This window comes from Metopolophium dirhodum, chromosome 3 (genome assembly GCF_019925205.1).
Source record: "Metopolophium dirhodum isolate CAU chromosome 3, ASM1992520v1, whole genome shotgun sequence".
In the NCBI taxonomy this organism is placed as follows: Eukaryota; Metazoa; Arthropoda; class Insecta; order Hemiptera; family Aphididae; genus Metopolophium; species Metopolophium dirhodum.
Window position 1 is genome coordinate 18,178,051 of NC_083562.1, and position 57,930 is coordinate 18,235,980.

Below are 57,930 nucleotides of genomic sequence, written 5' to 3' on the forward strand. Positions count from 1 at the left end.
ATAAAAATTTTTCTTTTTAAATCTAAGATTTGAAAATGTAATATAAGATTACTCATAAGTTTGTCTACCTTTATCAAAAAAAAAATGTCTAGAAGAAACTTTTTTATGAGCGTCTGAAATTTATATTTTTACAACATTTGATATTTACTCGATTTCTCATGTAACGATTTTTTTATTTTATTGTAATTAAAAAACGAATGACTGTAGATACTTGAAAATTTCACTGAATGTTTATATTAGCATTTTCTATACACCATACAATTTTGAAAATATTTTGACTCTATTTGAGCTGTTTACGGACATTGTCAGTTTTCAATTTTTTTAGTTTTTTTTTCTATAAATATCAATAAATTTTTATTTGTTGGGTAAAAAAGCGTGAAAATTTAATATTAGACTCCTGATATATCGTTTTAATAGCAGTTGAAAAATATTAAAAATACATTTGCACAATTTTTTTTTATAAGCATTTAAAGTTCAAATTTTGACAACATTTATCAAATTTATAATTTATTAATTATTTTGTGGTTAAAAATTTATAAAATGTTTAACTTTTATGGCTAAGGATTGAAAATTTAAAACAAGGCTCCACGTTAATAGGTTATATATAAATTACTTTATTCACAATAATATCATCAAATATACTTGGTAATATCATAGGGTGACTGACCGTTTTCGCTCAGAATCGTTTTTCTTATACAATGATATTATATCATTGAATTCAAATTTAACACCATCCATTACAGTGACCCACTTGTAACCTACCGTACAGCAGAGCGACATCCACTTATCCACCTTTTTTAATTCGATTTTTGATCTCTTCCCCGGGTGACATTAACAAATAATTTTTATTTGAATTTATAATTGTCTGAAAACTTGTCCATGTTTTTCTTATCATCAAATATAATTTAACCACATTTTCATAACTCATCTGAACAATTTTAGATTCTGAGTGAAACGATGAATGTATTGATTTTACAATGATGTGTGTTTTTTTTTTTATTTTTTTTTTTTTTATTTTTTTTTTTATTTTTTTTTTTATTTTTTTATTTTTGTGTCTGTGTACACGATAAGTAGTCGAAATAATGCTTCGATTTTCGACTTCAGTATCTTGTTCGATGGGAAAGTGAATATCGTTGGTGCATTGGGGAGGTCAAAATTTTAATTTCCCAGTAGTTTTCAAAAGCGATGTGAAAAACAAAAGAAAAATTAAGGAAAAACTGGAATTTTTACGCAAAATCGATTTTTAACAAAATCGATTTTGGTTATTGGTGTAACTCTAAAACAAATGACCGTAGATGCATGAAATTTTCACTGGTTGTTTATATTTGCATTTTCTATACACAATACAATTTTGAAAATAATTTGACTTTTTTTGAACTGTTTACGGACATTGTCAGTTTTCAGTTTTTTTAAATTTTTTTTCTATAAATATCAATAAAATTTTATTTGTTGGGTAAAAAAGCTTGAAAATTTAATAGAAGGCTCCTAGGTTATTGTTTCAAAGGCAGATGAAAAAAATTAAAAATCCTTAGTCACAGTTTTTTTTTATACACGTTTAAAGTTCAAATCTTGAAAAAATACGGAAAAATCACGAAAATTTGCAAATTATTTTGAGTTAGAAATTCATAAAAAATTTTCTTTTTAAATCTAAGATTTTAAAATCTAATACAAGATTCCTCATAAGTTTGTCTAACTTTATCAAAAAAAAAATTTCTACAAGAAAGTCAAATTAAATTTTTATGAGCGTTTTAAATTCATATTTTTACAACATTAGATATTCACTCGATTTCTCATGTACCGATTTCCTTATTTTCTTGTAATTCAAAAACGAATAACTGTAGATACATGAAAATTTCACTGAATGTTTATATTAGCATTTCCTATACACCATACAATTTTGAAAATATTTTGACACTTTTTGAGCTGTTTACGGGCATTTTCAGTTTTCAATTTTTTTAGTTTTTTTTTCTATAAATATCAATAAAGTTTTATCTGTTGGGCCAAAAAGTGTAAAAATTTAATACAAGACTCCTGATATATTTTTACAATAGCAGTTGAAAAATATTGAAAATACATAGGCACAGTTTTTTTTTATAAGCATTTAAAGATCAAATTTGGACAGAATTTATCAAAATCTCGAAAATTATCAACCATTGTAATTAATAAATTATAAAATGTTCAGTTTTTATAGCTAAGGATTGAAAATTTAAAACAAGATTCCATGTAAATAGATAATTCGGTTACCAAAAAATCTAAAAAATACACAAGCACAGTTTATTTGTATAGTCATTTTAAGTTCAAATTTGGACGAAATTACATAAAAACCTAGAATAACTATTTTAGTTATTTTGTTGTGATTGTATAATATTATTCGTGGGCACTTGAAACTTCTAATTTGTAATATTTTCATCGATATATTATGATGATAGTATCACGGTTTGTTGTTGATGTATAACGCGTTATATGTACCTAATGGATATTGTGATATGATTAATTTGGAATTTATTATAGGTCAATTTTTTTTTTAATACCATAGATAAGTGTATAATATGTCTTATACCTAGACTGACATATCGTCTCCACTCAGAATCGTTTTTCTTATACAATGATATATCATTGAATTCAAATTTAATACCATCCATTATACAGTGACCCACTTGTAACCTACAGTACAGCAGAGCGACATCCACTTGCCCACCTTTTTCTATATGAAAATAAAGTTTATTAATAACGAAATATTTTTTTATCAAGCATTCTTACTGCCAATCATATTTTGAAAACTATTATATTTTAATATACATACTGAGTTGAGAGTTGACAATTCAAAACTTTGTACTGATACAGACATACATATATCACTATTGTACGTGAGCAATGACCACTTTCCAGCTTAGTTATTAAAACAAATAATATCACATACCTAGCACTAATTTTAGTTTATATCAAATTATCCCAAATAATATTCATTTCAAAATTCTGATTCACAAAATATCATATTATATTTTATTCAGAACCAGTATGAGGTAACATGTATATATTAATAGTCTATTGATTCATTCAAACGAGTTCTGACAAAAAACAATTTAACAATATTGTGCTAATTTAACGGGATGTTAAAGATGTGTTTGAAATAATAACCAGAGTTATATTTTTTAACATGCCGTGAATGGTGGTTTTCAATAATTATGACTATTAACATATAATTAAAAATATATTCACTACGTATTAAGTTATTTAAGTTATGATGTATCCAGCATAATCTTTATATAGGTACTTATCTAACGTAATCAGTCGATTAATGGTATTTGCAAAAGTTTCGTTGGCCAATTGCCATATTGCAATGTTTGGAATACAGCAGAATAGTATATTTTATGTCCTTTTGTGTATTTTTAATACATTATTGGTCAATATACCTATTAGATATTACCGATATATTAGTATAACAAGTCAATCGTTAATGATAATCTACCTACGTCCTTCATACAGTGGGAACAATATTAAAATAATTAGCTAACTAAAATTAAAAACTTATGTAATTATTGTAATTAATGTAAATTTTGTCTTAAGCATATTTTAAATATACTAATCGTAAATTGTATCTAATATTGTACAAATAAATAAATAAATATTAAGATAAATTCATCTAGAACTATATAGTTTTTGAATATAGTTCGTTTAAGTATTTAAAATTTTAAAGTTATTTAGTATAATAGTTAAATTTAAGTGGTCATAAATCAAAATCATTACTTTTCGAAAAACAAAAAAAAAAAACATTTCATTTCTCAGAGATAATTTGGTAACGTTAACTACACATAGAATATTTTTTCTACAGGGTAGGTATAGTGTCATAATCAAACAATTTACTTACTCCCTTTTATACACACGCTGATTCATACAATAATTATCAGTTATCACACTTGATTCTAGACCGAAAAACCTGGTTCTGAAGTGCATTATTGGTCATTCAACAGAATCTAAAAAAAAAACAAGATTATATTTTAGAATTATTTTCATAACCAAAAAGTTCAACTGAAAAAATAAAAGCAGTAATTTCTAGCTTTTTAGGAATATATATAATAAAATGTATATATGTATTTTAGACAACCTTTTCAAATAAAACACTGCTGTAGATATAATATTGCAATTCGAAATAATGAACACCAGTTGGAAAATTCAAAAATCATCTTTTATGTCGACACTGTCGCCTGTGATTTGTGGGTTCACCGCAAATGTACTCACTACTCTATCTCGTCGTATCTATCATCACGCACCCTTCCGCTAACACCTTATCGTATACACATTGCGTTCGCCTAACGATTATCGATGGAATGAGTATACAACATAATGTAATATGTTACCTATGCCTATTTATTGTTAAATCAACCACCGACGCGTAGATGTTTTGTAAAAGATTTTTTGTACAGGATTTTCAATACAGTTAACAAAAATGGTACATCCGTCAATTGGACGATTCGATCGATGAAAACCTGGAAAACTAAACGTCCCCTTGTCAGTTTCGCGAATTCCCAACGGACTGAAGTGCAGCCAGTCTATAACGATAATCTTGCGACCATCACACCCCCGGGATAGGTATTTGTTATTATAATGTTATTTAACGTTACTGTAGAACTTAACTCTGCTGGAAAACTTATTCACCTTACGCGTTATGATTGTCGTTATCGTCGTACACTCCACCGCCTGTGTACAATACCCGTTACCAATGTCTGCAACGTCGGATTCATGACATGCGAATGGTATCATAATATCATATATTATTTTCTTTATACTTTATTTAACGCTCAAATATAATAATATTATCCTCCGCAGGTAGGTACTTGTTTACTGTTATAATATTGTGCATGTGAGATAGCTGCAGTGTCACTATTTTTCTTTATCCCTATATTTCTATGTATATACACTATATATAATATGCGTAACTATACAGAATTATATTATTGTAATATTGCTACATAATATAATATGGTCCGTTGTGACTCGTAACCGTTGTAGGTACCTATTTAATTATCGAAATTTCGTTCACCAAATAAGATTCAAAGCTAGTTGAAACAATGTAATTACTTTATATTATATATGTAAATACCTACCTGTATGCACACGCTGTGGAAACAATAAACCGCGAAACGGTCACAGCCGACCGAAATTGATTTTCTATTATCCTCGTTATTATTAATATAGCGTGTGTGTGGGTGTGTGTGATTAGAAATACCGGTGGTAATATTATGGGACCAATGAGATATTGTTCATCGAAATGTAATCCGCTTCATTCGGATGGGTAAAATGAAAAATATAAATCCTACAAACCAAGAACACTAAGAATGTAAATACGAAAAAGCTTTTTAGACGCCAAAGTAGTATATTATTATTGTTTTCTTCGATCCCGACGTCTGATCGACTTAATTTCAACTTCGTTCTATTCACGCACTTACTGTCGTGGAGATTGCTATTTGCTAGAAATGGTTCACACGTACATAGTATATAGACGTGAGAAATTGATAGACATATAGGAGGTTTTTTCAACAAGTATAGGTATGTGAGATAGAGGAGTGTCACATTTTTTTAAACTAAGTGAATTGTTTTCACACAATAAGTACCTACCTACCTGTATTTTTTTATTTTTTACCATAGCTATAATATATTGCTTATACGGGTTAGGGTACTGAATTTGAAATATTTCAATAAAATTATGAAAAATTGTTTTTCTTCTTTTAAACATGTTTGGTTATAAAAGGTTAGAAAAAGTAAAATTGATTACACCCAGAAAACACTGATAATGAATAAGTTATCAGTAAGGCCAACAATTATATGCCCTAAAAATCTATAAAATATGCTCTAAAAAAAAAATGTTATTGTAAAAAATGATTAATTTTTTTTATGTATTATACAATTTATACTATAATACAATTATTGACAATGAATAATGATTTACAAAAATGTGTGATATTAAAAATATTAAATATTAAAAAATTAAAATTAAAGTAATAATTAATAAATAAACAAAAACATGAGAAATGTAACTATTGATACGACTAGTGTTAGAAGTTTTCACTTTTACCACTTTTCATAAATGAGTTGAAATACCCATAATAAGGTATATGAGTGAAACAAATTAATATTTTGTAATTCCCGAGTTTTTAATATCTTGAAAATGCTCCAAAAATATACTGTATGCTAAAATATACCCTAAAAATGCAAAAATATTATAATATGTAAAAATATGCAAAATAAAATTTCGTATACAGCATCGTTATAAAACAAATTTTGGTATAAACTAGCTATTTTTTTAACCAACCAATAAAAATATGGAAATGCATACAAGTGTTGGCCCTAGTTATCAGTTATCAAACAAGGTTTTCGAATTACTATAGTATATGTTAATAGTTATAAATTAGGTTTGTAACTATATAAGTATTGGTATTAATTGTACCTATTATAATTCATAAATCATATCAGAAAAACTAGATTCTTAGATGATTAAAAATCAACAATATTATACAATAAAGTAATATAGTAATATAACTTAGGTATATTATTGCTATTATATACTTATTACTTGATTCTAGAATTATTAAGTTATAGAGTTATAACACTTCGCACTACTATAGCTTATAAATACAATATAATTTTAAATATGAAACAATTTACAATATTAAGTATCTAAATTAATCGGTAATAAATGAAAAAGATCAAAAATTTTTTATATGAATTTTTAAATATGTTATGATGTTGAGTTGGCTTATGAGTTTGTAACTTAAGAGTTAAAAGGCTATGTTTAAATTTGTTATATTAAACATTTGTAACCAACTTCTACATTATGTGTAAATATGTTTGGTAGGTAGGTACCTACATATTTTTTTTTTGTTTCGTACAATAAACCATTTATAGCCATTAACTATTTTTAACTTTTCTTAGCGGCTTTTAAAAATGTTCACTTGCAATTTGATGGCTATACACTTTTAGACATACCTACCTAGTGAAATTTTTTAAAGAAATTAAATATTTCATGACATTTTCATGAAATATTTCAAGAAAATAGATCTAATGCAATTTTAAAACCCTAATACGGGTAGAAGCAGTGTTCCAAAAGTTTCATAATTAAGTCCTTCTATAGTTCTATGGTCGGAATTTGGAAACTTGACGGCACACTAGCACAGATAGATAGTATAGTATAGTATAGTGATATATATCTACCTACCTACTTTATGATGCGTCAGATTTACATTAGAATTTCACTAGAAAATTAATTTTAAAAAGATTTATTTTCTTGACATAATATTAATAGGTACTTATGTTATTTATTGTTTTTTTTCGAAAATATTTTGCCATGATATTATAACATACTACATAACAATATTTTATATCTTACAATAATTCAATTTTCTTCAATCTTTCAACTTTCTCTCATCGGACAAAATATGACGAATTATGAGTTTAAAATTTTTGCCCATAATTTTAATCTTATATTTTTAAGAGGACATATGGTGTCTCCATCTAACAAATGCGTAACATGCAAAGATTTAGGTTCTGAATTTAACTCTGTTATGGTAATATTGGAGCAAATTTACCTATTATCAAATTTAGAAGTAAGAATATTATCTAGTGAAGCTCATAGTTAGGTTTTTGTTTATATTTTAATTTTAAGCAAAGTATACGAGTATTTTAAAACTATAAATTGTTTGTGAATTTTAAAATAGTGTTATAAGTTGCTTTAAAATTAAAAAAAAACCTATGTGGGTCACTAGATAATACTCTTACTTTTAAATTTGATAATGGGTCAATTCACTCTTATATTAAACATAAATGAGTTAAATAGATTGTTCAGACCACCAAATTTGCCATGTTGTGCGTTTATAAGACAGATATATCGTATGTGGGTGTAGCGTCCTTATAAAGATAATATTATATTTTCTTAATGATGCGTCTTAATCACATACAGCTTAATTAATTTTATGAGAAAGTACCTCATAATTCATATGACTGTTATATTTCACCTATTCATTCATCTTTTATTTTTATAACGCATGCGTTGGTTGACAATAAAAATATTTAAAACAGAATTTGTACGGAAGTCTCGTCTCGTTTGAGGCAGCTCTTGACGTGCACGTGAAGAACTTTTTTTATTATTGTGAAGGTACTATCGTTGTAAAATTCGTAATTAATTTTATCAAATTCGCATTGTGTCCACGCTTTTTAACGTTTTTAATATTAAATATTTTTTTTATTTTTATTTATTTTTTATTAGATTTTAAGGCTTCGACGACTGAGGTCATTAGCCTGTAAGGTAGGGTTGGTGCAGTAGGGTTGGGACTGTTGGTACGGTCGGTTAGGATCACGTGTATGTGTGACAAGGTTTTTGCCCATCCGAGAACTAGTGGCAGCGGCCGTTGCTTACTCTTAATCACGTCGCGTGATTGATTTCAGCCACTGCGCCGCGCCGAGTCACATTAAATATTTTATATTTTGATTAATATAACATTATAATATAGTAATAAGGCATTTTTATATAACACTATAACCCAAAATAGACGAATATTTTAATTTTTTTTATTTAAAAGCTTCTATTTTAAACTATTGCAGGACAAACGTATATAATACAGTTATTATAAATATTATATCATGTGGTCGTCGGATTACATTGTAGAACGCATTGATATACAACAAATTATACACAACACTTCATATATTTTTTTTAATGTTGAAAAGCTCTAGGAAATGTGTGTCTCGTTTAATATAATTGCTTGGATATTATATAAATTGACGAACATGAGATGGACAATGCATTGTCGACGTTATCGATTCAAACGAGTAGCAATTTCGAGTTGATTGCTCCTTCATTTCTTCAGTCGTCAGTTATTAATTGTAAAATGTACATTATGGTACGAATGTATGATACTTTAATGGCCTAGCTATGTACGTATAGTCATTAGTCAAGAGTAGATGCCGGTAGGTTTACACAGGTATGATATTCTCTCGGGTCTATACGGTTGAATATACATTCATGTGGGCTATACGAAAAAAATAGTTATAAAAAGAGAGCAGTTAATAAACCTCTTATTTATATCCTGATTTCCATTTTCAAGTACCTACCTTCCTTCATACTACATTGTAATAATTACTTTTTTTTCTTTACATCATACTTAACTGTTATACATTGTTGGTTTGTCATTCACTACACCATTGGGTACTCTGAAACCATTTCAAAAATAAAATATAAATTTACATTTTTACATATTTACTACGTTTTTTCGAGAGAAGACCAAACGGTTTCTTATGTTTCTATTATGATAATATTATTTTTTAAATGCATTTTGGTAGTACAAAAAATTTGTTATGGGGTCCAAAAGATGGAGAATTTGTTTATGGATTGCCTCCCAGCGTATCCTAAATTTAATCGTAAACGAATATTTTGGTACTAGTTGACTCCCAATGTGCAGGTAATAAATGTTTAAGTGGTTCTTAAACGATTCAAAAATTTTATATACATAAATATTTATAATTTTAATCATATTAACAAATGTTTTTATTAACTAATTATACTGTTATTTTAAATAGTTGAATATTATTGGTATAAACTATAAATGTAATATAATAATATACATCTACCTAAGAATGATATTTTTCAATTGTACTACATAATTATAACTATCTGAAAAAAATGTATTTAACAATTACATTGTTCTCAATAATTCCAGTATGAAGTTATTTTTATATCTCACATACTTAAAATAATATCACTATGTTTACTAGAATAAAATATAAAAATATCTATGTATGTACATATAATAAGACTAATATTTATCATTATTATGTAATAATATATTAATTTACATAAAATTAAATATATGTTACCGTTAACATAATGTTTATAACTATAACACAGTACATTATACTATTATTTATATAAAAATTCATCTATTTTCATGATATATTTTAGTGAAGTATATGAACCACTACTTAATTCTATATTTCTATGTGGATGGCAACTAGAGTGAATATTTTTATGAGGCAACTCGTATATAATTATTATGAACTACTTAATCATCGGTGGCAACTAGTGTATACTAACCTATATGTGGATGGGAGGCAATTCGTATATGTTGGCCTTTGGGAGGCAATTAGTATGTACCAAAATTATGATCGCACGGCGTCATAGATAGGCAAATTGAATAGTACGTATATTTGGTGTTTCGTATAGGTATTAATATGGTTAATGGAAGTAATACTTCCGTGGTCCCTGCCCCAGTTGCGATACCACTATTTTCATATGAAAAAAAATATGATAATTTATTGTTTTGGTTAAAATACCTACTCCAAAGCACGAAAATAGTACTGAATAAATGTGTAATTATGTAAGTGGTCAAATATGAGTTGGGAAAAAGTTAAATTATCATATAATACACAATATTTTAGGTATCAATAACGTTGAATGAAATTGTAGGTAGGATGATATCTAAATGTCTAAATTGGCATGAAGAAATTTAGAAATATTTAATGCAAATCCTAATTTATAATTTAAGACCGTATTGAATTTAATCATTAAGCTACTCTAACAATGATTTCAAACATTTTTTGATTGCGGTTTGTGTCCGCATTACGTAACGAGTGATTAATATTTAATATACGATTCATATTTAGTGATAATTGAAAATGTTAATATTTTTTACAAAAATCTATAAAAAATGTTTTCATGCAAGATAATTATTAGTATAAATTATTAACAGCTAAAAAGTATACATAACGGATGTCAAGTTTTTAAGTCTACTCGTATTTACTATTTAGTGTAATTCCTATAATATATTATATATACGTATTATGTATGTATGTATGATGTAGAGAGTGTAAACTTTGATAATAAAGTAACTCTCATACATCATATTTTAATGACCTGATGGCTAACGTTCACAATTTTTTGTATGTCATCAAAATATATCTAAGATAGTATCTACCTATTGGCTATTTTTATGCAATTACGCTTCAACTGTTGTTATATTAACTAAAATAAATTATCATAAAAAGACGGTTTTTATCTAAAATAAATGTAATTTACCAACTGTGACCTAACTCGGTATTTGGTCTTACAAGATCTTTATTTATACTAGAGTCAAGATTTAAATGTATATAAAATTCAAGTATAATTTACACAAATAGGTAATTTTTTCGAATTACACAGTTCACTAAGCGTAAAGAAAATGTGGACCTACGATCGTTGATAAATATGTTGAAAAACCTCATATCGAGCACAGTCTTAACCGAGATCTTTACAGAATCGTTTTTCTAATAATTTATTGTTGTTTTTAAATGTACAGTGTTTGATTTACGCTGTGGTGAATACTAAACATCTAAGTTCTGTAAACTGTTCGGCTTTGTTTTTAATTTAGCTATAGAAGTGGAGCTTTATAAGGACATGGATTATATTTTGTATAGTAATAAGTTGCAAGATTTTTTTATTGTGATAAAGATAACTTCTTTTGATAATTATTGGTAGATGGAATACCTAAGACGATTTTGGCGAATGTTTCGAAATTCAAAGACGCACTATACTTCAAAAAACGGAACAACGATACTGAAGATTATCACTGTGGCAGACTTCATTTGAGTATTTGACCACTAATCCGCCACTATCACGGTTGAAAGGTAATACCTAGTATCTATATATAATATAACCATATTATGAATCTCGGAAAAAAATATGTCATAATACATTATCGACTCCCGCCGATCGCGAGGAAATCCGCGGCGAATTCGTGTCGGACAGCAGCCGCAATCAAATCCCCTTCGGCTGCAATAATAATAATAATAATAATAAGCCGATCGCGGCTTATTCGTCTATGTGGCTATATAAATATATAATGTTAATATACCTACCTACATAAAGTTGACTTGTCTACGGCTAACATTTGCGTTCACTGAGGTATTGTCCACGTTGTCACCGCACTATTGGATTTTCATTACAACCTCGTCTGTATATTATTATATTCACAATTTACGTTTGTTTGGGTGCATAGTTATAATTATTTGATGGATCCAGTCGATCGCACATTTAGTAAATACGGATTTATTCACCACCATCCAACCCTGCAGCCGAGTGCCGATGGTTAAAGTTACATTCCAATAATCAAAAATCCCGACCTTATAGATATTATATAAATATAGATCACCAATCGACCTCGATATCGGCTATATTATATATTTTATCAAACGTTTTTCTTTCAATACTCAGAGAAGACAGAAGTCCAAGTCCTGAATATAAAATTATTACATATTGTACAATTATTATTACATTTTTAAAATAATGATGCACAAAATTCCGTGAAAATAAACTTTTAAAAATGATATATTTAAGGACTTATTATATCACCATTTAAAATTGAAAAAAAAAAAACTTAACGTGAACAACATTAATAAAATCCTCATATATTAAATACATGTGTTGATTGATCAAGGCAGAATCGTTATTTCCGTGAAATATGTATTGCCTTTTTTGTAGAAACATCAAAATATAATAGAAATTAGTTTTTAATATTTGTATCTTAATCACTGTATTAAACCATTAAAAGCATACGTTTTATCATTTGTTTTTCACAATTTGTCTAACTATTTCAATAAGTTGTGGATGAAGGTTATACAAATATTTACCACACAGCATTTCTATTACTTTTCCACATCTTGTTATTTCTTTCATTAGTGGTTCTCATTAAGTTTTCCGGAAATGTCTACTGTCAAATTAAATTTTTTAATTAAGTTGACATTCTTGTTCTCTGTTATTTAAATGTATTTAAGCACGGTGACTCGTTTATACTTTAAATTATTTTAAATCAGAATTCACAATATATACGTTTAACCATTATGAAATGTCAGGTGAAAATTATTTAAGTTCCTAACATAAAACTTTTATTACCTGACAATTGATACTAACTAAGATGGTCGATATGGGAAATTATCTCAAAGAATTTTAGACGCATTTCTTCTTATTAAAACTTGGAATTCCGTACTTTTTAATTATGATGTTTATAATGATATAATGTTATTTTAATAGAATTTAGATTATTTTAGAAATTTAGAAATTTCAAGTCACAATTATATCACTATTAGGTAGTTCGCGTATCACAAATACACTATTCATTTTTTGAGTGGACATTGGCAATAGAGTGAGTGCAAAGTGAAATAATTACTACCTAACCTATTGATTATAAAATAATGATTGTGTTTTTTTGTATCTGTCAACACTCATCATTCATCAAATTTTTAAGCAGCAAAAACGCTTAGATTTTCAACTTCAGTATTTTTCTGGTAAGAAGGAAAGTGAATATAGTTGACACTTTCGGGAGTCAAAAGTAACAAATCCCCAGTAGGTACTTGTCTGTATTTTTTTATTGAGGGAAAAACTATAGTTACTATGATATAAACATAATATACTTACTAATGTAGGCTGACAGACCGTCTAAGTTCAGAATTGTTTTTCGTGTGCAATTATTTATCATCGATTTCGAATTTAACACACACATAGAGTGGCTTGATCAATGACGAGCCACACTCTAAACCACACTTTAAAAGTATTAATTTTAGTTCCTATTTTTAGTATAATTTTATAATCTGATAATCAACATAAATCTCAGTTTCAAGTCAAAATTATTGAAATTTGAATATATAACAGTCAACAAGTATGCAAATTGATCTTATAACCTTCTCAATTTATTAAACATCATATTCATACATATTTTGAGTATAATTTCTTTAACCTTTTCCTAGTTATAACTAAATATTAAAATTTAGATATTCATTAATTTACCTTATATAATAAAATATATTAAAATCACTATGAAGCAAAAATCAGTAAATTATACCTACCTTTAGATTCGTCAACACCAATTATTGTGTAAGTATATAAAATGTATATAGTACTTATGTAATTTAAATGTATTGAAAAAATATTTTTTACCTTGGGTATTATTAATAATCAATAGGTACTATTTTAATTATATAAATAAAAAAATAAATTTATGTATTATACCTATTATAAACTATTTGTATTTTCTGAAATTATATTAAAATATAAACATATCTACTATACTATAGATAAATAAAAAACTACCTATTTGACTTCTATTTTATAAAATGTATTTTTAATGTAACTAATAATTATCATTATAGAATATGTATATTATTTGTGTACACAAGTTAGTAAGTGGGTTATCTTATATTTCGAACTAAATATTAAATTAATATTTGTCTAAATACCCGATAGTTAAATATCGATATTCATTTAATATTGAATATTATAGTATACAAATTATTATGTACCTACTTAAATATGTTTGGTTTACAAATAAATTGAAAATAACCAATCCTCCATGGATCCAAATTAACTTTATAAGAATTTAAAATTGTTAAAACAATATGGATATTGTGTATCATATTATAGCATAAAACAAAACGTTCATTATTTAGCTTATTAAAAAAATGTATGTCAATATAATATTGTTTCGTTATTTTAATCAAAATGTGAAATAAAATGTAATGTTAAGTCTATTAATATGTTTAGTTTATCTCAGAACATATGATTACCGTATTTAAGCTGTTGGAAAAAATTTATCGTTTAACAAATAACGTAATATTATAAAATATATATTAAATACCTAGTTTGCAGAATTTATTGAATTCATTTCATGTGTTTACGAAACTCAGTAATAATTAAATGTCGAATATTATAATATTAACAACTTCAATATTAATTAGAATAGTATCATGACTGATTTAAATAATAATTTACTATTATTACTGAAATATTTTAACTAGATTTTGTAATCAAATAAGGAGATACCCACGTTTGCCTTGAATATATATTTTTAAATTCTAAATATTTGTATTTTAAATTAAATATGCAGTGAACTAAAACAAGGTATATCCCTCAGAATGTTGGCAGTACAACCATAAAAGTCATTAATGAAATATAACAAAAAAATCGTTCGTAACTTATTGGACATTGTTTGATTATTTCCTGATTTTGTTGGACTTAATTTTCACCTGCAGTTGAGCTTTTTTAAGATTTATGCAAAATGCTGGCAGCACAATAACTTTAAACATTTGTAAATTTTTTCTAGTAAAAATTATATACATTTCTCAAGCCCCTATGATACTTGAATTTATTCACATTTTTTTTTTATCAAAATAGTGTAAGGAACTAAAAACATTTTAATACAAATGAACTTTTATTTTTATTCCAATATTTAGTATATATTTGTTAGTGTTGGACTGATTGATTCAAAAAATATGCCAATATATTGCTAATTGATGTCTAGAATATTTTTTAAGAAAACTAATACAACATTTTTGGGAATCTTACAAGTTTTTTCTCAGAAATATTTTATTACTCATAATATTTTAATTTGGGAAATAATTTGCCATGATAAAGTTGTGTAGCTAGTGTTTAACCGCACAACAGTTAAAAAGGTTTACCGGTGAAAATAAAGTCCAACTAAATTTGGGAGTACTCTAACAATGTCCAATAAAACGAGCTCAACATTTTTTATTCAGGAAAAAATTCCCTACCTAACTATAATGTTATGCTGTTGGATATTTTTCATATGTATCTATTATGGTTGTGCTGCGAACTTTATGATGGTCATGTAATATGTTCAGTTGATTAGCAAAAAATGTATTTAAGTTTAAAAAGCATATTCTTTTTATGACAAAAAGATTGTTAGAACCCAGATATATTGTAATATTGTTTAAACTCAATATAGGTATAATTTATATTTTCAGTAAAATTCAATGATTAATAATAATACATTTATATTATTACTGGAAAAAGAAGTAATAAGGTGCAATATCATCTTTCATGTTTCCTTAATTATTTAAATTCAATATTCTTTATACTATAAAATCCTCGATATCTGTAATTCCGTTGAACACATAATCAAACGTTATATTATAAAAACTAAAAACTACTATCAATTGTTCAACTTTCGTTACATAAAAAGAATACTTGTTTTAGTATAAAACTAATTACTAAATTCATTTAAATTGTAAAAATTTCAACTTAAACCTAATATCTTAGGCTATAAATTATATGGTTTTAACGTATGTAATACGCTTATACAATTATAACTGTAATATTTACTAATTTACGACAATTAATGTGGAAATTAATAATTGTAATTATAACGATTACAAACTTAAAATATTAACTTTTATCAATGTAGGTAATTCAATTCAGGCATATTATATTATTTGAAAGTGTACGATAAATAAAAATAATAAAGTATAGGTACACATTAAAAAAAAAATCCGTTTCTATGGATATCTGAGTTGATTGCCGGGATTTGAACATGATTCATATAAATAGGTACATAATATGTGGACTGTGAAATCTATTTCTTATATTTTAGAAATCTTAAAAAGTAAGGCACATAGGTAATAGGTATGATATGAAATTAAATAGATTATAAATCGACATACTTTATTATTTTTTTTTTTCCTGACAGACTTATTTCGAACAAAATAATTTGGCTAGATGTAAGATGTAACATTTTTTAAAGCCAATTTATTCTGTGTTATCTATACGTCAAATTTAAATTTAAATATTTGTGTACAAATACACAGTCCCTAAATACCTACATCAACAAGGTTATTATAAAATATAATCTAAAGACTACATTGCAAGCTTAAATTCTGGGCACTTTTAGTATTAAATTAATATACTAGTGTATTATTAAATATCATAAAATTGCATTGCTATATAACGACCACGTATAATGAAAATATTCCAAAAAAGAAATCCGTTAAAAATAATCGTCTAAAAAAATCGTCAATAAAACCTATACATATATGTAGCCAACGAGAAGATAGCAAATTGTAATCTCTTATAATTATATCACATAACAGCAGTTAGTCCGATTAAAGGAACCAAATTTCGATCATAAATTAAACAATAATTTCATATAATAACAGGAATCTATACCTATTTACTAGTTTTGAGGCACATACCTAATTTAAATATTACAGTCAAAGGAAGACAACCAGAAAATGAGGTCAAACGTGTTCGTGAAAAATACGATAAAATATAGAATGATAGTTTATTTTGGCTTTTAAATAAATAATGAAATCCAATAATATTGTATGCAATATGTGTATCTATTTATCTAATATATTTAGTTCAGAAAGCAAGGATAATATATAGGAAAATATTTATATGCATATCATTCCTATAATAAGTATACACGTTACATACACTTTATGCCTATATATAAACATTGAATCGTGTTCCGTCTATTTATTAGTTATTTCTAGTTCATAAACTATTAAAGGTAAAATATCTATCCATGCGCAAATAATAATATCATAAAGCTCAATGATCTGCCTTAGGTTACAACGTTTTGAAACAGTAACATTAAATTATATTGCCAATCGCAAAAACAAATGAATGATTATATTTTTAAGCGTTTAATCAAAACTTAACTGGCAGCTACAGAGAACACGCTATACGTACGCATATAAAATTATATTGTAAATAGAGTTTTGAAATTAGGAAAGTACTAAAAAATTAGACCCAGTCATGTAACATAATATGTTACCTATTAGTTATTAGTCACCACTCACCACTCTTACTTCGCCCGCCTCCACGCCGAAACATAGGTCATAATACCCACAATATATTTCATAATTTTCTAATAGCACATTTAGCGCTTCCCGTAAACCTTTAAAAATGTGCACGTATCATTGTTTATAAATTATGAATTACCAATATACAAAATATACTCCTGGGCCAAGTTCGATTCAGTGTCGAAAACATATTTAAGTAAATATTATTCAAAGTGGAGTTATAACTTATAATACTATACACGCACTTAACGCACTTTTGTTTGTATATTTTTTATTGCAGTGACTAGAATAATATTATAGAAATAATATAGTCACTGATTGTTGCAATAGTATGTTAATTGTTAATTTAATCGATTAATAAAAGGTGGATGAATTGAGATAAAAGAGGTACCAAAGAGGTGGGTACCTACTCAACGCATTGAATGTGATCAGTCCATAATATTTTTCTAAACAAAAAATCAATAAAAACACATATGCAAATAATTAATTATTTGAATCGTTCTTTCACACAATATCCATTCTAAAATGTTTTTGATTTAGTTCGATTTTTGTCACCAGGTATACATTTAAGTCTTATAATATAAGACTTAAATATAAAATATATTATATTACATTTTAATACCTTAGTAAACAAAGTAGTTAAAATTTAAATTATTATTCATTGAATACTTCTACTTTCCTATATAATTATTTTAATTTAATTTTTTTTATTGTTTCTTCATCAATTACAAGGTGTCAAGGTTATTAGCTTCTAAAGATTTTAACAGTTTAGATTTAGTTTATTTATATAATATATGGAGTGATATTTACATTAGACTTACATCATAATATTATAAGGTTGTATAGGTATTTCAATTTTTTTTTCTCCTATATTATTTTTCACATAACGAGCTCAAAATATAAGAATATTAAAGGTATAGAGTGTGCTGCCCCTAACATCATAATTCATAACCATATAAGTATATTTATTGTTTATTATTCATATTACTTATATTTAACTCCGAACAACTTAATACCAATAGGTAGTCTTTTGTTTAAACATTTTCAAGAAAATGCACGTTATTTTTTTCCAGTGAAATTAAGAATTCAGTGACTATCACAATCCTTGTTTTTCACTGAGATTTGAGAACTTTATATCATTGGCCATATTTATTCACACATGATATTATAAGTAACAATTTCATTTGCACCATATTATACAATAAAATTGCATAATTTTTTTTCAAAGTCAAAAATACATTCATTTTTACGTGGATAATATGACGTGTATTATTTATAATATCATGTTTCTAGTTAAATCGATTTTTGACATACGTGAATATTCATAAACATCATATAGTAAAACTAGCAAAAGTTAGAAAAGGGGAACGAAGTGGCCGAGCGGACTGAGGCGTCAGTTGCGACGTGTACCGATGCCGGTTCAAAACCTCGGCCACTGGTGACATTTTTCTTCGGGCAAGTCACGGTGTCCGTAGAGAAATGCCGCCATCCACCTACCGGGCATGGCAGATACCTACGGATGCCCACTAAAAAATCTGCCAAACTGTGTAAACGTGTTTAAGACCTACAGTACCCTCCCATACATTAAAAACCACCCAATGGCCTAAGTTGCCACGGGTTAATTATAAAAAAAAAAAGTTAGAAATTTGATATTATTTTTTATTCGATCGTCTTACAATATTTTAAATTCGTAGAACATTAAACTATCGATTTCCATGATATCAATTAAGTTTTAGTATAATATTATATTGTATGTATGCACTAGTTTTTATGAAATATTATTAACTATTATAGAACGTGTACGATTTTGAACGAATACTATAAATAACATCCTGTTTTGAAGTGCATAATATAGTATTATTGTATTAATCCAGTTTGGCCCGGTCGTTTAATTTTATGGCCATGCTGTATATCTTGATGATACAGAATAGGTGCAACCTAAGTATTTTTTTATAATTCAAATTTTTTTACAATACGTTATATATAGGTTGTAAAAGATGATTGATTTCCGTTAAATTATTAGCCACAAGAATAATATTTTAAAACATTTTCGTCACAACTATAGCCGACATCAATTTTAATAGCGTAAAATTAATTTTTCTTATATAATAAATAATGTATTTATAGATATATATTGCAACCAATAGTGTTTAAAATGTATGTTTTTAATCTGACGTTAACATATATGCCATAAATTTGTTTGGAAATAATTTAATATTTTGCTAATTATGCTAATTATAATAATTTGAAAATTATATCAATGATGAATTGATTACCAACACACTACTATATCAAAGTACCTACCAGACACGAAAAAAAACATTTTCCACCAGCTGTTAATTTATCACATTACCGCCTCACTATTGTCCTAAAAATTGCATAGTATAAGTACGTACAATAAAAGCGTTTTGGTATAGGTACAATGAAAATATTCCACAAACTTCACTAATAATTCACAATAGCTGACTTGAATAGAAAAATAGAAATTAATATTTATAATCTATGCACCCATGTTTTACAGGAATTACAACCGTAGTATTTGAAAAACTTTTTTTTTATTTCCAAAGGTACAACTAGATGATAGATGACTAGGAATATAAATATGTGGTCATAGAAAAACATTTCCAACACTTGGTAAACAGACCACCGATGGACACTTTGATAAGATTTTTCTGTAAGTCTATCTGTCATTCTATCAACAATGTATTTTAAGACTGTAGCCTGTAATGTAGTTAACAGGGAATCAATTTTGTACATCGTAGCTAGAATGGTTAATATAATTAAATTTAAATTTAAGTCCGTCCTATATTTTGTACAATTATTAAAACATATCATAAATGCTCGAGATTAAATATTAGAGAAACAATAATAATATAAAAAATAAAAATGATGATGAATGCAATATAAAACTATGATATAATAAAAATATTAAATGTATCTAACCAGTATCGAGTCTCATCGAGTATAGTAACGTCATAATATATTATCTTTAAAAGGAAAATGTACGCCGGAACATTTTAGCCTGCATTTAGGGCGTTTAGCTTTTAGCGTTGTTTATTTCAACGTAGTAGTCAAAACACATATAGGACCCTATATAATAGCCTATAGGTACTTACTAAATAAAGTAAACATTTTGTAGAATCTAAGCATTATTTTTTTTTCTTACAAGCAGTTTATTAGTAATATCTTTCAGATTTCTGATGTTTCTGTAAAATATGTATGCAGATACATGTTATTCTTATAACTAATTTATTATAAATGTGTATAGGTACTACCAAAAGTAACTATTATACTGCCTGTATTTAAAAAAAAAAGCATGTAAATAATGTGAAAATGTTCAACAATTGTATAACCTGATATCTTTATAAAAATTTAACAAAAATCTAGCAACAACTTATCTTTTCTCGATATTCATACTTATTTTTTTTTTTAATTATAAATGTATTTAACACCGAAAAAAGTATTATGTTATTACTCATAGTTCAAGTTACAATATTTAAAGATACAAGTGGATATTTAAAACCAAATTTAATTTAAAACCTATCAAAATAATAGTTACATATTGTATATTGAAACCAACGCATATGCAAGTAAATCTAGTTCATAGTGAATAATGAATACGAAATCAATTTTTTTTTTTATCATATCGACCTTGTTTTTGGACAAGATCAAAGTTCCATAAGTAAACTATTATAGAATAAATAGATCGAAAATATGTACTATCCTATTCATTACAACAAAATGTAATTCCGAAAGAGTGCACAGTCAAATAAATTCAAATTCTGAAATAAGAGGGAAGGTCCTTTTAATGCAATTATATTTACTTTAGGTAATTACATTTATTTATTAGCTATTAAGCTCATAAATCAGACACTACAAACAATTTTGATTACGTCATAATTTTAGCAACAGTTTCATAAAAAAAAGTCTAAAAAATGGGTACTCACTACTCCGTGAAGTGCATTATAGTTTCCATTATTTTTGTTAGCACAACGTACTGTTTTTTTCTATTTTTCTCTTTTATTTTTTTATTATTTGTCAGATAAACAATTTTTATATTTATTAAAGAATTTATGTGTTGCAATAACTTATTGTTGAAAACACAATAAAAAAAATAAACGAACTTGAAATCATCCCGAGAAAAATACTGTTATTATAAAATAGAAGTAAATAGAATACTTACAAATATTTTTAATGAACACTTATTGTCATGTGAGAACATTGTGAACAAACACACGAAACAATGCCACAACACAACATTATAGTATTTTACATTTTGTATTTATTGGTAAAATACTGATAGATATTAATAAGTTTTCTTATCATTATTTTTTTCACAGGACATTTTATACATTTTACCAATCAATATATTGTATTAGATTAACAGCTTAATATTTGTTTTGTAAATATTTCAATGGTTAATATCCACAAAATATAAAACCATAATGATATTTACAGAACCCTTATATTATAATATGATAGAAATTCAATTTTTTCAATTTGTTACACAATATCACGAGTAACATATATTTTTACTATAGAAATATATCATAAATACATTAACAACATTTTGTAAGATAATTGTTTTCAATCTATAGCTATAGGTACTATAAAAATATGATTATATAACAAACTCGTGTTTTTTTAAATGTATGTATGTGTTGAATACATTGTATAAAATATAAATCGATTAAAAATTGCATACCTTAACAAAAATGTATACATTTTTACCATAGGCAGTAATATTTATTATTTTAATATAAATCATTGAAAAAATAATCGTATGCAAACTAGAATGAATAATAATTAGTATGATTATCAGTTTCGTTAACAATAATGTAGTTTGTACAAGTTTTAGAACATCGAAAATAATGCATTACTACTTGTAAACAAAACTATTAATCTTGAGCTTAGGTATGCGTTTTTGTTGTATCTGCTGTCACCTTTAGCAGTATATAATCAACGTTAAGGATTTTTTCTGTTATCTAATTGAATCTGCTTCGTATTTTGGGGAGTTTATATCAGAAGATGTTTAGCACTTTTCTTAATTATTGGAGGAAATCAAAAAAATAAAAGGGAAAAGTAGGTACAACTCTGCTGTACTGTAGATGTCCAGTGTGCCTTATCATTGATTAAGTCACTATAATGTATGATGCTAAATTTGAATTAAATGATAAATCATTGAATACGAAAAACGATTGTGAGCGAACACGGTCTTTTAGATTCTTCTAGACATGATATTATAATTATATCAATTTGAGATATTTATAGGCATTTGAAATTTTAGACTTTTGTTCAATTTTTGTTTAAGATTTTAATTTTGGCCGAAATATTATTTCGATCAAATGTGCAGCCTCGGTCCAGGTTACCTTAATTGTTGTTTTGTTTCCGTGTTACTTTTGTACACGCACATTTTTTATTTTTTTTTTCATACATATTTATAGTATTATTATTTGTTTACGTGTGGGAATTCAGAAGTTTTAATAAATAAATATATATTTTCATTCAACCAAAAGTTAATTTTAAAAAGTACTATTTAAAACTTTTTTTCGTACGGTAGTCTTATAATATTATGATAACAATTTTGAGAACCACGCCCAATGGATCGCGTTAAACAGGTTTCGATTGCTTTAGTTTTACATAAGATCATTGATTTTTATCGAAATCATTATTTATAGTTTAGCAAAATAATTAAACGATTTAAATTAATATTCTTTACTAACCGGATTAGACCATCAATTTGACCAAAAATCGTGTTTAGATTTAACTATTTTCAAATAAAAACAACACATTTATAGTCCTAAATATTACAATATATATATATATATTAAAAAAAAGTTGTTGGCACATAAAATAGAACTAAGCATGTAGGGTTGGCTGGCTATCTCCAATTAGTCGAATTAATAACACTCGGTATAAAATCTGTCAACTGTCATTTCATTATTCGGACATATTGAACCAATTTTGTAAACCACCACAGTTATCAGGTATTGAGGAATTATTATTAAATAAAAGTGCTGTACTTATACGATTTTAAACTGGAATGTTAATTAATATAAACATTGTTTGCACTCATTTTAAAGGGGGGGGGGGGGGCACTTATATTTGCAATCAATCAAAATACTATAGGATTCATTAAAAAAACAGTAAAAACTGAATGAAGGTTCCGTTATAGACTATAGTAAGTTATAAGTGTGTAGCAGGTGTATACAAAATGTACTTAATAAATATCTAGTAAAATGTAAATACCATAGGTATCTGTATAATTTATAAAATATAATAATATGCATCATAATATATTATATATATATAATTCAGTACACGGAGAAAGGAGGATTTTTGCGCCGTAAGGTAAAATTAAATAATAATAAATAGACCATAACAAAAGTCAGACATGTATCTATTATAGAATATTTGTGTTTGACAATATTATAAATCATCATTGTAAATAGAAAGTTTCGGAATTTTTTTTTTCTGGAGTGGGGAATATATTATTATGCTCAGTAAACTTGATAAATCGTTAAAATTATAACTATTGAAGACATTCGTTATGTAAAATATATACTAATATAGTTCATAATGTACAAATAAACAAATGCAATAAAATTATGAATGTTTAAACCTATTAATTATTATCAACGAACATTATACGAGTCAATATGTGGTTGATAAGTAAGTACTGAATGCATTTATAAATTAAACTTTCGTAAACTGTAAAGGTATTTGTCATTAGATTAAATTGCAATTGTTTTGTTAAACTATTTTAAAACATATACAATATAAATGTTATTTTGTAATATATTAAAATGATGTTAGGAAGCTTTAACAAAAATGTACTGACATATCAAAATAACGATGCTGTTCGATATATACCTTAATAATACCTTTGGGCACAATAAGAATATAATTAATATGACAGTGAATTGCTTGACGGAAGAAACGCCAAGGAATTGGTAACATTCCCTATTTGTTTTTTTTTCATTATTATTATTACCTATTAGTTCAACAAGCCACCCACAAATAACAATATATTGGTACCTAAATTTTATAAAACGTGCAAAATATTAGTTACATTACTTTCTAATCGTTACTAATCATAATGTACGTAATACCAAACTATATTAAACCACATTATTTACAAAATTTAATGCATTTACTTGCACGATATTTTTAACTACCGTAAATCGTGTTTTAAACTATACACTATAATGCTATTTTTATCGTGTCTCTGTTTAAAAATCTGCTTTCGATTTGTATACTATGAAATTGATGTTTATTTCAATAACTATAATACTTTTATTTTGAGAAAATATGACTAAGTAAAATGATTTTACTAAATTCAAACTTTGAAATGGTATATTTTTATGTCCTCCGTTGGATAGTTTAACATAACAGATACCGTTTATTATACTTTTTTTTATCGAAACTTGAAAGAATAAATTATACGATGGGCGTGCACAGTTTTGAACAAAAATAGTGAAATTCACTTAAGAAGAGGACGTCATACGCTCGTAAATCTAATATAGTGTAAGACTCAAAACCATAGTGGGCTACAATAAGCGTCAAAACTAAATAAAAAGGAAATGAATCGCATTATATATAAAAGATCCAATACCCTGAGTACCTGCAGAGGATTTCAAGCCAGAAATATAATTTTTTAAATCCTATCAAATGTATAAAGTGGGTAACGCTGTACATTAGGTCACATTTTAGTTACTGTAATGGATGTGTTAAATTTGAATTCAAAGATATATAATCATTGTGGAGAACGATTCTGAGCGACCGGCGACGGGCTGTAGGTAAGCTTATAATATTACTAAGTGGGTATATTTTACGATATTATTGTGATTAAAATAATTTATACTACTATTGAGCATTATTACAGTAGGTTAAATTAATTTTATCACCTACCCACGAATAATATTTTGAAATAACAACAAAATAACTAAAACCGTTATTATTTCGACTACTTATCGCGTAGACAAACATAAAAAAAAATTTAAAGAAAACACACATCATTGTAAAATCAATACATTCATCGCTCCACTAAGAATCTAAAATGCTGATTACGATAGAGGGATGCATTTTAAGAATAATTAAATTAAATCATAGGTATCCATGGTAATAACTATCAATGTATGGTTATATATGTTACTGATGGAATAACTACCTAAGATTGGTTATACGTTAGTTACACTATACACCGTGGTGAAAGGAAACTTGACAAAAACTGTAGTTACAAACGACGGTGTTTTGTAAATTTCGTTTAATGCACAAAAAATATATCGTTTTTATGGGAAATAGCATATAATGCTAACATGTTATCGTTTCGTTATTCGTGTGAACGAAAAAAAATAAGAAAAACTGCAAGGATGAAAATTCATTTGCTAACAATTAATTTTTTGTGGAGAGTATATTTTACACATAATTGTAAATAACTGTGGTATTAGTTCTTGGTCCTTAGATATTAAAGCATGCCATAAATTCTAGTTAAAGTTCCCAAATATGTGTTTCATACAATATATAATTATTAAAATGTAATTAGAAAAGTTAAATATTTTAAGTCACGTCAACAAAATCATTTATTCCATTACAAATTAAAATATGATTATTAGTTTTCTATCGCGAGGTTAGCTGCTCGTATCACGCAGCTGGAATTGTTAACCCTTATTTGTTTTGTAGATTCTGTAGACGGGGAGATCCAAGTCTCCTTCTACCACAAATGTTATCTACCTATCTAATTATTATATGGTTAAAATTGTTGTTTGTGGTCGTATATTATTTCATTAAAAGTAATAGTAGGTATACAATTATCGGCTCCAGGGTGTATATTAAGTATGTAGGTACACTATACAGCTACAGACACAGCAGGTACGTATTACATTGCATAGAACGCACTCGAATCATCGTAACCACAGAGTTGGCTAGTGAGTAGTGAACCGAACCGAACTGATAAAGTGTCTGATCGATTGGATAGCTGGTGGTTGTTGGTGGGCTTCGGAATGTGTATACGAAAGTAATTTCGAATAAACGACGAGGAAAGTTCGCCGGACTTAAACTTTTGTGGAAAAACTTTTCCCATATATTTATATATTATATTATACTCATTTATACATATTATTATGTTTTAGTGACGACGCTACGGTTTTTGTCGTATTTTCAATTATCATTGTTCATTACTATACACTATTACTTTGATTATTACTATTCTTATTATTGTTATTAAGATTGAGGCTGGGATTTTAATGAGATTTTTTTATGATTCTTTTCGGTAGCTCTGTAAGTTGAAAATGTTTTTTAATGATTATTTTAATGTTATTTCTATTTTTATTTTTTTTATAAACTCAACTTTTAAGGCATTTTAAAGTTTTAAAAATATTTTTCACAATTTATATTTTTGAAGTGAACGCACATACGCACATTGTAGTAGTTACACAACTACTAATTACTGTAATTATAAACCAGCATATTGGTTGAATTACATATTTATTATATTTCAATGTCTTTACTCTTTAGTGTATTAAAAGTGTCTTCTGAAGAAAACTTCACCATTGTATACTACACATTTCTATTATATAATTTTTTAAACAATAGAAAACACATTTTTAAACACACTTTTATTTTATACATATAGTGCATATTTTTAAGGCATACTTCGCAATGTTCTAGGGCATTAAAATCACAGCCTTAGTTATTATTATTTGTTATACTACTATTATAGTATTATTATACCTATTCTTGTTAGATGGAACGCGCGCGCGGCGCAACCACCACATTGTCATAGACGTCGTATTTAATTGGCAATTTTTTTTCTTCTCCCCGACGGTCGCGATCCACCGCCGGAGAAGGCCGATTTTTCTTTTCTGGAATCAGCCGCTCGACAACCGGTTGACAACCCATAACTAACGAGACGCGATCTCCCGCAATAACGACGAAAAACCACTCACGATATATACTCGCTAATAGTCTCCCGGGAATGTGCTCCGAATGTTAAAAAGTTTTTTTTCCACCCCGCCGTGTTATTATTTATTTATTTACTTTTGTTTTTTTTTTTCGAATAACCTTTAGGCTCGCGAATGGTTTGGTTCGCCTTTTTTTGCGGTGTGACCCGTCCCGGCCAATCGCTAATGAGCCGCTTAGGATATAGAATTCATAATTAATTTCCGACAATTCGTGACGATCGACGTTCACCGCTGTTATAATACAACCATACCCTGGAACCACGGCAGACCACTACTACAGCGAGTCGACCGTGCGCTATCACTAATTGGATAGACGTTCGCCTCCTCTGATACACACACACACATACCCACACCACGGTAATTGGGTGGAAATAATTCAGCTATATGTTATTTATCTTATTTTTTTCAAATTTTTTTTTCGCGTACTACCTATCTGAAGTACACTGTTGTTGTCGTCGACATATATGCCATATAATATACGACGACGATGTCCCGCCGTATAACCGCTTAATAATGGCCTCTCTAATATTTATAATATTAGGATGAAGTATGTATTAACAAATATAGGAGGTACGTACGATGTACCTATCTATTAAATATTTGAATGTCTATGTACGTGCACCGACGGTAGCTATATATTACCTATTTTATAACGATAGTCGATACACATGCGATAGGCAACACTCTGGCACCAATTTTTCGACAGATGAGAATGGATATCATACATACTAGAATATAATATGGGTGGATACTGGTACACACTCCAGTATGGTGTTTTCTCGCTTACTCATTCAACTAACACAGAAGAACGAGAAATCACAGTAGATCATCATCCATTCATCCTGTATTATTATATTATTAAACATTGCTACACAGTAATTTCAGACTTCACAGCTGTAGTAATTGACTCGATATTGCAACCTTCAAGCTGGCTTGATTCAATGATTAATTACCTATAGATATATACGTACCTACATAATATAAATGTGCATTTGTGGCACATTGGTGCGTGGAGTTTGGTTAGGTTGAATGACTAATGACTAGGAAATTTAAATAATAGATAGTTATGTTTACAGTTTAAAGGTATTCTAAAATAAGATCATCAAATAATAGGCCTAATTCACATAAATATTATAGGAGAATAGGTGAACTTCAACTTTCAAGCCTATTATATCTCCTGTACCATGGTTTAATTCAAGGGTGGCCCTATAAAAGAAGAACCACGGTGTTCAACCCGAATACTAAAAATTAATTCAAATGTTGGTATTCTTTAAATAAAAATTAAAAAATATATCCAATATAAATGGATGTATTTCTGTCAACTGAATACAACACTATAATTACACCTACTTGTTTTATAATGTGATAAACGTATTATTTAAATTACATTTATGTTACCAATAAACGAATACCATACAAATTATAATGAACTATACGTTTATAATTAATATAAATATGTTATATTTATATTTTTATGTTATACTAATGTTATATTAAAAGTTCTAAGTACATTTAATATATCCTTATTGCACCCTATTGAATTATTGTGCTGTAACATTATAAATAATGATGTTTCTTGGTGCGAATTTTTGAGGAAAAAAAATATATCATATATCCATACGTATAATATATAATATGTATTTATATTTTACTTTTTCTTGACAAATATTGTGTGTATATTATAATAGGTAGATATACCTACATCATAAATATTTTTTTTAATATTCAATGTGCCTAGTACCTTTTGTACCGTAAAACTTTCTTTACAAGAATAATAACCATATTGTGTACAATCAATACGATTGAACGATTTTTTTAAAATTATTTCAATGCACAAGATATATTAAAAGCATGGGTTAGTAATAATAGTCTTTCAAAGTATACATTTTAAGGTTCTTTTTTTTACCTATTTTTCATATCATTATTTAAATCAAATCGAAAATTTGAATTAAATATTCCAATATAATTTTCCTTCCAACAAACACAAACATTTTTTTATAAGAAGGTCAATAATGTTAAGAGTTTACAATTAGAACCGTCAATTATACCCTAGTCATTTAATTCTACTCTCATAAGTCAATAAAAGCATATTACAAATCTAAATCATAATTTTACAATTCATATTAAATAAATACACTTCTTTAATATTTAGTTCCTATAGTAACTTTATACTGTGCAAATTAATTTTACTAGATCAATAAAGATAGGTACCTAATGATTAAATTATGTACAGATTGAGTTTCTTTGTATAGGTAACAGAATTTTAAGTTTTAAGTATTAAACCATGACATTTTAATACAAGGTAACATAAGAATCACATTATGATATTATATTTACCGACATATCCAATAGGCGTCGAAGACCTTATTTCATGAATTCTTTTTACATGCAATTTATATTTTGAAAACGTTCAAAAAACATTTAATATAACGAACATAACTCAGAATCGTTTTATTCTTACTCAATGATTTCATCATCATTATTAAACTACTTATCTTAATTATTCCAAAAATGTAACCAACTATTATACCTTTTTTAACTAGATATAGCTTAAATCATTTATAAACACCCTTAATAATTAATACCTACTAATAATCTATATGATTTGATTTTTATAATTTCACAATATAATTTTAAATAATATATTCTTGAGACATTTTTATTTTTTTACCGCTTATAGTAGCCTTATAAATATATGATCATTATTATAGGTTTCCGTTCTGCCATTTGCATTACTGCAGTAGACTATAATATTTTAATGTTGAGTTATACGGCGTAGTTACTCGATTTTGCATTCGATGCAATAGTGTATTATACTTAGCTAATTGAATACGGAATTTGTATACAATATCTAATACAATGATGAATTGATATAATTAAAGTGAACCTGGTGGGTAGAGAACAATGCACGCACATCCATTGTTTTTATATCGAATAGCTAAGAAAAAAAAATCATGTATGAAAAAAATATAGTAACTACTTATTGTAAGAGTTGTTTATACTCAGTGAACATACAATATTTTTGAGTAGGTATATCGATATACTATATTATTATATAGTTGCTATTATGGAGATATTTCAAAATACCTTATACCTATAACTATATTTATAAGTGTATTTCTAACGAATTAATATTATAATTCTGCATGTACTGAATATTTTTATTCATTTCAATACATTATTTATTAATACATATTTTATTTTATTTTATATTAAGTATACATAGAAATAGTGATCATTGATATATACAAAAAAAAGCGAATGGGTTTTACAATAAATTATAATATTTACTAACGTATTTAATTTTAGGGACATGGTTTAGACTAAATTATACGAATTGTTATATAGACTCAATTTGAAACGAAGTTCCAGTGAAGTGAAATTTTGATTTTAATATATCTACTATAATATTTATTAATATGAAAGTAAAATAGTTTTTATGATTTTATAATATAATTAATAAAAGACACAATCGTAGAAAAATATATTTTTTAAATAATTTCATTGATATCTTTACGAGTGTAAAGTTTATAATATGAAACTTTCTTTTTTTAACATTTTGAACGTTCGATATGTGTTTTTAACGCGTCTGTTAGATTTGATAAATTATAGCGACTGTTCAAACTTCAAACAAAATATTTACACACTAAACACCCCGATCAAAAATCGATAAATTAATAATACTTAATAATTAATATGTAATAATAACGATCGATCCTAGTGATGATCCGTTATCCAATAATCTGCTGACGACCGGAAACGTATACCTATACCTATATATATATATATATTATCAATCATTAATCGTACGGCAGTATGGCACGAGGACGTATATAAATCATAAATATATCGTCGCGTGTCCGATATGTACGTTCAAAAGATTTTTTATTTCATTTTAATCATTAGATTGATTATGATATACATATATATATATATATATATATATATATACATTATAATATATAATATACAATATATATCACCTTGGGTACATATACCGACCAATGTAGGTTGCGATTTTTCACCGATCGTGTTCTGGTCCCGCCCATACGAACCGGTTGCATCTCCGGGGTGAGAGGGGAGCCTGGTGCAGCAGGCCTAAGCCCATGTGCAGCTTTTCGCACACGTTCAGTACACGCGAACCGTGTCCGTCCGCTGTTGATTTACACACATTCGGGTAGATGCGGTCCAATGAAGATGACGACGAGGAAGACGATGACAACAAAAACAATAACAAACAAAGTCGACGGGGTGCGCGTATAATAATAATATATCCTATAGTGTTGTGTGCAATACATTCGTGTCCGTTATTAAACGTCGGTAATGATTAATGTATACCTATATCGGCACTATTCATAAAATTTTAATATTGGTCTGTAGTCGTTTACGGCGCCCGTCGTCACCGGCAGCCGTGCGAGGAGGATTAAGTGCACTGCAAAGGACCCGAGGTGAGTCCGGCGGGCGTTCAAGTCTCTAGAATACAAATATTATTAATTTCTTATTCTATATATTATTTATTATATTATATTTTATACATATTATTTTACGATATTATATATCCTATCTGAAACGTGCCACGTACGTTTCGCTAATGTTCGCGTGTTGCGTTCACAAGCCCAAATATCGTTAAAACCCACCACAACAATGGCGACCTCGTTAAACCAAAAATTCCTATAATTTTAATAGACATAAACTTCGTTTTTAAAACGGCCATAAAAAAATATCTTATAAAGACATATACCTATAATATACACGTGCGAAATCATACTCGTTTTTGTTCACATAGTAATAAACTCGTAGGTGTATACACTATATACAGTTTAGTGTATACACTCCCTATAATATTAATTTACTGCATCATAATAATAATAACAGGAGAAATATTTTGTTTGATTTGAAACGTTAGCATTTTTGTATAGGAAATTCCGTACAAAAAAAATTATTTTACTAAAGCGTAACCAAACGCGTGGTTTGAAGAAAAATTTTTAAATAAATCTTCAGTCTTTAGTATACTCGGACTAGTTACAACTATATATAACTGAATTGATCACACCACATATTTCAATTACAATAATCGTCTAATTATTAGATGCGTGAACTATAATGAGTATAGATGCTTTGACCGATCTGGTTTTCTAGACCCGACGGCGATTAATGATATCGAACCGAACGAATCACACAACTATTATACAGTCCGAAAATTATATTTTACCAACCATCTTACAAATCTAAACGTATTTTAATTATATATTATAATTTTATAAATGCTGTTTTAACGAAGTGCTTAGCAATTATCGTTGAAATATTGGTAAGTGTGTTTAAATAGTGCTTGTGTTTAAAACAAACTTACACATGATGTGGTTCACGGCGTAGCGTTTAAATCTCCATACAGGTTTGATTAACCACAATAAAATATAGGTATACGCGTGTCTTAATATATACTGCAAGTGTAAATTTGGTATTATGCATATTTAGAATAAAATCTATGCGGTGAAAAATACATTATTACCAAATCATATACCTAGTGGGGTTAAGTGCGTAACTTATGATTTATGTTTGGTATAATTCTGATCAATTTACTACCATCGATTTATTATCTATACTCTTTAGTAGTTGTAACTTTCAACGTGATACATTATAGGAGTTTTTATACATTTTTTTTTATTAAATAATGTAATACAAGATGACTAACTCAGCTTTGTCCTGGATAAAAAAATACATTCACTCATTTAGTCACAATTCCTCCTTTAAAACCAGCCGTATAACACATAAATCAATACATTTAAATGTGATTTAAAATTTTAATTATCTGCATTAAGATGGAAATACGAGCAAATATAGTGTTCAGATATAGCCAACGTTTCAGTCCGGAGTGCAAACGCATACGTCGATTTTTATAGATATTTGGCATTAGGTAGACAACGGTTTATTTATTTATTTCTATAAATGAGATAATGTAGATATTGCTTTCTAAATAAATTATGTCTACAGTGCACATCAGTTTATCCTATTTTTCTTAGACTTGAGTTTCAGGGTGTCTTACTCGAACGAATGATTACTCGAGATATGTATCACAGTATTATAAAAAAAGACTTAGGCTGTGGTTAGAACTTAGGACCGAGATCTTATGCAGCTATAGAGTGTAGGTTGTCTGCTGTAGGGCACTGACCAATACATTGTTTGCGGTGGCTAGACAAAGCGTTTACATAATAGGCAATAATGTACACTGTACACAACTGCAAACCGTTAGTGGTATTTATTCAAACGGAGTTTCGTTTGACTAACAAACCCATTCAAAACGTTCTTCCTACACGCGAGCATAAACACATCGAACTCGACCGTAGTCGTATACAAATTATGGCACACGTTGCAACTTGCAGTGTGTGTGTAAATATTATTATCATATTATACACAGTGGCCCCCGCTTGAATGAACCACAAACCAGTTTACACGATGACGTTATTTGAAAAAATAAACTACACGTAAAGTACGTCACAAAATTAAATGTTTATTTTATACAAAATAACTATACACACGTCGAGCCTATATAATAGAAAGGCGATTTTCTTCTTTTACCAATTTCGTGCGGCATAGTTCACTATTTGGCTGCGATTAAGGTGAATATGGTTAACCGTATGTGTATGTAAATTTTGCCACAACATCTCGTGGACACGATCACCGCAGTCAGCCGGTCCATATTATAGTGTTATATATTATACACGTTACTATACCGGGTGATTTTTTTTTATACAGATTCAAATATTGACAGTAATGTTTTTATTTTTCAGAACTATTATAATTTATAATATTAATATCATGTAATGAAAAAATAAGCTCACAACATGTGTTGTCCAAACATAAAATCGAAAAACAGATACTACCTATAGGATACATTAATTTTCTATCATACATATTATTATTCTAATAGTCAAATGCAATATAATATAACAATCAAATGGTAATCATATAATAACCAATGATTTCAATTCATAGTTTTCAAAATAATATATTTTTGAACTTTGGGAACAATATTTCGATGTGCATTCGTCTGTTTCAGACATGATATATATTTTTAAATTATAGTCTAGCAAATAATTTAATAACTGTAATTAATAATTACATAAGATATTAGGTGTATAGGAATACAAACGGATGAATTAGGTATACTTCATTATATTCCATCAGCCAACATTTTAAATACCTATAGCTAATATATAGAATTAAATCAGATATAAGATTTGGACACGAATTCCTAGGTAATAGCATAATATAATATTATCAAAATTGTATAAAAAAAAATCTTAATGAGAAATTGAAGCATAAATACTAATTATAGATTGCTATTAAAAAATCGAAAGTTGCTATAGCTCTAATAATTTGAGGGTATAGTGTGGGGGATACAATTTATCGTGAAAAGCAATAATTAAAAGTAAAAAATGAAAATGAAAATTAACGTTATTTCCGTACTATACGCGTACATAGTCTGGCCAGGTCTTAAAATAATCACCCTGTATAATATACACGATCAAGGCAAGTCAACATCACGAGTGAAACACCGGCTCTGGTGACGGTGAGCTTGATGGGTGGATCGTGGGGGGAAGTGGAGGTATCGTCGTGGGAATACGTGACAGGGGAAAGTACACACGATGTAGTGAAGTTTTTAGATTTTTTTATTTTTTTATGCCCATGCGAATTCCCACATCTGGGAAGAAGCGAATGACGACCAACTACGCCGGATAGGGGAAAATCCGCATCGGCAACCGGTTCAGACACGACGACGACGACGACGACGAGTATTATAAGACGCGAAACGAGTGTCGCAACGTTTCCCTCGTTCGTCTCGTAATAATAATATAGTCATGATGTCGTATAATATTGAAACGCGAGCGCGCCGTGCAAAAAATATTATATTTTTATACTCTTTAGACTCGAAATCGTCGTCGTGCGACGATCATATACATAATGTTCACATGTACCTATATATCTCGAAAATAAAACGTAGCGTCTATCATTGCAACAACATATTGTTATACTGTAATAATGATAAGAAAAACATGCCTGGCTCGCTTATCCAATTTGTGATCGCGTAATGGCGTAGTGTATATTATAAAAACAAAAAACAATAATAATAGGATAAATCATCATTCTTCAAGCATGCTCATCCCCAGGTTTCCCTTCAATAATGAATTGAATTTAAATAAGGTATACCTTAAAATCTAAGTATTTTCAATATGGTCCTTAACTGTACTTGATGTTCTAATAATTAGAATTTGAATAAATTAATTACAGAAAGGAAATGGGGATGAGCATGCTTGGAAAATCACTCCGAGATGCACGCTCCGGAGTGACGGGATATCAAAGAGTAACTACGGAGTCGACGAAATAGATCTACGCGTATGAACTTGGACAAAATAATAATAATTGAACGCATACCCAAAAATCGCTGTGATGGTTAGGAACGCATCAAAATTAAAAGTGGTGGGGATAAAATAATATGATAATCAAGGAAAATCAAGAAAAGTCACGTACCTATATAATATGATAATAATAATGATAATATTGTAAGAAAAAGTCATTATAATAATAGGTATACACTATATTTTACGATCCATTATTGCTTTTAACAGTTTATAAAAATACCTATAATATTGTAGACAGTGTATAACATAGTGTAAACTGTAAATATTTGATAAAAGAGGTGTGCTTTTTTAAAACACCGTGTGTGTGTACAGTGTGGTTTTATTGAATGTAATTATTATTGACACTAATTTTATTGTTTTACTTTGGGTTTCCGATTATATTGCTCAAACAATGCATTTATTATAATATATATGCGTTTAATTTATTTCTTTTCTCATCTCTCGCTATCGTGGTGATTTAGATAAAAGGCACCTACTGGTAAAGTATATTACGAAGTTCACCCTACACTATTCCGTGGTAATTCAGCTTATAAGTCATAATAGGTAAACATAATTTATAATAAACGAATCTGAAATCGGTATACTTGCACTTCTCTCTAAACCATTGCGTGCTAGTTATCAATATCGTAGTCTGGATATAAATTGCAGTCATGTTTTCAAAACTGGTTAGCCAACCATTGGTTTCATAGATATTTTTCTGAATTATAAGTGTTATAAGTGCCATATACGCGCAGGAGTGAACTGTAACATATATATATATGACATGTTGACATGACACGGCGAAGTACAAAAAAAAATTTTTAACCGCATATCAAATATTTGTTTGGCATATAATTTATTACTTACGGTCTGGGATAAGTGATTTAAATCTGTCGGAGTTTGAATTCATTCGAAATATAGATACCATAGTTGAACTAATAACCGAATAAATAAACTATAGGAATACAATATTATTCAACCGTTGATTTGCTCGTTATTTCTGGATGAGAAAATCTTTATTGGGTGTCAGGCAATACGTAGAGCAACGCCTATACAACTTAAAGTGGCTAAACATCCAACAAAATAAATTTAAATAACGAAAAATGGACCAGTATACGAAAAAAAAATTAATTATATTTATTAGAACCTGAGTAAATTAGTTTTACATTTTTATCTTCAACACTTTTATGTCAGTATTCATTTTTAAACAAGTAGATATAATATTATTGTATTATTTATAGATTTTAGATGTATACATATAATATTATGTAGACACATTTCGTAAAAATAACATCAGTAATTATTGATAATCAACTTAACAGTTCATACTTAATTTTATATAGAATTAACAATTAATAGTATCCTAACCTATATCGGGAAGTAATAATGAAAAAAATAAGAAAAAACGATATCTTAGTGGATTCTGCAATAACTGCATACATAGTCATTTCATAGTAATTTATATTTCAGTAGTCATTTAACTCTAAAAGTGGAAATGTTTGATCGATGTTTTCTACGCATATATAGATTCAACGAGTACAATTTAAAAATGACAATCGATAGGTTATATAGGTATATTATAATATAATATTATTTTGGTGTTGTACATTGTTGATTAGTAATAAGTATAATTACTATAGAGTTAGATTTTGATTGCTTTTATAACTTTCTATAGGAAATGGAATTTATAGAAATGAAATATAAATTTGTCTCACGACATTCACATTAAAAATAAAAAAATGTTGGTAATTTTTTGATATTTTATTTTTAGATTTATATTTAATTTACTAGTTTATTTTAAGTGCTTCTTTAAGATATTCTTATAACAATCATGTAATATGTTAATCACTTTTTAATGCGATTAAGTAATTACTGTTGAAAGATAGTTTGATTCACAAACTATTAAGTGAATAATATTACTATTAATAGCTATTACGTATACGTGCCTACATATATGAGTAATTATTTTGAACAAATTATGGGTATTAAAATGTGTGCTCCCAAATTAAATCCCCACTTACACAGCATACGCGCAACTAGGTAAGTAAGACTTGTTTTATCGATTCATTTTAGTTAGTGATATGTGCATACAAACATAAATCCGTCATCTCTAAGTATATTTTATAAATCACGTTTCGCAGTCTGCTTTAAAGATAAATGCAGGCAATTAATGATCAAACACCCTATGGAATTTCAATTAAAACAGAATATGACCTATTTTTCATTAATTAATTTTCCTGTATAGTAAAGTGTTTATACTTAAACTTAAACTCGAATTCATTGAAATAAACAACTATCGACAACTACCTAAATTATATGTTAGCAAATTTTAACATTTATAATATTATATCCAAAAGTTAACACAATATTCACACCACTTTTTAAATTGAACACATTGATTTTAAATACAATCGTACGGAATATGCGTATGCATAATATTATAAACATTAACATAAAAACATAAATCATTTATTGTTAATAAGTAATAACAATAACTAACATACTACATCAATATTATTGTCAATGCATAATATTATTTATTTGCATTAATATGAACGTACAAATCGAATACGACAAAAAATTCCGTGCTTAAAATTATAGTTACTACTAAAATGTATGTAATGTATATGATTAAAAACTTGCGTGGTTTTGATGTTTTCAAAAATAAAATATTAGGTACAAGTGAAAAATTAATTACATTTATTCGATAGTTTGAAACCTCAAAAAGTATGATGGTACAAAATTACCATAGTGTATAACGTGCAGGATTTTTTTATCTCTATGAATATTTCATGAAGCATGATGGTAATGAAAAAAAAAACATAGTTATTAGAGACTCTTAGACCCTCAACTATAAAGTCAAAGAAAATTTTTTGGATATCAAGAACTTTCTGCAATATTAGTATTTCACATCGTTTGTAATATTTGATTAAATTTGTATACAGTACGCCACTTTGGTCCTAGGATAACTTACGAAACAACATTACGTACGTATTATTACGCATAAACAAAACTGAAGAAAATACTTTTATTTTTTTTTCCAAATCGGTATGATATAAAATGCAAAATTTAATCGATCAGACCAATACAAACAAAACGACATAATATCGCGTGTGGATTAGCATATTAAGTTGTAGGTTTTAAGCCGGGCTGTGAAAAGCCGTGACCGATTGCAAAGACAACGAGGTCGATCGAGAAATGAAACTGTTGTTACGCACTTTGGTCTTTGACTAGGAAATAGCCAATCGCGACGAAATCAGTTTCCCGTTTCGTTTTTTTATAAAAAAAAACCGTTTTCGAAACAAGTCGCTCTTCCAGAAGTTTAGAAAGTTGACCGGTAGAATATAAGGTAAAAATAAACAACTATATATGATTGAATTTTTTCTTTTCCCGTTTCGCGTGTATACAGAACTTGTGCGTTTGGTGCGACGCTGTTGTGTGTTAATTGCATTAACGTGCAACCGATAATAGCACTATTGGACCGGTTTTTCGAGCAAACAGTTCGCGTGTGTGGCGTGTGTCCCATAACAAGTAATCATAAAAAGAAAGATATATACACATTTTAATATTATTACATACCTATAATACGCATAATAATATGTAATGTTATATTCCGACTGCAATAAATTAGCAAACATAATATTATTATAATATTGTTATTTGTTGTCGTGTTGAGAAACCTAAGAATTCATTGGGATTTCTTTGTCGAAAGAATGGTGCATTACATAACCAATTTATAATAATTTTCTATTCGTATGTACGATAGTTTATTATTATACTTCAGTCAGTTGAACGGTTTTGTATAATATACATTTGTAAAATAAATGGTAATTTTTTTATTTCAGATTTAAATACTTAGAATATTTTCTATAAAACACTTACTGATAACCGATTTCTGGCTATCTACAACACTTTGGAAAAATTGCATTTCAAAATATAGGCAGATATATTCATTTAAAATACTTGAGTTAGGCATAATAGTACTATGATCAGGAAGCATGTAAAAATCTTCTATACAATTTTTATTATCAATTATAATATATGATATTTACATTATACCCATTGTACCTATGTGTATAATTCATAAATAATAGCTATAAAGTAAACGATAACACCATTTAGCATGATCTGTTTGAATTTTTAAGCTAAATATTAGGTAGAATGTAGATATCAATAATGAAGAAAGTAAGTAGTTACGAAAAGGGTGTTCTAACCACCAGCACGATTCGAATGAAAATCTCAACCAATGATTTTATTATATTAATCATACGATATAAATGTTAATAATTAATTATTGGAAGTATTATTGAAATAGTTTTAAGAATATGATATAATGTATACGCACACATATATGTTGGTATTCTGATATAATATTATTAACATTACTTAATAGTAGGTGTAATTTTTAAAACTTATAAATTATAGTGCAATAAGTATACAATTATGTTTTATAAAGTTACAAAAAAATTAAAAAATTAGAAAAATAAATGTTCCTCAATATCCCACAAATAATTTAAAATTTAAAAATGTATTTAGTACATGGGTGGGTACAGGGGTGATAAGTGATTCCACTGCTCATTAAGTAAATTCAATTTAATATGCATGCCAAGGTTTTATAAAAATTAAAATATTTCAATACTAAACATATACACTACGTGACATTTTCAATCACTTCTAGCATATCATAGATGAGGTCATTATACGATAAAAAATATGAAAGTTACACCTCCGATGTTTGTATTTATTATAATATTGTTCGATATTTTGTTTGAAAAACATCCTTAATCGATACACAAATATGCATATATCCTTCAAAAAAACCCTCAAACTAGTAATAGGAACGAAATAGATAGTTATATACTTATATAATTAAATCACAGTGGAATAGTATCGACAAATTTATGTAAACTATTTAAATAAAAAACAAATTCTAATAAATTACTCTAACATCAATTAATATCTAATTTATACATACCTACACCTTGGTGCGAGGTTAGTTTTTTTTTATAGAACTAATTATGTAGGTGTAGCGAATTATTTATGATAATTATGTAGTAATGAAATTAAGTTTACCAATTACGCAAGCATTTACTATTTATAAGCACTATACATATTAATTGGGTATTACATAGATACCTATACCTATACCTAAGTACTAAACCACCAAATATTTATTGCTTACCATGATATGAAAGAAGCGACATGTACTACACCACGTTGTGAAATATTATGAATCGACTTAGGTAGTAGACACGTCTCCATTTTTCAAAATATCTAGAACAAATTAATTTAGTTGTTTTATTATAACCTAAAATTAATAAATATACAACATACAAAATAACGATCTTTGGCAAATTAACGTGAATTAATCGGTGGTTTTGTAATTTCTGTCTCGGTAAATTCTAAAATTAGTAAGCACTTAACATGAACATTTTAATTTCTAATGTATTTTTCATCATCTTACTAAAACTTAAATAACTCTAAACAATTTGTTTTATTTAATGATTTAACATAATTTTATATAATTATATCCTATAAACTTATAATTTGTAACATGTCCATTATTAAATCAATTAATTCATATTTGTAATATCACTAACGAGCTTTGCCCTGATCCCTTCTTTTGACAATCCCCCTGTGGGCTTCGATTCCTGTCAAACATCGAATTTTTTCTTTGATATCACCATATTTTTACAAAGTCTATTGCTGCCAATTCAGTACACGTTAGTTGTTAAAAAATCTAGGATTGTCCGTACTGCGGATATAAAAATTCAAGAACACCTCTCTATCAGTGTTATCTTTACTCACTTTATAACAAACTCTTGCCAAGATAATTATTTGACAACATTTTTTTTTATAATATAGAGAATAGAGATTTGTTAGTAGTATTATGTGGGTAATTTTTAATTAAGCAAGAGAATAATGTTCTATGTGGAAGTATTTATTTGAGGCTATATTATAAACATTAAACATTTACCTATATACTGACAAATAGTAAACTTTAGTAGAATGTTCTTTATTGCCGAGATTAGGGAATCAACTTCACATTCTGTTGTGATATTGTAATTTATATAAACAGTATAGGTGATATTTATGTTGCCTGAATTATTGCTTCTTAATATTTTCCCAGATAAAAGATTGTTTTTAATTATTTTATAATTAAAAAATTATAAATGCATCTTCATGTAACAGAAAAAATATTATACAAACCGACGAATAATGGCATTTTTTTTACGTAGCTATTAACTTTTAACACAAGCTACAACAACGTTACACTACATTGTTTGTGTTTCAAGTATCAATAAATTTTGCATTTTAGACGATGGTTAATTTATTAAAAATATCCAGAATATTATAACTGTAGATCAATAATTAACCTATCAATTAAATACTTAAAAATATTTTTCAGTATTTTAAGTATCTACCTAGTACATAATATTATGATATTGTTATTGTGTTTATTATTTTTAAGATGTATTTTATTTTTATGTTTTACAGAATACCAATTAAATAAAAATGTTTGTTCAAATATGTTCGGAATTCCAAAACATATATTTCAACCAATGAACTGTATCAATATTTTAAAACATTCGAACGTGATGATATTATAAAACATATTTGAACAATGATATAAGGAAATATATACGAAAATTCAGTACACCAATACTGCTCATAAAATAATATGTGATTCTAATACAAAACCAAATAATATAACGCACGATTATTATTTCCCATTTATCAGTATTTATAATTAATATAAATATATAATATCATTATATTAGGAATATATTTATAATAATGTTCATTTTGGGGGACGAGGTGGCCGAGCGGTCTAACGCGTCGACTGCGGCGCTGGCAGTCGCGGGTTCGACTCCCGGCCACTGGGCGGCATTTTTCTTCGGGCAAGTCACGGTGTCCGGAGAACAAGTGCCGCCATCCCCCCACCCCGGGGCACGGCAGAAACCTACGGGTGCCCCATTAGAAATTCTGCCAAACACAACACACACGTGTACCAACCTACCCAATATAAAACCTACCAAACCTACCCAATATAAAAACCTACAGTGCCCTCCCCACACCCAATGGCCTATGTTGCCGCGGGTTACCCAATAAAAAAAAAAAAAAAAAAAAAAAAAAAAAAAAAAAAAAAAAAAATGTTCATTTTAAAATGTATTATATCAAAATATTATGAATACAATTGTTAAGGCATTGAATTATTGACTATTGTATTTATATTGCACTATTTATATTTGCACTTATATTTTCTATGATTTTCCACCATTCGAGTCAATATACTTATCAAATAGTTTACAGGCCTGTTGTATTTTTAATGACAAGCAATTATGTCGAACTTATGTTCTGCCGTTGTTACATTTCAAAGCTCATTGTTATAGCTCATAGTTATAATAAAAAATATATCGTAGCAATAATACAGCATTGATTCCAAAACGTCTAATGACATTTTTACACGAGATGGCAGCAAATTATAATTGCCACTACAAGCTAAAATCAGCGTTCGGGTTTCGCATTTACCGATCGTTTACACGCTCAACATTTAGTTACAGTGATTAATTAAAAACGTTTCCATGCTCCTTTCTCTCAAGTACGTCTGTTTCCGCAATATTATAATATAAAAATATTTTATTACCTATTATACACGTCAGCGCGTACTTCGTCATTCTCTATCGTTTTTATAGTACTCCCGAAACTCACGAACGCCTGGTGCTTTTCTCTGAATGACATTTAAAAATTATCTTTATTATTTATATATATTAATGTATAATAATATGCATCACGGAATAGTTACCTATTACGTAATTAAACGACTTGTTAAAAATCGATCGAAACATTATTATTTCGTTTAAATGTAATGCTATATTGTTATTTCTCTTAAAACACATTGTGCTTAAATAACTCGTCTTTAATTAAAATCTCTCGGATGATATCGTACCTTTTGTTTTGGTTAGTACTTACATTATTCAACATACATAATATTGTCCCACTGTTAATCTGCGAATTTAAATTAAATTTTCTGTCGTACTATTGTCAAAGCGCAAACACAATATTTTTACTACTTGTATGCTAAATACATAAAATTACAATAATATACGGATATAATATATCCATAGGCCACAGGATATTATGCCTATATTATGACTCTAGTCATATTATCTATAACTAAAGAGACAAGTATACGAATACTATATTATATACTTGCCCTTGCTCTTGCTATGAATAGTCGTCATTTAATACGCTCGTGCACTTACTACCGTAACTCATATTTTACTGACTCATGATAATTTAGGTGTATACTACTGTACCAATAGTATATAATTTAATCGTGATTACATGGTAATTTATTTTCATTATTAGTAATGCCGACTAAGGGTACCTCGTACCTACGAATTATGTGTTATATATTTGAACATCACATATATTATTTTCTTAAAATATCGGGTTTTTAACATAAGTTACACTTAATGCATCCATATTTTTGTTCAAAAACATCATTCAGACACGTAACAATTTTGTCTGTATAGCTTTTAGCGTCAAATTTAAATATATACCAATTAGGTATCTAAGCAAATATAAAACTTAATTATCCTATTAGACCAAACATAAAAAAAATCGTAATTACAGACATTCGTTTGACTCATGGCTAAATTAATCTATTCATTAATTAAATTTGATAATATTAATTTGGTTTACATGCATACATAAATACCGTTTTATTACAGTTAACAAAAAATATAGGTTATTATGATAGACGAGATGATAATTTATTTCCCTTACCAAAATGTTAGGTGTTTAATTTTATCGAATTTGGAATTCTTTCATTGTCACGATTTAGATTTAGTAGGTAAACTATTTTGCATTTGAAGTTACCAATACATTTATTTTTTTTTACATGAAGTTCTAATCTTTTTTGCTACATTTAATTTCTCTGTTCAATACAAATAATAATTAACTGTTCTATATGTATATCTGCAAAAAAATGAATGTAGTACCTACCAATTAATTTTAATGACAATAATTTGTTTTAATTATAATTATTTATCTCTATTATTTATATAATATACCTCTTATATTTAATTTAATTTTTCCAGATGGGAGACGCCAAGTATGATAATCATGAAAATAGACTGATGTTCAGTTTACAACAAATGATGAACTCTGAACATTTCGCAGACGTTGTTATATGCTGCGCTGACGGATACAAATTAAGAGCCCACAAAGTCGTACTAGCGTACTGCAGTTCGTATTTACAAGTAAGTTTAAAACTACTGAGGTAGTTGATTTAGTTATTTATTTTTTCATAATCATTATAGTGTATATAACACCGACCTTTTATAGTTCCAATGCTAAAATATGTACACCCATACAGCCATACCTACCCATTTTTATCGACGAGGTCATATACATAATATGCATATGGTGTAAAGTCGACTCTATTTTTTAGTCAGCAACGGTTTTGATTTTCACTAGAGTAAACTGATATAATATTGAGCTTACTGATCACAAATATAGAAATTAAAATATTGGAAGGTTATCGCTGCAACGATTAACGGCTATGTACACGTGTGTAAAAATCGATACGATATTACAATTTATTATTATTTAATAACACTGTACTTAGAGATAAGATCGTGTATCGATGTGTGTACATACTACTATATTATTATTAACAACTACAATTACCAAAGAAATTTAATTAACCGCAAAATATAATATTCACAATTGTATGTAGGTACGATATATATATAGTAACATTTCGTAAGTTATTGAATCTAATCAACGTAGATATACGACGTCAAGCCACGAACTTGAAGCTGTTACCGCAGAACAACTGATACTGCCAATACTGATAATAATCCTATTATTTTGCGTTCAAATTTCATCAGAGCTCTGCGGGATCAATTGAAGTATTTTTTCTTGTTTTTTTGTTCGTGCGTCAAACGAACAGTGGACTCGTATACGTTTACTTACACGCCCGATCGCATCAGACATGTGAAAATACATATAATAAAACACCAATTAAGTTAATTATAATATACGACAAAATATTATTAATATACCACGCCTATATATTTGTATTATATATTATAGTATAGTACCTATGTACCTACCGACCGTAATCGCAAAACCGTATTCGATGCTGTCGGTTGTCGATGTTTTCCCATCAGATTGTCGGTCGCCAGGCTGGTCGAAAACCGCCATGGGATTAACCCCCGGTGATATAGGTATTCCTATTCCTCACGAATCGCCATCGCTTAATATTATACGTCATAAACTCATAACATATCATATTACATACATACATGTGTCCGTGCCGTGCTTGTCGGATTAATCGTGGCCGCGGCACGTGTGTCGCGAGTTTATAGGTCATTTTCCAAGTCAACGGTGGACTTAGATTTATATACTGAACCCATAATACTGTACGCGTAATCACCTCCAACGAAAGGCGCTGTAGCAGAGAAATGTACACATGCAAGGATTTAGTGAAAAAAAATTAGAAGAACGATTTCACCACACAGAGCTGTGTATAATAATTTTATTAATCGGCAATCGCGCACACGTATCATCCCACTCCTCTCACACCCCACCCCGCTACCACATTCTCTTCTAAAGCACCGGAGACGAATCCTATGTAAATACACGTGGACGCGGTAGATAAAACGGAAAAATAATCATATAGACCGCGAGACCTAACCCACGTTTGCCCAATCTATACGATATGAGACGTGTATTATAAGTTACAATATACCTAGTACCTACACTAAAATATCAATATTATATTATATTATTAGTTGTTAATGTAGGTACGTACCTACCGCCATAAATATATATATCTATAAAATCCGTTCACAGGCGCTCGGTCGGTGCTCATAACCCGACAACGCTAATATCCTGTTCTAATACTCTATTAATATAATAATATATCGTACTACCATTAACGTGAATTATCGTCATGTTTCCGTTGCAGACGCTGTTTCTCAGTCATCCTGGACCGGAGGACAGCGTCACGATCATCCTGCAGGACGTCGGGCACGAGGACGTGAGTCGCGTCCTGGAGTTCGTGTACACAGGCACGGCCGTCGTCCCAGGACACAAGATGGACGGTTTCGTGGCGGCTGCAGGTACGCTGGGAATCGGGCCGCTGCTAGACCCGCGACGGCACTTGGAAATGTCCACGGTCCAGCCACAGGCTCCTCGCCATCCGTGCTCTCCACCCACAGTCGTGTATGATCCGACGCCCCTGACGACGACGCCACCGCAGCAGCAGCACCCTTATTGCAGGGTCCGTCAGCCACCCAGGACCACGGGTATCCTGACGCCTTCGCCGTGGGCACAGAATTCCCGACCGCCGTGTGCCACTCCCAGATACTCGGCGCCGAAGACCGTGCAACCTGACCCCATAGCGATACCGGTGCACCCGCTGACCACAACATCAGTTCAGGTTAGTCGTAATTACGTATGTAATTCCCGGACATTTCATAATGCCACTGCTTGAAAACACAGTTATTACGGGTATCAAACTTTTGCTTATTTGAGTAGATACCTAATATGCAATTTGTTTTCGTATTATCAGTTAATTTTAAATTTTCTATTATAATGTTAGAGATAGGTTAGGTTAGAAACTAGGTACGAAATTCAGTGTTTATATCTCAAAATTAAATTATTATTAATATCATATTCGTAATAATTACGATTTACGATCAAGTTTCAACAATAGATTATTAATTTTCGTCCACCGACCAAAAAAAAGTAGTTTGTATAACTTTACTATAAAATGATTATTCATTTTTTTTTTTAAATGTATATTTTCAAGTAGGTACTGTAATATTCATAGCCTCTCAATTAAGAAGACGTTAACTATGAACAGCCAAATAATACATGATTACCAAAATTCTATAGTTGTGAAATTATAAATTCCATACATAATTATCAATGTTAAATTATTCCTAAATCATAACAGAATTTAGTAGGTGAAAACCTCACGAAGTTCGGTCTCTATACGATATTTATTATCAGTACGAACTACGAAGAGATAAATTGAATAAGTAGATACCTAATAATTTGTATATTGTGTGCGCGTGTGTGTATAAAGGAACAAAATAAAAAAACGATAAATAAAAAAACAGATCTTAAAATTTACGAATTCGTTTGGCGGAGTGAAAAAACATTTTGTTTGATATCATTAATCAAATGTAAAAGTTCTAGCAACAAAAAAATTGAACAGGATACATTTGCCATAATATTTCTCACGGAGTTAAACTTTATCTGCTCAATACTTAAAGTTTTTTAAGCTGGAACTTTTTTTAATTTAGTATGCGGTTTTATAGTTTTGAACGAGATAATAAAAACATCGTTTCGCCCTGTTTCTGTCTTGTTTAGTTATATCTACTAATATGTAAAACTATGATAATGTGTAAACTATGGTATAATATATTTTTATATATGTATTAATAAGTTATACGAATTATATTATAATGATAATAATGAAATCTAGTTGTATTAAGTATAAAAATAAATTTATCTGTCATGATTATAAAGTTAAATTTAAAAAAAAAGCCATATCGATTTATGGTGTGTCATTATACATACAATTGTTATCTTGTCATCACGTTTTAAAGACAAAACTCGTTTAAGGTACCTACCTGATCATCAGTAATTGCATTTTATAATTTATAACATAAGATATTATATGAGAAATATTTGAAATTAATTCACTATTATTAATTATTATTATGTATATATAAATAATAATATTATAACCACTCACTTGACAAGTTTACCATAATTTCCGCTCGACAATTCGAGACGTTATCGACACTAAAAGTTTTTTGGTACCTATTAATTATTGTAGATTTCGCTTAAATCTCTATAATTTATAGTCTCTATAATATAGTGATTATTACTTACAACCGGTCGTTATACAGACAGATGTGTGTCTGCAGCCGATATACTCGATTTCTATACAGTCTGACGCATATGCAATATATAAAAATTCACATTTTAATTGATGAGTAAGTAGTTTCAACAACGACCAACGACGTACATCTTTACCGATCACCGCGTAGTTCGCCAAACTTACTCAACTGGGGTTAATTATTAATTATTTCATGTAAATCAGAACTTGTCCAGGTAAAACTCGAAAACAATATTATTACCTTGATAACTAATTACTAAGAATACAACCACTTTTTAAATCAGAGAAGTTCGATAATTTAGTTTTTTCTTTGTTATTTGGATATTATTATGACTAAATAAAATTAATAATATGTTTCATTAAAAAACTATCAGTTTAATGTAAATGTTTACATCAATTCGTTGAAAAAAATTAGAGTTATCATTTAATATCTGTTCAGTAAACTATACACGAAATTACAGTAAATTGAAAATGTCATCCCTATAAAGTAAATTATGTAACATAAACATCAGTGAAAATCAAATCGCAAAGACACTGATGGAAAAGTCATTAACTGCTAAAAATATTACCATTTTGAATATACATTTTATAATTTTTGTTTTAAACAGTATACATTATGAAACATACAAAATATAAAAGAGCGATGGTAAAAACTAAAAATTACATCGGTCATCGACCCAAATTTTATCAAACCCGTATCTGAAATTGTTGTGTAAATTGGGCGGCGATACGTATGTGGCCACCTAATTATATAAGACATATTATATGTTTTTTTGTCTGCTATTAAAACAAGTGCAACTACCGATGAATTAAAATCAAAAAACTGTACTTAATACGGCCATGTTTATTATTTAATGTTTAGTTTGAAAAATATTAACATATTTATGACCCAAATGTAAATTTAGGGCCTCCAGTGATTTAAATGTTAACCTATTCAAAATTCTCAAAACAGAAAACAAAATTAGAAAATGTTAACTAAACGATACATATACGATGTACTACAAACTATATTACATATCCTGCAGTATTCAACTATATGTGCCTCACTGGTATATATAATATTATTATTTGGACGACAGCCGATTTTGTGAAAATATGTATGGTCTGTTAGAAATTCAAGGGCCGAAAAAGTAATCATTTTTTCATATGATAAATCGACGAACGCGAGATGTTTTAGAAAAATAGTCTTGAACTATACATGGAAAAAAGATAGTGTAGTAGGAATCCACAATATTGTAAAATATTTCGGTCTTTCTATTTGACTATATTATACTTTTATTATGCCTATATCATTATGTGCGTATAACAGTGACTGTATTGTAAAATTATTTTAGTATTTATTGTAATATAAATGCAGGCACAGCGGCAACAATGACAACATGACGGTTAATGTTTTAAAATTTGTAATTGTAGAAAACTTACGAAACTCATAATTTAAATATAATACTGTGAAGTACACTTTCAAAAACAACTCATTGAGATATTCAGATTCAAGCTTTTACGTATTGTCCAATTAAAACCCCTGAAATATAAGTATATAACATTATAATAATAAAATAGTATTATAACAAGCAAACAATGTTTTTTTTTTTATTTATCAAAAATTTCTAATAAAATGTGATACAAGTCGATTACTTATACATAATTTAGCCACGTTGATATAAAATCTACGGTCTAAGATCTCAATCATCAGAAATAATTAAAATGTAAAGGTTATTAAATTTGTAAATAATTTTAGTCTTATTTAAAGTGATAACTATAGGGCAGATATGCATGTGCTTTTATATATTGTTCTTGATTGGTCAACAAAATAGCTAGTATTTATACTGAACGAAGTTGCTATATAAAAACAAAAATGTGTCACTAATAATCAATATTTATTCAACATACTGTATTAATATTAAGTAAATTATGTAAAATTTAAAAATTTTATTTTAGTTATATTAAACTTTTCCACTATCTACCGTTCGATACCTATTTAGGGGGAATGGTGAGAGGGTCAGTATGATGTATTATATTAACAAAAATTACTTCAGGAAAAACTTCCAGGTCCCCGTAGAAAAATCGAATTTTAGTATCTGTTTTTTATCAGAATGAGAAGACGTCTTTCTATACAGTCCATTCTGAACTCTAATTGCTTATTTTATTTCGATAAATGGTACAAAATAATTTGTAAAAAAGGCTAAAAATTGTTTTTTCTTAAAAAATTATTGTAGGTACTATAAAATTTGAAATTAAGATATTTGAAAAGCGATGTAAATAAAATTTTTTTATGACCATTAGTAATTTAATTTATTCAAGAAAAAAAAACGATTTGCCAAACTTACGACGTATTAAACGAACAAGAAATAGAAAAGAAAACCTACTTGGAGCATATTGTGGTGTTGCCATTTATTAATGTGGGACTGGCCTAGCCGGTTATAATATTTAGTTTTTTAATTTTTCTTTAATGACCGGTAGCCGTTGTTATTGTTGTAATTTAATATTTACTAATTAATAATTTTTTATAAATTACCTTAAATAACCGTAAATAAGAAACAATGATAGTACGGTTTGTTATGCGTGATTGTCGTGAAGAAACGGGCACAACCGTCAACGGATATCGTGTATGGCAACGTCGCTTTAAACACATTATGCCAAAAAGGTATATGCTCAATCGTACATACATCAAGCTTAGGTTTGCAATGTAGTAATTTTGTACGATTTGAAATTCCCATTATTTGTTTTTAATTACAACAAAATTACAACAATACATAAATTTCGTTAAAAAAAAATTGATTTCATATAATTTTTCCTCGTGCTTATGAAAACTTTTGAGAAAAATAAAATAAAATCTTTTCATGTTTAACATTTGTATTTTAGGTAGGTATACTATGTATGTATTATATTTTTATAATTAATTAAACTCAAGTATTTAGGATTAAACATATACATATGCATAAAATCATTAAAATGGATTCCAATGCTGTAAGACTATCAACCTTTGTAATTAATTATCTTTTCATAGATAGTAATAATTATTATTATTTTAATATTTTATGATTATCAAAGTGTCCAATTTATTCAAAATTTAATCTAGACTGAGTCTCTAAAGTCTAACGTATATAAAGCAATTACTACTATTAATTTATCTGAACTTAATATTATATACAGGGTATCCCATATAAAAAGATTCATTAATATGTTAAATGTATTAATGAGGGAAGTGGTAACAGTGGTAGGCTTGGGCCTTACCCTAAAACTTATAATATTTATTGTATGGCATTAGGTACCTATCTCATCTGCAGTATGTAATTGACAAGTTTGGTTCGACGATAAAATGAGAATTTTCTCTTTTGATACATTTTATTTTATAATATAGAAAATACGTTTTTTTTTTAGTATAAGTAATACCTATGTATGTTTTTTATTAATATTATTTTATAGTTTTATCTATGTTTCGGAAGTTAAATTTGATTTCGATTTTTTTTTTTTTTTTGTGAAATAAAATAAAATATTTTAATTTCGTGTTTAAAAATAAAAATTACAATAGTTAATAATATAATATGAATACAAAAATTTTATTTTTCTACCCAGAAAAAAATGCTAGCATCACCACTGGATAACAAAGTATAACAAAGTATAACTGTATAAGACATGAAATCCTTACTTTTTAAACCAGTTAATGTGTAATTTCAAAATTAATACTATACTAAATTAATGTTATATTTTTTTAAACCATTAGGTATACTGAAATATAAATTAATATACATACCTACAAAATTAGTGCATTTTGAAAATTCTGCAGTATTAACCGCTTCATTTTTTTTAACGCAAACGTAATTATTATAAGCATAAAATCATTTAGTTAATATTTAAGAAAAGAGTGAAATTGAATTTAATTTACGGCTACATTCTATAAACGTACTTTTTAAATATATGTAATTATAATATGGTACAAGCGTGCAATTAAAAATTGATAATCGACGTCTATCCCGTGTAATAAGTGATGTAAAATGCAAATCAATGAGTATAAGTAGGTAGGTACCTAACATATTTTTTACGTGTGTTCACTAGTATTTATTGTTTTGCGGTTATCAAAGCATAAACATTAAAACACACACGTATAACACGGGTGAATTTGCGTAATGGCGCTGCCGAGTTAAATCGAGAGTTGCGTTTAGAAATTTTAGCTCATCCTGTAATGAAAATAATTATTATTGAATTACCCGATTAACAACATAAGTGTACATAATTATATACATTATACGCATCACAGCGTCAACGTGCAAGTGGTATATAATATTATTATACTATATTAAAACCTAATACAGCGTTATGCGAATCAATATGTATGCGTACGAGATCGGTCTTAAGAGATAGCGCATTAGGAAATAAAAAATTCAAAACTGGCCTTTCTCTCCACGCACTATTATCTTCCGACTCCGGTACCATCGTCGTAGGTATATAAATTACCAATGTATGATTGCGTTTAAGATATTTGGATAGACTCCGATCGTGACTGGTCTCTGACGACCGTGGGCGATATCGCATATCTACGACTTAAACAAAAGCGCGTTGATACTTTCACAGTGTTTATATTTTATTTTCATAATTATTATTTTGTTTTTAAATAGGTACATTAAATTAAATACAACTTGGCTGGAAAAAATTTAAAACTATAATATGGAGTGTAGCGGATAAACACAAATCACGTATCGTATTGACACAGGTGCACGAGTATTTGCAAAACTTTTTTTAACAAAATTCAGTTAATACAATCATCGATGTAACGTTAAAGCACTTAACACAGCTACGATCTTACAACTCTTTTACTTATACTATCACATAAAACCTGTATGACGTATTTATATTATAAGATAATGATGGCAGTATTCGCCATTATATTTCTAGCCCATGAATCATTTCACCCATTTCATGCACATAATTGATACGTTACCGCCTCTACTATTAATCTTGTCAATCTTATATAAACCCTAAAAATTAGTTTTAATAATATGTACAGTGTTCTATTGCTTTCTATGTGTTAATTTTAAATAATTCTAAAACCAGTTTTCTTTTTAGGTTACGGAAAACCAAAAAGGACCGCTTCTTATTCCACTACCACCAACGCCGCCGGGAGAGCCAACAATTGTTTCAATACCACTGTCACCGTCAACTGACAGTGACAGAGACACGAACCAAAAACTAAAAGTTACCAGCGATGCTAATAATAATGGGATCCCGGAGAAAGACCGAAATTCGAATCAAACAAAAAGTCATGTTTGTCAAGAATGTGGAAAAACTTTTGTAACCAAAGCGTCTCTTAAGGTATATACTAGACTCAACTTACCTAACTATAAGTATAATATTATAAACGACGATTTAAATCTAAAATCATTCATACTTTCAAATGACTAATAGGCAAAAACGATATAATAAAATACCTAAAATATGAGTCCGTCAAACTAATTATTGGCCAACAAATGAGGTAATCAAGTAATAAATTATCTATAGTGGCGCAGGGGTAGCAGGGGCCTTCAACGTTTTTAGTAACCTAATATTTTTTAAAAATATCGCTGGCTGCACTTGTGATAAAAACGTGAGTTTAATGATTAACATGTATTCATAATACTATGCTTAATATATACCTGTGTTCACGCAGTTCACAGGCCGCAATTAAAGACACGGCAGGCCGTGGGTTGAAGACCACTTATCTATAGCCAAACACTTTGAATTAAAAATTAAATAGAATTTTTATATTAACGGTTGTACCAAGTATCCCAGAGTATCTTCATGACGCGTTAGCTGGGTAATTTGTTTCCACAGAGTTATCATTATAACGCTTATAAAATAATTAACATATTTACGTAAGAACATCAAAATGCCATACCAAAAAAATAAATAATATTCTTTCCGCATGATAGAAATATTACCCAAATATATCATTTTCCCCAAGTCTACAAATGGCATGTTCGATAAAAATTAAAAATGTACCAATACTCAATCATATTTTTTTCTTAAGAGGACGTTATACCCGCATGTGTTGTCTCCGTATTACAAGTGCGTAACATAGCAAATTTTACGCTCAGCGGAACACATTATACAGATTTATACATCTTAAAATACTCATAAATCGCTTTAAAATTAAAATATACTAAAAAGCCCATGAGGTTGCCTAGATAATAATCTTTTCTTTAGATTTTATAAAAGGTCAATTCACTCTAATTTTTAAATTAACGGAGCTACACGTGTTTTGCTGAGCGTACAATTTGCTATGTTACGCACTTGTAAGACAGAAACAACACATGCGGGTATAACGTCCTCTTAACAAACCCAGTCAACTGAAAAATGTCTGTTTTAGATCATAAAATATATGAATTGTCATTATATAAACTCACAAATAGTCATAACTTGTGACTTATAAATTATATAATAATAATACAAAATGTACGACTGTGTGACATTTAAAATCTATATCGCTTACATCTTGTCGTCGACCGTACAAACAATTACCTACATGTTTTATAAGGTGTCTTTTCTACCCGTACAGATCCACCAGAGGACCCACACGGGCGAGAAACCGTTTGTGTGCGAGTCGTGCGGCAAGCAGTTCAGCCAACTGCGCAACTACAAGTATCACAGGTCCGTGCACGAGGGCACCAGAGAGTTCTCTGGCAGCTGTCCGGAGTGCGGTAAGCTGTTCAACGACCGCGGATACCTGAGCTCACACATGAAGATCCACCGGAACCGGAAGGAGTACGAGTGCGAGTATTGCACGAAGAGCTTTAACCAGCGGGTGGCGTACAACATGCACGTGCGCATACACACGGGCGAGAAGCCGCACAGTTGTCACCACTGCGGCAAGTCCTTCACCAGGAAAATGTTGCTCAAACAGCACCTACGCATACATACCGGCGAAAAGCCGTTCTCGTGCGCCGTGTGCCACAAGCCGTTCGCCGACAGGTCCAACATGACGCTGCACATGCGCCTGCACTCGGGCGTCAAGCCGTACGCGTGTGCGGTGTGCGCCAAATCGTTCACCAAGAAGCACCACTTGAAGACGCACATGAACTACCACACGGGCGTCAAGCCGTACTCGTGCGACAAGTGCGGGCTGAGCTTCAGCCAGAGTAGCAACATGAGGACGCACCTGAAAAAGTGCAGTGCCGTCGCGACACCGCCACCACCGCCCCAGTCGCCACTGAACGCCACAGTGACGGCACCACAGCACGACTGATCGAGTGCGACGCGGCCGCAAGGTGACGATGACGTCCCTTGCGTTTCTTCACAAATTGAAACGGTTTTTCATCTTATACTTTCCGATTCAGCCTTCTTCCTTTTACTACGCTCGCGACGGATTTGACCACAAACTCCGTCGCTTTGTAGCTATATAAACGTTAGGTTATGTAATTAATATAAATAATTTATGATTTTGTGTAATATATAATATATAAATATTATTTTTGTTCTATCGGATCGTTGAGAAACAGACGAAATTGGTTTTGAGTTTTAGTATTTTCATTTATCAAAAGATATTATTATAAGCACCCCGCGGTTGTCCTATCGAAAGACCAAAAGCACGTAACCTAGAGTTTCCAACGGTGTGGATAGTGCATATAAAATATTATTATATCAATTTCAGAGTGTAACAAATTTTATCATTATTACTGGTTGCAGGTACCTATAATTATAATATGATAATTTGTGTGTGTGTCGTGATTTCCATGACTATAGGTACCTAACCCATAAACTTTCTATGATGACGGACGATCGATGATCGGTTGACACGGTCGCGTGAAATGTACGTATAATGCGATATTAGTAACGGCTGGTCTCGAAATGATCCGATGATGACGTACCCAGAATCGTCAGTTGGGGATGGATGGTAATGAAAAGTGTGTATATTATAAGTTATAACTGTATGATATGAATAATTAGGTATACACATCATAATAATATAATGAACTGAAACATGTATGTAAATAATTATCAGTAACAATTATACGTTTCAACGACTCTATAGGTACCTACAATAAATACATAATTACATGCTTTAGAACTAAACAAATAAAAGCTAAAAGTGTTTCGACCAATCGGTGACTTGCGGCGGATCCACTTCACGGGCGAGATTATCTCTCGATGCGCGACATGATAACGTTTTCTAATCACTTAAGCAATTTGACCGGATACGTTTTGCTTGGCGAGCGACCGACCTCCGGTGCGTATCCGTTCACCCCACCAGTGCCAAGTTAGTGATTAATAGCCACGCACGAGCAGCGGCAATCAGTAATAACATCTAGCTAAACAATTATTATCTGTCGGCCAGGTCGAAGCAGGTGTTATTATCTCAATCCGGACGAGTGTCCGCTGGAGGAATTTTATATATAAGGTACGATGATAATAATATTCCAAAATGTATGTTACAACATTATTTGGTACCTATCAAAACGATCAACATTTAAATCGGACCGTCCGGTTAACGCCGGACCGGAACTGGCATGTCAATACCACGTTATCGTTCCGTATTAACTAGCTATGATATACACAATCGTGTAGAAACCTATTTTATCAGTAACCATAATAGTATAATATTGCATAGGTAGTGTATAAGTTAGGTAAATACATAAGTCTAAATTGGGTTACTAGTATATTATTTAGGGACAAATGTTTGTGGTAATAATAAAATAATTATTATTATTTGCACTTATTATATTATGCGAACATGATCGTGATTTAAATAAATAAAATAGCCTACCTATTAAATTTCCATACGATTCTTAAATCGATGAATGGTAAGTGTTTTTTGGGTTTTTCAAATACAGAAAAAAGGGAAGTACGTACAGAACAGCTCTGCTGTACAGAATAGGAAAATTAGGAGTTGATTGTACTCCTTTTCATCGAGTAGGTCACCTGTAATGGACTTGTTAAATTTGCAGAATTCAACGACAAACCATTGCATACGAAAAACGGTCTGTCAACATATTCGCGTATAAATATATTACTATTAATTTATTATTGTAGTAATTTATTTGACTAT

The 57,930-nt window shown here is 28.8% G+C and overlaps 1 protein-coding gene across 2 annotated transcripts; it reads left to right on the plus strand.

The window, feature by feature from the left end:
- Positions 1 to 31,701: 31,701 nt before the first annotated feature.
- On the plus strand, positions 31,702 to 56,353 carry LOC132941174 (zinc finger protein OZF-like). 2 transcript variants are annotated; one of them, XM_061009112.1, is made up of 5 exons: positions 31,702 to 32,029; positions 45,088 to 45,249; positions 46,965 to 47,438; positions 53,976 to 54,221; positions 55,444 to 56,353. In XM_061009112.1, exons 2-5 carry the CDS (start codon positions 45,088 to 45,090, stop codon positions 56,128 to 56,130), a joined length of 1,569 nt encoding a protein of 522 aa, XP_060865095.1. In that variant the 5' UTR covers positions 31,702 to 32,029; the 3' UTR covers positions 56,131 to 56,353. The 2 variants fall into 2 exon arrangements, with proteins under 2 accessions (XP_060865095.1, XP_060865096.1); XM_061009113.1 differs by lacking the exons at positions 31,702 to 32,029; positions 45,088 to 45,249 and adding an exon at positions 46,642 to 46,800.
- The last annotated feature ends 1,577 nt before the right edge of the window (positions 56,354 to 57,930 follow it).

What these genes read in the sequence shown, in the direction of transcription:
- LOC132941174 (XM_061009112.1), top strand. Translation starts at nt 45,088, where the DNA reads ATGGGAGACGCCAAGTATGATAATCATGAAAATAGACTGATGTTCAGT. An exon ending in ACTGCAGTTCGTATTTACAA is followed by an intron (nt 45,250 to 46,964) that starts GTAAGTTTAAAA and finishes TTTCCGTTGCAG; the next exon opens with ACGCTGTTTCTCAGTCATCC. An exon ending in TGACCACAACATCAGTTCAG is followed by an intron (nt 47,439 to 53,975) that starts GTTAGTCGTAAT and finishes TTTTCTTTTTAG; the next exon opens with GTTACGGAAAACCAAAAAGG.